We start from the raw sequence: 72,089 nt of genomic DNA, 5'->3' as shown, positions 1-72,089 counted from the left end.
AGAAAGCTGATCTACATTGTGGTTTTCACAGTCTGTGGTTGCCAGGTTTGACTGTAATGAAGCTTGCGGAAAACACTCGTTCAGTGAAAAAACGTTGTCCGAGCCACTTTAGTTTACGAAAAGCAAGGTTTTAATGGGAGCACCGCCTTGGGGGTGGGGTGGGGGGGTGACCTCCACTTTGATTAGAATCATCTTTGGAGTAGGACTTACCCACTTTGGTGATAATGTCGTTCAGCTGCTCCATTGAATCGTTGCCTGAGATAAAGTCATTGCCTGTGGCCATCGCCAGGATGGTAATGCCGATGGCCCACACATCGACGGGTCTGAAAAAAATATGCAAAAAGCCAGTTTGTATTTAGTATGTAAATGCATACGCTATTGTAGACATATAGGGTTCACAAATAGCATTGCTTGGAAGATAGCTGTGCCTTATCAGTTTGAACTATATTCCCATTTAGCATCTACGACTAGATGGAAGGTGACGTTCCCTGATGTTTCCATCACAAAACGACAAAATGCGGTGAATAATCAAATGAATGGCACCAATCAAAGTTCCATGATTTCCCATGACCGAAGTAAAGAAAAATGAATCCGACACCCCGGGTTTTCCCCCGTCGGTGATTGATTTTTCAAAACTCTCCAATGTTCTCCCAAGAAATTCCATTAGCCGTGGGAACCCTGCTCACATTCCCCAGGACTGAGCCCCGAGTTCTGTCTGCGTCTCCACGTCAGGGTAACTCACGTGCCGTAACTTTCGTCGTCGAGCAGTATCTCTGGCGCCACGTACAAGGGCGTCCCGACGTCGCACGACAGTGGCTCCGCTCCACGGAACATCACCGCGAAGCCGAAGTCGCAGAGCTTTACCACTCCGTTCTGTGAGACCAGCATGTTCTCCGTCTTGATGTCTCTGTGGAGGATCTGGCAGGAGAGAACGTCGTATCGGACAAACTTGAAATATTTGACCGATTAAGTATAAAAAGAATTGTTAATGGCAGCCAGTAAAATACCGTGGGTTTGGCATTTCTATCCCAAGACGAAAACTAGACTTGAAGTGATTCATGTAAAATAAGGTCTGTGAAGGTTTTGTGCTGGTCATGTTTGCCAACATAGAATTTAAAGCCCCTCTCCCACTTGCACTGAAAGCCGCAAATCTACTGGCAATGTTCTGTATTGGCGTCATGTGGGAAAAGGAGCCGGTGTCGATGTTCCGTAAAAGTTGTTCCATAAATTTCCCCCACTCTCAAAGTAGTATTACTTCCAGCAAATTGCTGGAATGGCTGTGAATGGATGTATGTGGGAATGGAAGCAGTACCATTTTCGTAAAGAAGGGGTGGAGCCGAATCCAAATAAAGCACTAATAGTGGGATTTTACCAATATTTATTTTGCACAAATATTTTTTAAAAACGATTTGTTTTCGGGAAGAAAACAAAGTCTGGGCCGAACCGTGGAGCTCGGCTGCAAAGATGAGAAATGGAAACACATCCAGTCTCTACGGAGACAGGACTGTTTATTCTTACATTTTATTATTTTTCTTCCTAAAAATGCCACTCAGGCACTAGATGTGTATTTTACAGTTAGGGGTGCTGTACGGCAACGCGGAGCTGGGGAGGGGGGGAGCGGACAGTGAGAGGTAGAACGGGTGGAGAACGTTCATTCCCCGGAATCAGAGAATGTAGGGCAGTTTGAAAATGATCGCACTGATTTTAATAACTTTGGGCTAGGGTTATTGCATCTGGGGACGGGGGCTCTGTCCCTGCTCAGTCAGTGGGAGGGAAGTGTCCACAGGGCGGGGAGACGGGGAGCGAAGCACTGGTCTAAAAAATGATTCTGTTTCCTCGTGTCGCGTGATATTAGACACCTCTTGTGCGAGCATTACGTAACGTATCCCTAACAGTCAACTTAGTGGGAACAGACTCCAGACAAAACATTTCCGCAAAAGGAGGCCAATGTGGAGACTATCTACTGCTGTGCCGGATATTTATTATACAGCAATGTTACGGATTCCGTGTGGGAAAGGGGCTTTAATCAATGAACAAGTTGATACTCACGTTGTTGCTGTGAAGGTAGTGCACCGCTCGGGCGAGCTGGAAGGTGTACCTCCCCACGATGTCGGGTTCCAGAGGGCCAACGATCATCAGGTCATCGACGACACATCTATCGAGGAGCTCAAACACAGAGTACAGGTCCCCGTCCTGCCTGATGACGTCCAGGAGCTTGACCACGTTGTCGTGGTTACACTGCTGCTCGACAGAGTTAGCAGAGACAAGATCAGATCAGATCAGCGGCCCCCGTGTTCACTTAGGACCCTGCTACCGCCGCATGGCCATGAGGATGGACTGGGTTTCGACTTTATTTGTAAGAGAGGAATTATCTTTTTTCCCCCCTTTAAAAGTTTTCTTCATTTCAGCTAAAATGTAGATATTTCTTATTGGTAAAATCAGGACAGTTATGTAGTAATATGTATCTGATAATAGAAAATACCTTTACAAGTGCAATCTCCCCCTTGAGGGTTTCGTCCATCCAATCATCGCTGTCGCCGGCGAAACCGTGTTTTTTGATGGCGACCAAGTCTCCAGTCATGCGGCTCCTGCATTTCATTACAATGCCGAATGTTCCCTCTCCAAGCAATGAAAGCCGTTCATAGTTCTGCATCTTCTCAAAGTCTTCGAGGTCAACATCAAGAGTATTTGGTTCAAAGAAGAGTTGGGTTGAAAATGTTAGGCTATAAACGTGCAATGTTTATAACTATGTATGAATTATTTCAGGCTGGTGGTGCTTAAGGGGAATATTAACAGCAACAGCAACAGCCCCTAACCTCAGAAAAACAGTTCAAAATAAACGTATTAGAGCGCCGGTGTGAAAGGGGTTAAAATAACTCCGGCAAATTAGCCATGATTTATCAGTGGGACTTTGCAAATGTTGTTCAATGCCAGTCAGTCCAATTTCACCATGATGACTGATCTCTCAACACCAGCAGTCTGCTCTGTACTGTTTTTGGCTAAAATGCTGTACATACATACAATGCTGTACACCCTCAGGCTTGTCAGGCCTCCGCTTCCCTGAGCCATCCCTCTTGCATCCTGGAATTTGTTTCAGCTTAATCAGCACAGGCAACAGGCGGCACAGATGTCTCATATGAGATAAGATAAACAGCAAGAGGATAATGCAACACAACAGGATGCAAGCCGGCACAAAAACCCAAGAAGCAGAAGAGGAAGAACATGAACATTCCACTCTATCAAGTCCATTCACCCTTCTCCAAACCATATCCCTGGCATCCTGCCCTTCCCCACCACAGTTATCAATTCCTCACTGTCCTCGGGGTTCTGTCCCGACGGCCCTGAAGACTGCCAGAGTCTGGACTACCAAGTCTCGAGGAAAGGATCCCTGTCCCAGACCTTGCACTCTCTGGTGTCCCTCAGGGCTGCTTCCTGGGGCCTCTGCTGTTCTCCGTGTACACTCATTTCCTTGGCTGCGTGATCTCCTCCCATGGTTTCTCCTCCCACTTGCTATGCAGGTAACACTCCCCTATCTCTCCTTTCTCTCCTCCAAAACATAAATTGATAGGTGCATGTCTTCAAGCCACGGATTCCTGCGCACCGCCACTTTCTCCCGGGAGAAACCTCACACAGACCTCTCCATTACCATTGAGAACACCATTGGATTGCCTTCTCAAGACTGCCAAGAACCTCGGGGTGATTCTGGACAACCCGCTGTCCTGCTCCCCCCGCATCACTGCCACAACCCGCTCCTTGCACGTTTTTCTTCTACAACATCCGCTGCATATTCCCGCTCGTCAGGAGGGAAGCGGCGGGAGTCCTGGTCCTCGTCGTCTCCCACCTAGACTACTGCAACTCTCTTGTGGTCGGACTACATGCCTGTTCTGTCAGATCTGATAGCACATTCAGAACGCGGCAGGCCGTCTAGTTCAAGTCCAGGTTCAAGAGATTATTTGTCACATACATAAACATATGGTCATACATATGTTTAACCAACCAATATTCTCTCACGTCACTTACCTGCCTTTAGTGCCTCGCTATCTCCGCTTGGATCAAATTTAAGATGCTCGTTCTTTCCTACAAGGCCTTAAATGGAACTGCCCTTCCATACCTACGATCACTGGTCAGGCTCCAAGCTGCAGCTTGTTCGCTCCACTCCTCCAGACACTCCTAGCCACCTAGCTCCGCCATCGCTACGTGAATCACTTCCCATCTTTTGTCGCAGAGTGAAGACCCATCTCTTTAAACTACACCTGGACCCTGCTTGCACTGGCCTGTCTAGTAAAAATAAATCAGCTACTTATTCCTATAAAACGTTTAGCTGGCTGTGACTGTGATACACATTTGGTTTACTGTACTTCTAATGTATTGTAATGTAATTGTAATTTGCGTCGTAATGACGTAATGTAACGTTGTCTAACATTCAGCGACCAGATCACCAACGTTTAAAGCCGAACAAGCTTAATTCTACGGCAAACAAGCCGGTGACAAACCCTGTCACATAGCAAATGCAGTTTGCCGCCATCTTTCCTGTGACCTGCAGAGCAAAGCTTTACCTTTACCTTTTATATTTTGTGGTTATGATAAACGTTGACGCGCTGTTGCTTTCCAAGGCTTGTTTAACTCACGGGGATTTTTTTAACAGAATGAGCAAATTTTTCTTCCTGTGGTTTACCAGCGGCTCGCATCCAATTTTATGTGTGTGTGTGTGTGTGTGTGTGTGTGTGTGTGTGTGTGTGTGTGCGTGTGTGTGTGCGTGTGTGTGTGCTCCTACGAATGGGTGGGTTAGTTCTATTTTAATGCTCGGCTTGATGAAGCAACTGAATGTCATATATTTTTACAATACACATTCATCTCCATGGAGAAAACTAGGGAACCCCATTCTTAGAAGTTCAACACACACACCAACACATTTTCGTGTGTGTGTGTGTGTGTGTGTGTGTGTGTGTGTGTGTGTGTGTGTGTGTGTGTGTGTGTGTGTGTGTGTGTGTGTGTGTGTGTGTGTGTGTGTGTGTGTGTGTGTGTGTGTGTGTGTGTGTGTGTGTGACTGATGGAGGCTCCTGCGTCCTCCCTCCTCACTGTGGTCACAGAATGAGTGAATCTGGTCACAGCATGGATTTGTAGTCGCCATGTGCCTATGTCATAAAGAACATTCTGTGCCTATGTCATAAAGAACATTCTTTGCCTATGTCATAAAGAACATTCTGTGCCTATGTCACAAAGCACCATGCTACACGTGCACGCACGCACATATACACACACACACACACACACACAGGCTATAGCTTTTGGGGAACAAAATAGGGCAGTAACGCAAAAATACTATTGGATGCAAGCTGCAATTTAAACAGCAGAATAAAAACAATAATATACAGCCAGCTGTGTATTATTGTAATTTTTTTAATCATTATTATTTTACAGTTTTCAGGCATTTAGCCACATATATAATTTATGATTTTTACGATTTATGATAGGAAGCTTGACCCTCTTGTGTTTTTCATTGGTTTTAATCTGAATTTTTCCTGCATGTGTTGCTTCATCACTATTTTCATTTTAAATACATGGCAGCAAGATGTCGCCTTGCATTCCCTGTATGTGCAGGTGTACCCCGTGGACCTTTAAATTCATATTGGTAGAGAGGAAAAGCATCACTGTTCTCTGTTTTTGATATTGAATACTTTGAATCATTTATTCCTGTCAGCGACAGATGCATTTGTCTGAAATGTTTGTTCAACGTTACTTTCATCTGAACCATAAACAGACGGAGGCAACATCAACACTTACAAAACGTTTACTTACAACATTTTATGAAACGTCCACAAATCATTCAATGTGAACATATACAGATTAAAGTACATTATTTAATCGAGCCATGAATTCATTTGCGTTGATTAAGATCAAATCGAATGTGCGTCGTTGCATGTGGGGTTTTATCAAAAGCGTATCTGCACAAAAGCACAAAAACAAATACAAAAAAAATGTAAAAATAAAAAACAAAGAAGATGACCCCAAAAAAAAAACGGATTTGGGGGGAAAATGTGAAAATGCCGCCCCGCTTGGTGGTCGGCCGAGGAACTGCACCGAGCGCTGCAGTTAACCGCTCGGCCGCCGCTTGGCAGAGAGGGAGCAGGGGGGAAGGAGGACGGACAGAATGGCGGCTGCACAGTGCCGGAGCTCCAAATGCACGGCAGAACGGAAAGGCTTCAGGCGGGAACTTGATTCTTGGCGGCATAAATTGATCCACTGCATCGGTGAGATTCACTCTAGACATCCCGGTTTTAAGGCGCACAAGAGAGAGTCGCGGACTTGTTTAAGAACAATAACAACAAGATAGCTGTCACTAGCTCGGTAGCTAAAGTGAGCTAACTAATGTAGCTAGCTAGCGTTAGCAGCCTGGCACGGCGGGTTGCCAGTTGCAGGCAGCTAAACGGGCTAATACCTGCTAACTGACTGGCTAGCCGGCTGTGCTGGCCCGTTTTCTTTGTCCCCCCCCTCCCCCCCAAGTCACTCGCCGAACCTGGGTTTAATTTGCCCGGCAACACGGCGAAGTAGATAACAACCATGCACATGTGTCTGCTGCTGTTGAATAAAATATTTCTGGTGTACAATGTCTATATGTATCTTTTTAAATTATTAATCACAACATGAGTTATTGTGAACGTTATCTACGGGGAGGGGGTGGGAACGGCAGCGCGGCTGGCGTTGCCAGTTCCAGGTTATCCCCCGGTAACAGCTGCCAGTGGGACTATTTTGCAGTATTGAAACGCCAGTTCCCATATTTGCGTGAGAAAGTTCCGTGTTACACTGTGGTCTGAGACCCAAGTAATGTTGGAATAAACGAAGTGCTGGTTGGTAATTGCGTGAACCTTGTTGCCGGTCGTCCTGATCAGTAGTTGAACAGGGCAGGGAATCCTCTCACCTGTCAGTTGAATGCGATCTACACCCTGATAATCCGCTGTGACAGGGGATCGACCAGCCTTGCTCCCAAAAGCTGCTTGATCCCTTCGACTTCCAGTTCAAGTTCAAATCAATGGCTGACGTTGAGGAACACGAATGTGAAGTTGCACTTTTATGTTCCAACAATGATGGCTCTTCTGCAGGAGGTGGACATGTGTCCTTGACGGCGTTATTCTATGTCGTTATCGTGGCGTAAAATGAACAAAGACAGACGTTTAAATTGTCAAACGCAGTTAAGTGGCAACTCAAGTGTGACGTTGATCGCGCTGGCCCTATTTGTGATGTCACAGGCCAGGCGCCTTTTTTAATTCAACCGACTAAACCCTTTGTAAGGATACAGGCGTTCGAGTGCACCAGCACAGTTGGCAGCGTTCTGGCTTTTTTATTTATTTTTATTTTTTACCTAAAACACTGCGTCTTCGGTCTTTACAGGGTTCGAAAGCATTCTTGAGGGAATCTATGGCCCAATGCTGCTCAGAGACCTCAACATATTTGATGGTGAGTGTGTGTTTTGTTTCTCTTCGTGTTGTTTGTGTATAAATATAATTGCCCTTTCATGCTGACTATATGACATATGATATATTACAACCAGAGACTACTTTTGAACTGCAATTCTCTGACCTGCATGCACCCATCCGTTTACGCCTGTATCATAGACTGTGAACCCGAAGACGTGGATGATTGGTCGGTCGAAGCCAGCTGTTCTCACTGTTCATTCTGCAACCTTCCCCTGGATAAACTCAGTGTAAGAATTTGATTTAATACCGTCAGTTTCTACCAAGTTCAAGCCCTGGAAATCTCCATTGTTTATTTTTTTTTTTGTGTTTTGTTTCCCCGGTATAAACCGTGGGTAAACAACAAGACGAGAGTGAGAGTATGATCATAGCGACTGCCGGAGAAATGACCTCTCTTTCCTTCTCGTACAGGACCATGGCCCTGCAGCCGCCTCCCCCCTCTCCTCCCCCTCAGATTACTCTCCCTGTCAGGCCCTGACCATCTCTGACAGCAGCCAGTCAGCTCACAGGTTCCTCCAGGCTGTGTTCCACAAAAAAGGTAAATTGGGTAGAAACAGTAGAAACGGTCTTTAGGTGTTTCAGCCTCCATTCTCGGTTGCATTTATAACGATCCTGCCCCGGGCCCGTATTTTAGCAGGCGACGGAGAATCATGCTCAAGGTTTAACTAGGAGTAAAAAAAAAAAAAACAACCAAATAAACATGAAAGTTACGAAGCTTCCTACACTTACCTTCAGCGAAGAAGTAGGACTTATATATTGTATAATGTCTTTTTCATGACATGACACAGCAATTTGCATAAATGCATTTTGTTGAAAGAGTGAATCTGCGTGGTGATTTTCGTTTCAGAAACATGTTTCTACAGAAAGTGATGGCGATACTAAATTGCGTAATCACTTCCTGTACAAGGCCCAAAATGGTCCCATATCTATCATTAAGTTGAGCACAAACACGTGTGATTATTAATGTGCTTCGCAGCGAAGCGGGCGAGTGCATTCTGGCGAGCAGAGATGTGTCAGGAACGCTGGAATCAACTTGTTAAGAGATCGCTTGGAGAGAGATGAAATCATTTCCGTGGCTGATGCACGTCTCTGTGCCAAGCAGAAACCATTAAGGCCGAGAATATAAATAATTATAATTAATAATAATAAATATAGCTGCAGGCAGCAATACACGCGGTCCAGGTTAGCCGTGTTAGATACGAATTACAGTCTTCCGTGTTCCAGTAAAACACACCATCACTTCGTATCGACACCAGTTACAAATGTTCGAGTTGACACAGGGCTCGACACTTACTTTTAAAGAACGTTGCCAGGCTGTCAACCAGACATCAGCTTTTGGTTGCCGAAACTGAAAATATGGCTGCCACTTTTTGTGAAATTATTTTTGTGAGTAATTATGATACAATGCAGTTATACTCTTAATAATGAAAATGTGACATAAAAGAATGTTTAAAAGCTTTATTACAGAAACCAAACTAAATTCTTTGTAGTTAGTGTTTTATCTGGTACTTGATAAGAATTTGAATCTTCAGAGGGAAGAACCACAAGTATAGACACAAACAAGAGTCGTGATAGCACCAACTGCTCTGATCACACTTGGCCTGTGTCTCCGTCTCTCTCTTAAACCCACCACACAGACAATTAAGAATCTCAACAGTCCTGTTTGTCCCCTGATTGTTACCAATTACTCATTTGCATCTTTCCATTTAAAAGTAGCTCTCCACCGGATGAGGTCTGAGCCATGCTCATTATTAATGTTGTCAGTCTACAAAGATAAGAACTTGTTATCGTGTTGGACGGCTGTATGTGAAAATATTTGACCAAATTGACTAGAAAAAAGACAAAAACTAGAGACATTTCCTGTATATTTTTATTAGATTAATTAAGATTAAACTGGACAAGCTTTAGCTCGTCTTTGTCGTCACACACACACCACAACACATGCATTACGTTCAGCTACAACCGACGCACGCAGATGGAGGCTGTGAAATGTCGTTTCCGCATTATTCACCATCAAGGCTTGTCCTTCCTCCGGGGGGCAGACCCAGGAGCGTTTTAGTTAGTTTTGTACAGTGGAGGAAATAATTATTTGATCCCTCACTGATTTTGTAAGTTTGCCCACTGACAAAGAAATTAATGGTCTATAATTTTAGTGGTCATTTTTGGTAGGTTTATAATAACAGTGAGAGACAGAATATCAAAAAGAAAATCCAGAATATCAAAAAGAAAATCCAGAAAATCACATATCAAAACACAAAGATTTCTGGCTCCCACAGATTAGTCGTCACGCAAGAAAGTACTCCTAATCACAACTCGTTATCTGTATAAAAGACACCTCTCTCAACTTGTTACCTGTATAAAAGACACCTGTCCACAGAATCAATCAATCAGACTCCAACCTCTCCATCATGGTCAAGACCAAAGAGCTGTCTAAGGACATCAGGGACAAGGTTGTAGACCTGCACAAGGCCGGAATGGGCTACAAGACCATTGGCAAGAAGCTGGGTGAGAAGGAGACAACTGTTGGCGCGACTATTCGGAAATGGAAGAAACACAAAATGACCGTCAATCTCCCTCGGTCTGGGGCTCCACTCAAGATCTCACCTCGTGGGGTATCAATGATCATGAGAAAGGTGAGGGATCAGCCCAGAACTACACAAGGGGAGCTTGTTAATGAGCTCAAGGCAGCTGGGACCACAGTCACCAAAAAAAACATTGGTAACACACTACGCCGTAATGGATTAAAATCCTGAAGCGCCCGTAAGATCCCCCTGCTCAAGAAGGGACATGTACAGGCCCGTCTGAAGTTTTCCAATGAACACCTGAATGATTCAGAGAATGCTTGGGAGAAGGTGATGTGGTCAGCTGAGACCAAAATGAGCTCTTTGGTATCGATGCGACTCGCCGTGTTTGGAGGACGAGGAATTCTGACTGACCCCAAGAACACCATCCCCAGGTGGAAGCATTATGCTTTGGGGGTGTTTCTCTGCTAAGGGGACAGGTCGACTTCACCGCATCAAGCGAAAGATGGATGGGGCCATGTACCGTGAAATCCTGGGTGACAACCTCCTTCTCAGCCAGGACACTAAAAATGGGTGGTGGATGGGTCTTCCAGCATGACAATGACCCAAAACATACAGCCAAGGCAACAAAGGAGTGGCTCAAGAAGAAGCACATTGAGGTCATGGAGTGGCCTGGCCAGTCTCCGGACCTTAATCCTATAGAAAATCTGTGGCGGGAGCTAAAGCTTCGAGTTGCCAAGCGACAGCCTCGATACCTTTAAAGATTTGGAGAGGATCTGCAAAGAGGAGTGGTCCAAAATTCCTCCTGAGATGTGTGCAAACCTGGTAATCAACTACAAGAAACGTCTGACCTCTGTACTTGCCAACAAGGGTTTCTCCACCAAGTATTAAGTCATGTTTTGATAGGGGATGAAATACTTATTTCAGTCAATGAAATGCAAAATAATTCATATCTTTTATTTAATGTGATTTTCTGGGTTTTCTTTTTGATATTCTGTCTCTCACTGTTATAATGAACCTACCAAAAATTACCACTTAAATTATAGACCGTTCATTTCTTTGTGAGTGGGCAAACATACAAAATCAGTGAGGATCAAATAATTATTTCCTCCACTGTAAGTACACTTTATTGTTTCAATTTTTCATTTTGTTTCTTTTTTTTTTTTAGTCTAGTTTTAGTTTTTAGCTCAGGTTAAGTGCAGGAACGCAAACACATGTAATGGGGGGGAAAAGGTCAGAAATATACTTAAGGTGGTAGCCAACGGTTTTCCGCGTTCCCATGAATGCGTCACTTCCGACACGCATTTCAGTTCTCGCATCATCGCTTTGGAGCACTTTCAACCGGAGACTAGAGCCGTGTCCACGTTTTAGTTCTAACGTAATATCAGAGGGAGGCCACTAGTTAGTCGATCGCGGATGGCGTCCTTCTCTCGGACAGATAAACAAAACGTAAACTACCAACGCACATGCAGCGTTCTGGTTCAGACTGTAACAGAAATATTTTAATATCACTAATGCAACAAATTTATTTATGTCAGGTTGCAGGTTTTGCGGTTTGCTGCCCCTATTTTTTATGTTAAGTGGTTGCCAAAGGGGGCAATCAGAGGCCACAAAATGGTTGTCAATCGACTCATTCTGGGGGCAACCGTTACTGCCGAGCCCGGTATCATGGGCTCCTACAGTCGGTACTGTTTTTACGACTAAGGTTGGGTATCTTTTGTGGTTTTTCTGATACCAGTGCTAAATCGATACTTTTAAAAGGGTACAGGTGCCTAAAACGTGCTTGAACCGATACTTAAAATTAAATAAAAGCACAAAACAACGGTCAATGACATTAAAGATGGCAATGACAATGTGACTTGCGAAAAAGTGAAGTGTGCATATAAACTATACAGTTCCTATAGCTTTCTGCTTTTAATAGGTAAACTGCTAACACAGACTCAAAAAATTGAAAAGCCTATGCCCACTGAATTTGTAAATGAAATTCAAATTATTTCGAATATGCATTTTAATAAATTACACATGAATACCCAACCAATAAGACAATATAACTTTAAGAAATTAAAGTTTAATCTCCCCTGCTCCCTTTAAAACATTTTCCACTAAACTCAACAAAACATCTCTTGAAATGAAAAAAAATATCCGGGGGTAAAACGACTTAAACTTTAAACAACGGAAACAAATTAAATCAATATAAATGAAACATGCCGATTTAAAATAACTAATGTCTGTTGTATGTTTGTTAAAAACAATTCCAAGACAGATCCGGTAGTAACGGGGCCTGTCGCTTTGAGACACTGCATTGTGGGTGATGGAGGAGCTCTGTCTGCGCATGGCGGAGAGAAGAGACCTGATGAGAGCCAATACACGTGTTGCGTGTTATTGCTTTGCTCTAAAAGGCTGTCTACTATCTAGGGCTGAACGATAAACGATTGAATTCAAACCGACATAGCAATGTAATAGGGAGCGATCGGTGTCTCCTTCTCGGACGGTACCGGAGATGCGCGCTAGCGATGGTGTAGCCGCGATGCGCGCGCCAGAACAGTGTTTTTAAATTTTATTTTACATCTCCTTCTGGAGCAAAGCCGTGCGTAATGGGGACACTTTCTCCGTCCTCAATCGCAATACTGGTTTAAAACAACGCAATTCGATTATTTTCCCAAATCGCTCAGCCATACTACCCACCCGTAGTCCACATGGTGTCTCTGTGGAAGGAAATCACTCCGTGTGGAAGTTCCCAACAACGCGGTTCCATTCAAATGAATTAAACACTGCATGTCCTTCAGAGACATTACATCAACTTTTGAAATAAAACGGACACGATTCAGACCCGTTGCTCTGGAGCTGCAAGCCAACTCCATGTGTGAGGACACAAACACAGAATGTTTTTGACTGACTTGGGGGTGAGTACGGATTGTAACATCTAAATTTCGCTAGCTTACTGTGCATGGCGCATGTTAATAAAATGATTTATCTTATTCATTGTGTTTCCGTTTTTTGCAGTGTGTTTATCGTGCATGTTCATATCGTCGATGACGATGAAACTGCGATTTCTTGTGCTCCAGAGGGCAAATATTTAAATTGACAGCGCAGGCATTTAAGTGGCACCAAAATGAGGAACAAAGCCTGCGTTGCGGAATGAACCGGTGCCATATTGGCTCCGGGTTCCGGTGCCCAACCCTAGTTACGACTGGCTTGAATGCTGCAAAATAATGAGGGACATGGCACCAGGATAGATGTCAACAGAATGCTTTTATTTACAAAAAATGGCAAAAGAGATCAAATGTGACCCACCGCAGCAAAACCCGCATTGTCGCGCATTTCTAAAATCACCACGAGCCGGCAAATAAGCTGAAAAAAAAACCTTTCTAGAAGGAATATTCGATTTTTCCAGATTCGTGTTCCTTTGAGGGTGGTTTTTTTTTGTTTGTTTTTTATCAACGTATTTTCAGAACCGAGTTTGATCTATAAATAGTAGATAAATGTTCAACCGTGGAGTTAAATTTTCCCATTAGATTACATGGGGAAATGCAGTTGTCTTACAGAGACGCTGAACAATGCCGATCGATCATTTGCTTTAAAGCGACTGCCCAGGTGAAGATCATCCAGAACCAAAATAGAATAGAATGTCTGCGGTACATGCAGTGTTTAATCCGTTTGAATGGAACCACGTTGTTGGGAGCTTCTACGCGGAGTGATTTCTTCCACAGAGACACTGTGAGGCAGCACTCTGTGGACTACAAGTCCTCTGTGGACAAAAGACAGCCACTAGTATAAAGTAATAACATGCAGGTGTTATTGTACTAGTAGTTCCACGTGTCGCCAGGACTCACTGCGTCATTACGTCAGTTGATGCTGCGTTCAATGGAAACTCTACTTAATGCTGATGTAAAGACGAGCGACAGTACAAACTGGTGCTACGTTCCATGGGAACTTTTGTAGTTGGTCGATACGGGACCCTGTGTATTGTTGCCTGCAGCTATATTTCTCATTATTAATAAAGCTGTCTGAACACCACCAACTGGGAACGCTTAACGAGTTAGAACAGCTCTTGACTTCTCCTAAATCCTTGTGGAGATAGTAGTTTCCAGGTTAAGAAAGTTGATAAAATGCTTTTTCTCCTACACCTAAAAGTAGGATCAAAATTTGCATCATGCTGAGAATTTTTTCAACAGTTAGGACCGATTTTCTACTCTTTCTCACGGTATCTGTGAGTAATACCCTTAGTGTAAAGTTAAAAAAAATAAAAAATCAAAGGCCTTTTTTTGTACGAGGAAGTCAAAATTTTAGTTGATTTTTTTTTTAAAGAAAATTGCATACATAAATGTGTTCACACTTAGCAGATTTAGCAAAAACCTGCGTTAAAAATATCTTAAATAGAAGGATACCTGTATATGTCCTGTTTTTTTTTTCAATCCTTAGATCATATTTTATGACAAATGGGTCTTATGATGATAGTATATTTCTGATTTATGTATAAATGCTATTCAAAAGATACATAATGCTATTGTTTTACCTGATAACCCTGCCATAACTTTGCTCCTCAAACTTAAAATATAACTTTTTTTTTTTTCCCCCTTGACAGACGTTTCCCTGAGCTGTGACTCCAACATTCCTCTGGTTGCTCAGGAACTGATGAAGAAGATGATACACAAGTTTGCCATCGAATACGCCTCTAAGAGCCATGACCACTCTCCCACGAATGGTCTCACCACTGGAAACACCTCACCTCTGTCGGACGCAGACGATCTGGACGCCCCTCTGGACGGCCCTCTGGACCTCACTCTCAGCCGCGAGAAGGAAAAAGATGGGGAACCACAACCAGGTAGTGAAATCACTCTTTGTTGGGAATAGTCTCAATGTTTTCACACACACTGGGCAAAGCAAAAATTTAATAAGAAGTGGATTGGTGGAATGGAGGACACACATGCCCATTTCCAGTTTGAAAAGTTAGTTTACTGCCATTTGTTTGCAATGAACAACCAACTTAAGGTTGGTTGAAGTTATCTTTAGAGTGGGTTTGCAAGAATGTCTCTGAGGAATAAGTGATGGCACAGCGCATAATTGGCCTCCAAAGATTATGTAAAAAAAACATGCCAACATGCACGAGAGAAGCTTGATCTTCTCCTGATCAGACCTGAGTATGTAAAGCAGTATAAGAAATCTGTTCGCTTTTGAGGTGAAACAATCAGTTACTTGATGAACAGAAGTTTAATCACATCAAATGTTGATATTCAAATTAACGGCTTTGTGATGTCTTGAAAAACAACTTAAATTTATATTTATTTTGTCTTCTCGACTTGAGATTGTGAAATTAAGATGCATTTTTTAAGTTGATCCAGTGACTTCAAGCCAGTTATTTTCAGTGTACAATTCACCAAAATTTGGCGTTTCTTTGTCCCATATTATAAAATGACAAATTATGTTTTGGACTTCTCGGTAAACACATTGAGCAATTTCACATCACCTTATTTTATTATTATTTTGTGGCCCAAGTTAATCGTAAAGATAAAAAAAAAAGGCTTAGGCTTAGTTATAAAAAAGAATCACCTGTTGCATCCTCATTTGCTTACATCAAATTCTAAAGGTAGAAAACGGTGAAATATCCAGAAACGGATCCTGAGCCTCACACCACTAACAAATTTGTTTCACTGTGATAGACGGTGTACTTGACCTCTCCAAGAGGAACTCTGCCTGCTCAGCAACATCACTGTCGGCCAATCACAAACCCTCAGGGTGAGTTCTGTTTTACTGGTCTTTGTATTGCTCTCTATAAATATCTCTGGTGTTTTGCCCAGAAGGAAAATGCACAGAAAAACATTATCGCTCCCAGTCAAAATCAGGACAGTGGCACAAATGAGAAGGGACAATCCCACATGATTACCCCTGACTTCTGTACTGAAACATCTTAGTTCATAGCTGCAGCTGTGTCATGTCCCCTGTTTGGCTCTTATTTTCTGCTGCATTTTTCTTTTAACGTACGGCATGGCTAACACTAAATGGTTGGTTCTTTGTCCTAATAAATGTAGTGTCCATTATGCTGGTTGGATTCATGTTAATTGATCACTACCTTTGAGTGGCCATGATGTGCTCATTACTCCTTTGTAAGCGGTGTTTTGTTTCAGTCATTAGTGTATCATTCTGAAGTTGGGGCAGGTTTGTGTCAGGCTTGCAAGTCAATGGGGTTGACTCTTTTATCTCTTGTTGAGCGGTAACGTCACAGCAACGACACAGTGAGCTGACCAGCAGCTCAGGATTGTACAATGTGGAGAACACTGGAGTGCTTCACAAATGATTTTACCTCCTTAAAAAATATTTTTTTTTACTAATCCAATTATGTCACGTCTGATTACACAACCCTGAAGCACATAGGACTTTCACAGAAGGATATCCCAAAACCACAGGGGTTGGGTGTGAGTACCAATGTAACCCCAGCCATTCACAGACTGTCCCACCTGGACGTGAAGAGGCTTTGCCACACGCAAAGAATGTGTGTGCATACCAGACACGCAGCAGCCTGCGTGTGAATGAGGGCCCAGAAACTGAGAATAAAAGACATGAAACATAAGAGACGCAGTGATGTTACCAACACAAGGCATAAAGGAGTGGACCCCTCGCTGTGCCCCTCTTGTCTCCCCTATGCCAAAACCAACCCTCTCCCCCTCCATCTCCTCCATCCTGACCCTGCTGTTTGGTCCTCCCATCCTTAGGAGGCAGCGCAGGCAGAGGGAGGAGTACGTTGAGAGAAGCTGGGAGCTGTCTGAGGGTCTGCTGACCACGGCCTTAAAGGATGTACGCTCAGGGAGGCTGCAGGAGCAGCGGGCGGCGCTCCTTTATGGGATACCCCTCCATACCTTGAGATGTGGTCTCCAGGGTTTGTCCGAGGAGAGGCTGGAGCTGCTGCGCCACCTTGAGCCAGGGATTGATGATTTGCGGGAGCAAGTAGCGTACAACTTGATGTCATCAACACTCGGCGGTGAGGCTCGCCTGGTCCTTCAGAAGGTGGCGGCATGGGCGGAGCGGGCGGAAATCGGAGGAGCGACTGAGGAGAATGGAGATATTCGCCTCCCCTCATCTTCCCTGTCTTTCTACCAACAGAGCGGTCTACAAAAGACCCTCTCCCTGTCGTTCCTCCAGCTCAGGGAAGCACTCCAGCCCTTACCAAGCCCCACCCCAAGTCTGGAGTCCTCCACCCCTCTGCGAATCCCTCAGGTCCGCTCTCTTTCTGATACCAGGTCAAACCGCGTCGAGCCCAATGGCATGTCCGAGAACCTGCAACACAACACCTCATCAGCCGAGGGCGCTACCAGTTCTGTCCCATCCACTACTGCTGCTAGACCGTTGTCTCTCTTCAAACTCAGACCTCCTTACCTGCCAGATGCCTGCATGGGTGGCGGCAGCCCCTCGCCTCTCCGCCTGGACCTGCGTAGGTCCTCATTGGATGATTCTGAGGAAGGGATTGACCGTCGTGACAAGGACAAACAACCAAGGAAGAAGCGCGGTCGATACCGCCAATATGACCATGAACTGTTGGAGGAAGCCATCAACATGGTGATGGCGGGCCGCATGAGCGTGTCCAAGGCCCAGGGGGTTTACGGGGTACCCCACAGCACACTAGAGTACAAAGTCAAAGAGCGCTCCGGCACACTCAAAAACCCCCCCAAGAAGAAATCTGCCAACTCTTGTCCATACATCTCCAACACTTCTGGTTCTGGTGCCATTACTGGTTCCTCTATCTCAGGGACTATTGCCTCAGCTGCTGCCGCAAAGAGGTTCTAGACCACAAAACCTCTTTAGAACGTCACAACACTTGAACTCTTCATCTCTTACAGGATTAATGTTTTCTGAAAACACTTGTTTTAACACAGCACTTGCCTTTCATAGAAAAAAGATAACTATTCAGGTCTTTTAACTGTGTTCATTGTAATATGGTGGTCATTCTTCGGCCTGTGTTACTCAGTCGTGGTGATGGGCTCAGTGAGATTTTCACTCTCGCGTGTTATCATTTTTACCTATTCATTTTAATATTTGAAAGTAGTTCAAAATGTTCAGTCCAGTTCTTTCTGGTCAGAATGTTTGCTCAGAGTTACACGTTCTGGCATTGGACTTTTGTTCAACTGGTTCCCTAGAACCATGAGTGAGTCACACAGTTGTGGAATCCTCATTGCTCAGAAAGAAATGAAGAGCGACCATCATATTCTCTGACTGTTAGGTTATTCAGGTTTGATTAAACTCAAAGTTCCTTGTTGTTGGAACGCTGATGATTGTTACTTGCAGTTTTCTGTTTTAACTCTGGGTAGCTCACCCAGGCTAATGAAGTGACCTAGAGCCATTATAATAGATTATAGAGTTTTTGCTATGTTTAAATGTCCTTTGAACGGGGGCGTCTTGATTAATTGCTTTGATGGCTAAACCCCCCCTTTGAAGATTCCTTGGAAGAGATTAGCTTAATAAAGCCATTTTATATCCACATTTTCCCCCTATATTTGTGAAAGCTTGTCTGAACGTTGTCCTGGGTAAAGTTGGAATGCAACTGTAAAGCATGTCTGAAAATGTGCACTGATAAGCTTGGGAATGGTTCGTTGTTGTGTATGTATATTGTTTGTAGAATTATTATTTTTTATCACAGATTGATACGTACTTAATGTGCTACTGTAGCTGTATTACTGTCAACCTCTTACATGACCGCTGCTTAAAACTTAATTCTGTGGAGCCTTTTCTCAGGCACAGGGGAAGGTTGATGCATTACAGATGCTGTTTTTGTTTTACCATTGACATAACTAATGGAGTTCTATGACCACATGCAATGTAAGTAACGAGGGCAGGCTTACTTTTTATGTTTGGATAGGGTTTAACGTTGTTGAATAATCATAAGCTGCTGGAGCCTTTTTTTTGTGGAGTTAGCTGTCTAAAGCTAGCTCATTTTAATGCAAGACTAAGGCTACCTTGTACATTTCGGGTGTGAATTCTGTTTCTTAATTATGGACTCATTCCATTAGCCATGCTACTACCAAAGCAGCAGTTCAGGGGCATCCACACAAAGCTGCTTTAACTTCTCTTGCTGCAGTGTCAGCCTGCCTGTCTTGCTCTAACCTCAATGCCACATATACCTCTAAGCTCATATTTTCGCTTGCCTATATTTAATTCTTTGGTTTCATATCTAGGCCTCCTTGTTGTCTTATATACTTGTATGCTGAGGTATGTTGGGTTTTTTTTTTTTTTTTGGCTCAAGGCACACAAGAACTCTCTCTCAAGGACTAACACCTAAGTGTAAATTCACTATTATCAATGACCATTGTTCTTGGTTAAACTTACTGTATCAAAACTATAGCATCAGCTTGTTTTATTTATTTATTTATTTCAGTAAGCCATCTTCTTAACAGAGTTTCTAAATTGTGGGACTGAAGGGGGTGTAAATGGGTAAATGAACTTTATCCTGCATTTTCAGGAAGATATGCCATGTTCTAGACTTTGTATGTCTGTTATTTACATGTTTTGTAGGTTGTGTATGTGTGTGTTTGTAATTCAAAGGCTAGCAGTTTTTATTTTTAAAGCCCATTATCCAATTTCAACCAATGGCATTTCCACCTAAAACCTTGGCAACTAAACAAAATACTGAATGTCTCTGCTCATAATAGTACACCAGTGCCTGTCTCCAGGGCTACCACGAAGGGCACCACGTAGTCTCTACTCTGGGAATTTGTTGTTATTTATGTCAATAGGCCAGTTCGTAAATGGGCCGAACGACCTTAGAAAATGTGATGAGGTTGTAACTTCACATTTCATTTTATTGCAGTTTATTCTTGTAACACTCCTCAATACCATTACCAGGTTTGTATTTGAATTGGGTGTACTGCTTTTATTGATGGACTGAAGTGCTGACAAATCTATGAAACAAATTAACTTAAATCAGCTATTTATGCATAAATCACATATTGCACTATGATTTATAGAGTTGTTTTTTTTTAATTATTGTGGAAAAAATGTGTTGTAATGTTGCCGCAAACTTATTTATTGATTGTGTTTCAGAACTGTGATTCTACTAGTTTGATTGTTGTAGTTCCTGATTTGTAAACAGGCACTTTGATGCAATGTGAAACATGTATTACTGAAAATTGCATGAAGGCTTTTAAATGTTCGCCTATATAATTTATTCTGTCCTAAGCTTTCCCCCTTATTTAACATTGTGTTTGATCAGTGCTTATGTTCACATAAATTAAAAAAAAAAAAAAAATCTTAACATTTTTATTTGTTTAAATTACATAAATCAATGTCAATGGCTTGAACTATAGAGCTATCATTAAACATCCCTAATGCAGCTATCCCATCTTATATTGAAATTGAAACAAATGACTTTAATTCCAAACTAAAAATGAATACTTTAGGAAATGGATGTTTTTGGGGTCACCAACTTGTTTTTATGCTTGCAGAACTGAGTTAATCACTAGAATTAACATTGTTTGGATTTCATTGATGTTTGTCAGTTGGGATGCTGTTAATTCCCATTGTTTTGAGCGTTGCTACAATCGTTCTCTTCTGCCCTAGCAGAATGTTATCGTTTGCCTTCAGCAACTCATCCAATAAAGCAGTTCTGTAATATTTAGTTGTGATGTCATTGTTTTATAAGTTACTGTTTATCAGTTTCCTGAAATTCTCCTCTAGGTTGCGTTTTTTTCACTGAACAGACAAAAGGTTTATCCCTCAAAAAACATGTTAGATGTACAAGTCTAAAGGGTTGTCTATGGCACGACTTCAACGCAAACTGCAGCTGAGGGGAGCACACACAACATTGTAGTTCTTTATTAGACCTATACATCACTTTTACAGTCGACTTTTTTGCTGCTTGTATTTCTATGCAGTGCTTGCAATGGCTAGCTGCAGGAGGAGACGTAAGCTGAGTTCACATGTTGAAATGTTAATATATTGTGTGCTGAAGCCTTTGGATGAACACATTGTTTTCAGTCAATTTGTGATACTCACGTCCTATATTTCTTCCTAAAAACATCTGCTTTGTCTCTGCAACGGCAGACCAGTAAATGTTGATGAATGTAACAGTTGGTGGAAGTTTCTGCCTGTAGTTGTGGGAGATATTCAATACTGCTGTGCTCTCACCATAAAATGTATTTCCGGTTTGCCGTGTACCACATATCTCCATGTGAAACCAGCATCTACTCTAAACATGGCATGGGAAGCACATATACACAAGATTAACTTGGATAAATCAGAAATGGAAGCCATAGGAGTATCTGGGGCATAATAGTTGTTACTCTTTAGCTTCTTTGTTACTTTTGAAAAGTGATTTTGTCGTGGAAAAATTCTCCTAATCAATCTTTGTATTTTCTGTTTGTAGCTTCCTGTTGCCAACCATTAAAGAAGAAGCAGTTGATCCAGGGAGGCAGCAAGAAAAGTGTGGCCAGGTCAATGGGAAATCGGCATTGGAAGCTGTCCTTAACTCACTCTGCCCAGTACACCGTTCCTTGCTCTGTCAAATCCTAAAGCTGGCACACCGGGAACGATTGTTGTCTTCATCCCATTGTAGACCTATTTGTCCGGCTGACTCTAAGTGCTGCAATCGTTCAGTGACCCCACAGGATAACATAAGCCAGTTTCCATTTTATAACTGTAAAAGCCATAGTAGCAGCCCGCACTTTCCTCTTGCTAACTGTGATAATCAAGATCACAGTAACACCCCATCCCACCAAGCAGACTCCCAGTATAATTGTTGCGGCGATCGTTGTCCTTTAGGTGACTGCAAAAGCAAAGCTTCTGAGGGCTCTGGCTGCTGCTGTGTGCAGAACTGCAGAGTGACAGCCTACCCTGTTTTTTGCCTAAAGAATCTCCACGGCATCTGCCAAAGCCTGGCCGTACATCAGATCAACAACGTGGTCTGTCCATTTTCATCCGCTCCCTCCTTGTCTTCATCTTCCCCAATGTGCTCTGCCTCGTCGATCTGCTACAGCCATCACAGCCGTCCCCACCCATGTCTCTGCTATTCAAACCAAGCCTATTTTGCTCAAATTGGGCACACGGGGGAGAAAGGGGGTGAAAATGGGGATCTGCCTTTTCCTTTCCTGAAGCGAGAGCAGAGCCCCTCGCCTCCCCCTCTGTCCCCCATCCCATCAGCCGTCAGTACTGAAACAGAAGAAAAGCCTCCCTGCCTACTACTCCATACGCAGGAGGATGACCATGATCTGTTTCTCCCACTAATTGGTAAAGATGGTGTCATGCATGTGAAACAACAGGAAGTGGATTTTGATACAACTAGAGGGGTCTACTTCAGCCAAGAGGAGCTGGAAGGTACTCCAGGTGGATGTTGCACAGAAAACAATCCAAGCGGAAGCTTACTCAAGGTCGTTGTTGATCGTTTCACAGAGAAACTAGAGACAATACGACCTCAGGACAAGGACCCTCCACCGAGATCCACAGCTATAGACAGTATTGAAAAGGAAGGGTCTCAGACTTCCGCAACGAATCAGAATACGCAGTTTCATGCTGATGCCCACCTAAGGGAAATAATCACAACTGTGCTTCACACAGGTTGTGACAGCGACTATAACCTTAGTGAGCTGTTTAATCAGCATGACAACAGTGAGGCCAAATCGCCAAATACTCGGGCCCGGCGGCTTCAAGAAGTGCGCGCAGCTATGACGACGTCACTGGATCATCCTTCCAACCGACGACACACTTTACAAATCAAACGAGAGCTTGCCATGCTTGACCCATCATATTGTAGGAAAAGGGTGCCACAAGCAAAGAAGTTACGATTAAAAGATGGCAGTAAATTGACCCCACCTGCATCCAGCTCCTCATCAGACACAACTCCTGTTAAGGAGGAATCTCAGAGTGGAACAAAAATCCAGGAAGAATTGGAAGAATTTAAGAGAAAGGGGGTGTCCAGTATCCACGAGGAGATAATTATGAAGCGCATGATAGATGGAGAGGAGAGTACAACAGAAGTTGAGAGGACTACAGCAAGGGGATGCCGTAAAATCAGTGAGGACCCCAACATGGACAAAGGAGTGGAGGTATTTGAAAGGGCTAGGGAGGAAGTCTGTAATTTGCTCAATGAAGAGGGGGGCAGGGGTAAGGTAAAAGAAGAGATTCAAGCAATAATAGTTACAGAGGAAATTGAGGCAGTTAAAGTGGAAGAGAGAGAAACGAAGATGGCGATTGAGGAGAAAGAGAGAAATGCCCCCAGTACCAGAGAACTTGAGCTGCTGAGTAATTCCTGTGAAATTAATTTGATGGAAAATGGTTTAAGCAACAGTGGTGACCTGGAAAAAGGTGCAGATGGTAACCACAAGGGGTTTAGAGGCAGGACAAAGACAAGTGCATTGTTTCAGTCAAGCAACTCAAGGGAGGCCACAAGATCCAAGAGAAACATAGTACCTCCCCAGCGCTTCTCCTCCTATGTCACGGAGCCTCGGAAGATGTACTTTGTAGCTTGTTTCTCTGAGAGCATCTTCAATCCGAGAACATCAAAGGGCGATCTCTCAAACTCTAGCAGCCTCAATGACTTCTCAAAAAGCCCAGATGTCATGGACACCCAAGTTGAATCTGAAAAAGAGAAATCCTTCTCGAAGGACATTATGGGAGAACACATTCAATCGACACCAAAACATCAGACTGGACCATTGAACACAGAGTCTAAAGATCAAAACAGAGTCTCTCCAATGACCATGACGGCCGTAAAGAAGAGTCCTTCAAAACCTAGTTCAAAAAACAGAACAGATGTGAGGGATAGTGCAGCTAGGCCCTATGGGCGGTTACGATCTTCAGCAAAACTACAGAATTCAGATTTTGCAACAACTTATCACACACCTCCAAACCGATCCAAGTCATGTGCCAGCATCTCTAATATTTCTTCCAATTGTCTTCTGAGCCCTTCTGATTGCTCTTTCCAATACAACAGCCCAATTAAACTCATGTATGTGTCACCCGTTACAGATCAAGAAGGGGTTAAATATAGCCTCAAGTCAGCAACATCTGATTCTAGGGGGCAGGTAGTCGAACAATTTGACCCATATGAAGAGTCTTCGTGGGCAGGAACACCAGAGAAGAACACAAGCCCAGGTAGTGAGTGTGCCACCTCACCAGTGAAATCTGTTTCCTCACCACCCAAGTTCACTATCTCATCTCCCAAATCTACCTCCACGGTACACAAATCTGATTCTTCTCCGCCCAAGTCGGCATCTTCATCGCCCAAAGTAGCTTCTCGGAGATCAAGAGAATCTAGCCCCTCTAAGCGCATAGCTGGGACAGAAAACCAGAGATCACCAGGTGATGTGGTACAGTTTCATGAAACAACACCCACAAAGAGGCGTCCAGGTCGGCCCAAGAAGCTTGGTCCACAGATGGAGAAGAAGATAAAGAGGCCGATTGGCCGACCTCGCAAACAGAAGGTTCCCGATTCAATAAAAGGAGCAAACGCAGAAAAAGTTAAAGCTGTGATAGGAGCAAACCGCGAGAAAGAAAACAAGAACCTCAAAATAACAGTAGTATATGGGCGGTCAAGGAGAAACAAGCGAGTGGTATCTGAAGGTCATGGGCAAACAGAGCTCAATGACACAGCAGAAGCAGCGGATGGCAACATTGATTTAAACTATGTCCTACAGGATACTCAGGAAGCTTCTGATGATGTCAAAGCTACTTTAACAGAACGGTCGGAGGAGTTGAACTTGGTCAGACCTGTGAAAGACAAGGAGTCTACTCCTCACTCCAGCAGCAACATCAAGTGTCAGAAGCTTCAAGGTGCTTTAGCCGTTAGGAAACCAGGAAGGCCTGCAAAGGTTAAGATCTCTGGAATCTCGGTCACAGTAACTACGGTATCCCCGAGGCAGCGCAAGATTCAAATGAACAGGGATGTTAAACAATCTCCAGAGGCCCTCCGAAAAAAGAAAGCACTTCTACCAGAGTTCAAATCTGCCAAAGAGCCCTGGACAATCAATCTTAAAACAAGCAATGAATACAGCAAAATGGAGAGATTGGGAGCAAAAGATGAGCGCAGAGGAAAAGAGCGTCCGCTTGCAGTACGTCACTCAGTGAGGATAAGGAAGCCCTCAATCTATCTGCTGCATTCAGTGGCCACCTCGTCGACAAGGCCCTACAGCCATAGCACAGCTCTGTTGCGTAGTTCCAGGCAGCTTCTGCTGAACAAGGCCATCAACCAAAGGAAACAAGAAAAGGCTCAGGGATATGTGGACGGCACAAAAGATAAAAGACAGCTCCTTGAACAGGAAAAAAAACACATCTGTCAGGATTTGAGCCAGCTGGCCGGGGTGTCCGTGGACTCCATCTTCCCACATAAAGAAACACTGAAGTGGTGGGCAGCGTCAGCAGAGGAAAATCACTTGAACCAGGAGCTTGCGAGGAGAATAAGAGTGATCTCTGACACCTGGGTGTCAAATGTGGTTGATAATCGGGAAGAATCCTCCGTCAAACAAAGAGCAGGCTCGTTTAGCCAGAAGTCAAGACCGTCGTCAGTTGTAAGAGCGCTGTTTGACTGTCCCCCCAACAAACCAAGTTCCTGTAGTATGCAGCAGATCTGCTCCTGGTTTATGCAGACCACAGAGACCCAATCACTGGCCATTGTCAAGAAGACCAGCTCCCGAAATCCTTATGAGCTCATGCATTACCCCCGTTCTGCTAACAAAAGCAGTGTTTGTCCTAGTCCACAGGCAGAGCGACTCCACAAACACATCAAGAAATTTGCCAAAGCTGTGCCAAAGAGTCCCTCCGAGCACCGCCGGGCTCAAGACAGACTGAGCAAGAGGGACAAGGCCGGCCACATCAAGCGGCAACTGTTCCCTAATAAGTTTGCGCCGGGCAGGTTTACTCAAGGAACCCGGTGGTGGAGAGTGTTTAGCAAGTACTCAACCACTCTGCTAAGGGCAAAGGTTAGATTTCTAACCCTGAAAGAAAGGGATAAGTGGCCGAAAAGGCAATGGAAGAATCTGTGGCGATCAAAGCGGTTGTTTGATGCTTGTGGGTTGAACGGCTACGTCGTAGCTGCACCACAACAGAGCGACAACTTGTTATCGAGGTCTTCGCCGGACCAGTCGTCGGACTATTTGGAGAACGATTCGACCGCCGTGTCAGCCGAGCGTTTGGATATGCACAAAGAGGATCGACTAAGTTGTAAAGCTTGGAGTCCGGAGAAACTAAAGGAGTGCCGGGTTTTTCTGAAGAAGATTAACTCTCCAGACAGCGAGTCCACCGCAGAGGAGTGGGACTCCTGTACAGTGACACTGGATGATTGGTCGCCTTCCGCCTACCGCTTTGCCGGGAGGGAGAGAGCGCCGGCGAGGGAGGATAAAGCTGTGAAAACGGAGAGGAAAAAGAAGTCGCGAAAGAGGGACGCCTCCGGGGGGGTGGTGGGCTGTGCGTTGGCATCCCCGCAGGATCAAGACAAAGTGCCACCTCAGAGACACAAACGCAAATTGAAATGTTCTGGGATGGCCTCCTCTGAACCACCAAAACCACCGTCTGTGAAGATGTTAAGACAATCGCGGATGAGGGGCCTGTCGGGACCGAGATGGTCGGACTTCGTTTTTGGTAATTATCTTTGTCCCTATAGTTTCAATAAACTGTTTTCATGGAAGATCCTTGTTTTTTTTTTTTGTTTTGGTTTTTTTTTTTAAACCCACTAACAACTTAACTACTCTTCCACATTCTCCTTTCTGACAGAAAACTAAAGCTAGAAGCCTCTTCCATCCTGGGAGAGAGACTGTGGTTATACTTGGTGCCTTTGGACATGCAGCCGACCACAGGGACTGGCCACCTCACCCCGTCGTCTTACACTCAGCAATTATGTAGCAGTCTAACTTAAAAGCTTGAGGTTGCACTATTTTTAATGATCTCCATTCTCCCCAACTCTTTTGTTTTTATATATATATATATATATATATATATATATATATATATATATATATATATATATATATATAATTATTTTTACGTCTGAGGAGTATGTATCGAATTTGTTGTTGAAATTGTTTTGCGTTTGCCTTTCTCTCGGAGGAGGGTTAGTAGATCAAAATTATCAATTCAAATAGGGGTTCAACGTGACAAGTGAGCCTGGTTTAGAGTGGCTGTTTTAAATGAAGGAAAAAGCATGACTGCATCGCGTCAAAGTAGCCACCCCATCGGTCATGCTTCGTTGCTGGGGGTCTTCTCAGTCTTCTCTAAAAGGAAAACCTTTTCAAGTCATTGACTCTTTTTGGTCACAAACTAACTGTATATGGATGCACAACCGCATCCAAAGGACATTTAAAAAAAAATTAAAAAAAATAATAATAAAAAAAAATGTGATGGCAAAATGCGCTAATGGTCCCACTAAGTGAAGGGCTCACAAAAAGGCACTGTCCTCGAGCACATATTGGCTCTAGCAGATTTTAGTCATACGCAATACTCATCATGAGAATCATAAATGGCTGTTTTTCCCCATATTTATATTTGTCTCAAAAAATGATTCTGTTTCCTCCTTTGTTTATAAAAATAGTTATTTCTTATATACATAGGTTCAACCTGACCTTGATTCCCCCAAGTCAGGGAAAACTTGTCACTGTTGTCGATGTTTGTGTGTGAGCCAAGTCTTGGATGGAGCTACAATAGCCATCAGGCTTAGGACCAAATGTTATTTATTTTAACTGCATTATTCATTCAACTATTTTTAGCCTTTTTAAAGATTTGCGGCCCTCAGCTCCAACCAGCTATTGGCACAGCGAACACCCCACCACCACCACCACACACACTTTGTGAAATGCTGAGGTACGAATCGGTGAAAATGGCGGCGTGCAGTTGTAGAATGTAGCTTGTCATTTTTTTTTTTTTTTTTGTGGGATCTGTCTTGTAAGAAAGATATCTATATATGATTTTCCTTTCACCCAAAGCATTAATTAATGTATAACTTAATACCCTCCCTTTTGCACTATTGCATCTGTTGAGATTATGAATCCTCTTGGTTCCACTAGGTCCCCATGCATCCTCATGTTTTGCACATCCAGAGTCCTATCACCCCTACTGTAAAACTAGTGAATCCTATTCGGTGCAATAAGAATCCAGATGATTTATCAATATATAATTATCCTACCGCTGACAGACGAATGAATGGATGTTATTGAGCTGTGATCACAAGAACTGGTGGCAAACAATGTATCTTCAGGTGCGTTCATATAGCCATGTATCATTGTGATTTCATAGCAACAAGGATGTCATAGCAACAACCCGTATGCCCCACTCACTTCAGTTACCAGAATGCTCCACTTATGAGTAAAATAGCAGGACTTGGTTTTAAAGCTATGTCCAGGCTTCTCCAACCAAGGTGGGGACATGTCGCTGTGATGGTGTTTTATTATTATTTGTTTTTTTTTTTGTGATTTTGTTTGTTTTTATTTTTTTTGTCCAGAAATGCTCCTTTTTCTAAGTGCAGTTAAATAAGCCTACCTCCTCTGGGGCTCAGCTTAGGCCTATCCTCTTCTGCTGATGACCCCTGCAAGGCGGGGGTCAGAGAGCTCATCTGTAAACACTATAAATCATGGGTCACTGTTGTATTCTGCCTTCAATTTAAAGAGGGCTTATAGACGCGAGATGTCTGGATAATTTGCGGTTTCAAACTAGTGTATTTTGGGTGCCTGGCCTACCTTGTGTGTATGTATGTCACTCATCGCCATTTAATCACACAATCGGGCCTTCGGAGTCTTTGACTACGAAGGCTTAACCTTGTGTCAAAGTTCCCTGGTGCTAAACCTCTGTTGTATATTTTCAAATGTTTTTATACCTTCCCTTTTAGACGTAACAAAGCATTGTCTTGTCATTAGTACAATAAAGAACTTTTTTGAAATATTTGTCGGTAGTTTTTTATACAGTTTACCTCCGTAAGACTATGCATCCGATAAAAGCTGTTTTGTTTGAACCAGATTATTTTAGAACAAGCTCTTCACCCTGTAGATTGAACTACTAGATTGTCACCACGTGGTGCTTGGTTTCAGAGCAGTTTGCAAGATCCTGAAGCAAAGGAGGCTGGCGAACCAATAATCAAGGGGTTTCCTTTCTTTGGTGCCAGGTATTGGAGAAGTTGTCACTGGTTTAAATTTTTCAAGTATATGCTTCTCATCTAATTTCAGCAAGTGGGTTAATCCAGACAGTTGCCATTATTTTATTTTTCATTAAAAAGTACCTACATGTCTTTCTTTGCTTATTTGTATTGGGTTTAAACATTTATTTTCAGTGCTTGTAAAGAACATGAGGAATTTATTCTGGCCTTTGACACTAGGTCAAGATTCAAGAGGTTTATTTGTCACATACATATACATACTTTCATACATATATGCAGTGAAATGTAATACGCACCCGGTGATTATATGTCCTAGGAAGATTTTTCTACTAGACCAACTAACTGATTCCTAAAATGTAATACATTAAGTCAGTAATACTTATAGAATAAAATAAAAATATATAGAATAAGATAGAATAGATAAAGGCTTATAGGCTTATGTATATGGGATAAGCTATTTATGTATATACAGATATGTGCATTAAAGTGGCATAAACCCTATCATGAACATGAACTGCATTTCTTTCCCCTTTAACATCTGGAGAAACAACTGGTCTGTTTTTTTGTTTGTTGTCTAACATAAACCTTGAGTTAATTGCCTTGTGCACCAGCTAAATTATGCCACACCTTGCATTTGCAGCTTTGGTCAGGGCTGATCCAGTTTGGCAAAAATATTGTTGAAATTAGATTCAACAAACTGTCATTGCACAGAGTACAAGTACTGAGGCAACGAAATGCATTTCTCTGCATTTCACCCATCCTAGTAACTGACGTATAGTGGTGCCTGAGGGAGTGTCCGGGGAGTCTCTTGCTCAAGGACACATCAGCACGCTACCAGGAGGAGGATCAAACCAGCAATCTTCAGATTACTAGACGATGAGGCAACCAACCAGTGCTAGTGTGAGTACAATGCTTCAAACATCAAACAGGGACAATCCTTTGAGTAGTACATTTATTGGGGTTAAAAGGAAAATATTTATTTAAGACCTGCCAACAGTTTAATACCGTGAATTGCAACTAAAGACAACTTAAACTTAAAAATAGAGACAAAATGTACCTTCTGTACATTCAGTTCATTCTTAGTTTTAAAACATAAATATAATAACTATTAAATGGCTATTGTATGTCATGTGGATGTAACACAGTTTATAGGAATTATAATTATAGAATAAACTGCAGTTAGTAACCTCTCAGCTTAGGAGGTTTTTTTTTTTTAAGGCGGTTCTACGAGGCATTGGCCTCCTGATCCATGAGAGGGTTGAGGTCCATCTTGGTCTTCTCCAGAGCGGCTGTCTTGGCCCTCCTGGAGGGTCGCGCCGCAGGGACGGATTCTGGCACGTTCTCTCCATCGCTGGGTATGGAAGGAGGAGGAGAAGGGGTTCATATCAACCTCCTACCTAAATCCTTTCAAGGGTTTTGAAATATTTGAGGATGTCTTTGTAAAATAAATACATAATGATACCTTGGGATGGTTGATTCAATGTTAAATGTGTGCAAACCTGTTGGCTTCTTACACGTGGGAATGTGAATTCATATCCTCCTTGTGACATGAATCTCCAACCCTAAAGTTTATGCCGATAATAAATTCCCAGAGGGAAGGTACAGGAAACGCTCACCTCTCCTCCGATGACCCCGCCCTCTTGCTGGCCTTCCTGCCCCCTTTGGCAGGGACTCCGTTCCTGGGACCTGTTTGTGCCCAATAAGAAGTGATATCACTCAGAGAGCGGTCGCATCACGTCTCCTCCACCCGTTCAACCCGACAACAGCAGGCGATAGGAACAGAGCATTTTGAACGCGGCGAGTCTCCATTACCTCTTCTGGGCCTCTTCACGGACTTAGCCAGACTTTCTTCGGTTGCCACCTCTGCGAAAAGAGATGGGGGAAACAATTAATTCAGAGCGTGTTCCAGATTCCTGGCTCGACGGACAGTGAATGGGATGTAGGGAAGCATATTTAAATCCAGTTAGCTGCATTCTGGTAATAGGAGATAATCCTGTTACGGAGGGAAGAGCTGTGACACTTTGCATAGAAATGTGGTTCGGCAGAAAGGGGGGGCGGCGCACACTGGAGAGGCCGCGCCGCATGGGTAGCGTAGGCATTACTGGGAGAGGGGCATTTCTCTGGACGCAGACGGTGGTTTTGTGTGCGCTACTGGTTTTTCCTGTACCTCCCGCATCCGTAGTACAGAGTTGGTAGCACACTTACTGAGTAGACTATAACACATCATCAGTTTACCTTCATCGGTGTCTGACACACCTTTGCTGCGATGCCAACGTTTGCAGTGGCTAAATGGCAAGTTACCCTAACTTCTTTCGACAAATAGTCTGTTGCCCCGTTGGTACATTTTCGCTACACTTTCGTTTGCTCTCGAACTAGACAGAGATATGTGTTTGTATTTTGGTTGGTTACTTATCATCACTATTTAAAAAAAAAAAGCTACTGTAACACGTCTCTACAGATGCAGCCGCCTAGAGTTGCCGGCTGGTCTGTGACAGGCTAGTGACAGGTATATTCAGCTTGCAGCCGGCTGGAGGCTGCAAGTCGGCTGGTACTATGTTAATAATAGGTTATTACGCCACTTTAATATATTAATTTATTCAACATAATCTTTTTTCCATATAAAAGATAATATATTTTATGTTTTGTGGTATTGTGAAATCCCCAGTGTGGGTTTATACCGTCTGCATTGATGTCCAGCAGCTGCAGCGCCGTGGCGTTGAGGAGCTCGGCCTGTACTTTAGGGTCCACCAGCCGAGTCATCACCTTCTCCACGGCGCGAAGGCAGATCCGATCCTTCACCACCTGGAGACGCCGGCAGAGCGAGATCAAACCTCTGGGGACGAGCCGAATTACACGCGTGTGGATTCAGCCCGGGGCGACGCCATCAGAGAGTTGCATCAATAACCGCCACGAACGTTGTTCCCTGTAGTAACGACTAGGGGAGGATGTGGAGCGGTGGCCTTGACTACCCTGGGTCGGGACAGTACTTTTGGGAATCACATCAGGCTGGAGTGACTGGTTTGAGAGCAGTCGAACTCCACTCCCGCTGCCACAGATTTCAATGTACGCTGCGTTTTACTTGTGGGTGTGTCATGAGGCTGCTGGACCAATCAGGAACCGGTGCCAAATGATCCCCTGTTCTCTGTGACCACCCCTATTCTCAAATTCTTGCGTCAATTCTGACATCGAGGGCTGTAAATCACAAGCTGCAACACAATACGAAGAGATATGGATAATTCAAATAACTATCTAGTAATTGCCAGTAAGAACAATTTTGTCACAAGGCAACCACAGTATGATATGATAATCATTTTATTACTGACCTCTACCAGACTGAAAAACCTGAAGCAATTTTCTTTTCATGTTTAAAAACTGTGCTTAACTATTTTGTCCCTAGTGTGTGTGTGTGTGTGTGTGTGTGTGTGTGTGTGTGTGTGTGTGTGTGTGTGACCTGTGTGATCTGCTCCAGCAGCGTCAGCAGGTCCTTCCTCGTGGTCTCGTTTGTGCTGAGCTCCAAGTTGCTAAGAGTCTTGGTGTAGAGACGCACCTCGGGGGCTGCGGGGTCCTTCAGGATCTCCCCACACACACGCACCGCCATGTAGTCATGGACACACACCTCCTGGGGAGGCGGCACACAAACACACGCGCTGCGTATTAGTGCGGCATCGTCCGTTCATATTCGAATTTCGGCCGAACCCCGGAGGGAAGAATTCGTTGTAAAAACACCTGAGCAGCCCTTAAGAGATTTACACGATCAATGGTTCTTTATACATAAGCAACAAGATCAAACCGTGACATTCACCGTTAAAGGCTCTGGAATCCTAGTACAGACGACTACCTATTTGTTAACTCATTTCAAAAAGGGGGAAGACCAAACTGTTTGACTACACACGTCTACACAGATAATCAAGATGGCATTGGGGGGGGGGGGGGGGGGGGGGGGGGGCTGACCTCTGTATTTGGTGAAGGTTTGATGAGCGCGCTGGCTCGGGTCAGCTCCACCAGCAGCTCTGCCACGTTGCTAACGTCCACCTCGGCCAGCGGGGACGTGGCCGGCGCATTCATCAGAGTCCTTATGGTGGGCAGGAAGCTCTCCTCCAGGACCTCCTGGTGGGCTCTGGGAGACGCACATGGGAGCGTCAACATCACACGCATGAGAATCCACGGTACAATAATGCCATCAGACGTGGTGTTTTCAGTGTGTCTGAGACCTGCTCTCGCGGGCGTAGAGCTGGAAGAAGACCCCGAGGCAGTGGCGCAGGCGGGTGTCGTCCTCAGTGACAGGATTGTACCACAACATGACCAGACGCGACAGCATTTTGGCACTGGAGATGCGGCCCGTGTACATGAGCCTGGCGAGGCCCTCGGCCGCCTCCGTCCGCAGGTCGGACACCTGCGACACACACACACACACACACACACACACACACACACACACACACACACACACACACACACACACACACACACACACACACACACACACACACACACACACACAGGTTTGATAACATGAAAAAAAATAAAAAAGACGCTTCTCATATGGTCACCTCCACCTCCAAGTTCTGCCTTACCCCAACTGGGGTATAGTTAGTCTAAAGCCATATTAGCGACACCATGACAACCAGTGAGACAGAAAAGGTGACTTAAAGGTTGAGGGGTTTTCTGTCTCTTTCACCAAGTTTAACCAAGTAACACTTGGGTTTTTTGAACATTTGGTGCCAAAATCGGTTACTTGTCAAAGATAAATGGCAGGGATTATGAAATCCATGTATTGCAGCAGAAGGTACTGCAGAAAAATATTACATAGCTCAAAAATACTGAGGTGCCTTAAAAACATAATTTTTTGTAGCATGTATTACATGTATACACCGATCAGCCACAACATTAAAACCACTGACAGATGAAGTGTATAACATTGCATCATCATCATCATCATCTCGTTCCAAACGCACCTGTCAAGGGCTGGGATATATTAGGCCTCCAAGTGAACAGTCAGTTCTTGAAGTTGATGTGTTGGAGGCAGGAAAAATGGTTAAGCGTAAGGATCTGAGCGACTTTCACAAGGGCCAAATTGTGATGGCGAGACGACTGGGTCAGAGCATCTCCAAAACAACAGGTCTTGTGGGGTGTTCCTGGTATGCAGTGGTTAGTACCTACCAAAAGTGGTCCAAGAAAGGACAACCGGTGAACAGGCGACAGGGTCATGGGCGCACAAGGCTCATTGATGCACGTGGGGAGAGAAGGCTAACCCGTCTGGTCCTATCCCAGACGGGTTAGATGTCTAGCCAGAGACCAGTCACAGCGCCCATGTTGACCCCTGTTCACCACCGAAAGCACCTACAATGAGAACGTGAGCATCAGAACTGGACCATGGAGCAATGGAAGAAGGTGGCCTGGTCTGATGAATCACGTTTTCTTCTACATCATGTGGATGGCCGGGGTGAGCGTCCGATTCAATGGAGCATCTGTGGGATGTGCTGGAACAACAAGCCTGATCCATGGGGGCCCCACCTCACAACTTACAGGACTTAAAGGATCTGCTGCTCACGTCTTGGTGCCAGATACCACAGGACACCTTCAGAGGCCTTGTGGAGTCCATGCCTCCAGGGGTCAGAGCTGTTTTGGCGGCACGAGGGGGAGCTACACTATATTAGCGGTGGTTTTAATGTTGTGGCTGAGCAGTGTATAATACATGTAGACAACATGATGTGTTACAATACATCTTGCATCTCTAGCTCTCACTCTCTAGCAGGTTAACGCAAGTCATTTTCAGAACCATCTGCAGAATGAAAGAAATGTGATAAATTGCAACTGCCCTACTAGGTACAAAATTCAGTCTAAGTCTAACACACACACACACACACACACACACACACACACACACACACACACACACACACACACACACACACACACACACACACACACACACACACACACACACACACACACACACACACACACCTCGCTGTCCAGGAACTCGGACAGCATGACGAGGATGCTCTGGGCCGTGTCCCCTGGCCCGTCTCCCTTCTCCTCGGTGGACGGCGCCTCCTCTTCCCGTCTCTCGGGAGAACCGGATGGCGGCGCCGCCTGAGGGACAGATTTGTCGGAGAGCAGCTGGAAGCCGAACAGCAGCAGCAGGTCAATGACGGCCCGCAGAGCACTGATACGAATCTTCACTTCGTCCAACTGGGCGATCTGCAAACATACAGAGAGTAAAATTGGAATCGAATGATAAATACTGCGGGAGATAGGTTATTTTTTTTAAAGTCAAATGAATGTTCACAATCACAATATTATTATTACACATGCAATCATTTGGATGAAGTGACTTCTCTGCACTCCCCATATGGACAGGGTTTTGGATGAGGTTACCTGCAGCAGTAGGACCATGTGCGTCTTGGCCTGCTCTTTGCTGTGCAGCGTGCAGGTTCCCAGACACACCACAGCCATGTTGCGCACGGCAGGGTGGGCGTTGGCAATACTGGGCAGGATCTAGACCGTGTGGATGTCGATTTCCCCACACATGGCAAACAAAATGATGGGTTACATAAAAGTTAAATATACATAGACAGCATATGGAACATTCCTTCCTTTCGATAGGGCTAGATTTAAAGTGGTAATCCATAACATTGTCCATGTTAGTTGGATTATACTACAAGACCAAAATTATCTTCTTTTCTTGAAAGTTTGCGTCGGTGGGGATGTTTTTATTCTTTATAATATTATATTACATGATTTAGCAGACGCCTTTGTCTATATCACAGTATATCACAGTCACAGCTAAACATTCCCTTGAAATACAGTAAGTAGCACTAGTCGAGTTAGAGTTGTTGTTTTTTTAAATCTGAGAATACTGTTATTTTTTGTGAATGTTGACTCATAGATAGTTTACCGATCACAACTAGGTACACTGGTTTAGCAAATTCACTATGGCTGTTTTTTACTTCTTGCGAGTGCCTGATTTGTGCATTCTTGCTGAAAAAGGCAGCAGACCCCGCCATCAACCATGGGAACAGCATATAGAGGGGCAAATGCATTGAATGGCCAATTCAAGTATCAAATGACATTCTCAAGAACAAAAGAATCTCAAAATTATACCTAAATAATCTTACAGACTACCACTTCAATATTATAAAGTATTAAATTATGAACAGCAAGTGTTTTGAATTTCACACATAGTTGCACGCTGCATTGTACCAGTCCATTCCTGGACGGTAACTTGATGTTTCACCGTCGCTTCAATCAAAACAGGAAGTCAGGGGAGAGAGCGAGAGGGTTTGACGTGATTGATTTACCAGTGAGGACATGATGGCACTCATGGTGGGACTGATGCGAGTCTGGATGTTCATCTGCTTTAGCAACGCTGCGCACATCGTCAGACACCTCAGGAGAGTTTCTGGGTCATTCTATGAGGCAGAAAACAAGAAGACGCACACGCAACAATTACTTCCCTGGAGTGTTTCATAATTGAAGCTGAGGGAGAATCACCAGTGTGGGGGGGGGGGGGGGGCTTGGCTACAGCCAAGCAGTGTACCTTCTCCATGCGGACATCCTTCTCACTCGGCGGGCAGCTGCTACTCGCTGCAAAGTCTTGGATGATCTGGGTCTGTTCGTTTTCCAGCGCGGTGATGGAGTCCTTAAGAACCGCCGCTCGGCCAAAGTCCTGTGCAGAGATGCAGTCCTCCAGCGCTTGTTTGGCCTCCAAGATACGCACTTTCATCTCCGCCAGCTGAAAAAAAAGAGGATAATTGGAGAATGGAACATAATACGAGTGTTGGTATCTATATAACTACACTATAAAAAGGGAGAGGGTATTGGTTTCAATACACATTTGTTTCCAGGAAGAAGTGAAGTGAAACTGCAGTTTAGTAGATAAAAAAAGATAATGTTGGTGGTTAATGAAGAAGGGCACATAAAAAAAGACTACAGTTTTAATTTATCTATTTAACACTTTGGTTTTCCCTAATATGATAGTGTAGTATGGGACTTCTGCTGTGAAAACTAAAAGTCATCGTTTTTAGGCTCAATTACCCATCTGCAGTCTAAAATCTGCTGCGGGTTACTACGGGAGAGAAGAAGGAAGGCGTGGGATGATTTAAATGAGGCGGTTAGCTCTGGCGCATCCCCGGTGCTCACCTTGACCTGCTGCCGGCATTTTTCGCTCTCGTCCACAGGCTGGATGGCCTCCATGATGGGCTCCCGCACATCCGAGATGATTTCCGCCACCTGCAAATACAAAACAGAACCAAAGGAAACCACCATCACTACACTTGTTTCACAGATGCCTCTACCTGCAAATTCCCCGATGCCACGGCTTAAGTAAATCTGAACTTGAATAGGTAGGTGAATAGGCCAGTTTGAATAGAGGTTTGTCTGTAGATTAAATATGAATCAGGTAAATAACTACAGACAATTTGATAGTTCAAGACATAAGCCACACAATTATTTTTCCACAGTCTAAAATCGGTGCCTTCAGGTGGAATCACCGGAATGGTGAAAATTGTTGCATCATAATTGGACGCGTAACCATTGGGCATTATATCAAACATTATTTTAGATGAGCCGTTCCCTGGCGTGCTTGTCCCCACTCACAGTCTGTATGCGTCTGTTGTCGTCGGGTATGAGGCCAAGGAGCTTCTCGGTGAGCAGCGACACCAGGGAGGGAAGCGTCTGAAGTTGCGCCAGCATCTCCTGCAGCACGGCCAGAATGCGCTTCCTTTAAAGTAGAAATGACATCCGTAGTGAAATTCAGTCGACTAGGTGAGCCAATATTCTAGCTTAATGGGTTCTCATCAAAAAGGTGAATCATCATTACACCAATCAGTGTTGGTACTTTAACTATACTGACCACCTGTCCTAAACCATCAGCCCTAAATTTCAATAAATCCTTCCCGCTATTGCAATAAACATCAGTCCAGGCAGAATTCGAGACCCAACAGTGTCCACAACCCTCTCCACAACTCTATCTACACTCTGACACCATTTCCTCGACCAACACAAAGCAAATTTAATCTCCTCTGGATTTTAAGTATCGCCGTGGGATGGGCCTCATGCTATAAAGTATTAGGAGCCCATAAGCTAAACTAGACCATGCTCATGTTTTATTAAATGAAACCCCCCTCGACGTTCTTATCGTGAAATAAATCTGGCTCAAGTCTCAGGTACCACAGGCAGATCCTTTCAGATGTTATTAGATAAGTAAAAAGAGGGAGGCAGTGGTGCAATTTAAGCAAATAACTGTTTTGACTGTACAAACAACCAAGTGTTCTGTTTCTGAGACCGTTTAATTGTTCCTTCAGCATCCGTGTGCCAAAAATAATAAATACAATTTGTACAATATGACCATGTGTTGATATGACCGAATGGATAACTGGATTTCTTTTTAGGATATGCAGATGTTTTTATTGAGCGAAATGAGCGTTCGATTTTGAAGTTCGAAATCACAAGCAGGTTCATGACTCTCCCTGTATTTTTGTGGGTGATAATGTCCGACATGGTCTCCATATCAGGACGGTCAAGATCCGCCGGTAAACAAATGCAGTGTGTGCTGAGGGGTGCCGGCCCCTCCGTGGAATCGACTCCGGCTCCCCTCAACAGATACTGCATCCGCCCAATGCACCAGCCCACAAGCGGATTTCGACCACAAGCGGATCTTGACCACTACAATATGGGTATGAGCCAATGATGTTTTAGAACATGTAGAAGACAAGACAAAGGCAGTAATTTGCCTTGTACTACCAGTGTTACCCTCTGGCAAACATAGCATCCACTTTTCTGAGCTTATTTTGGTGAGTAACTTAAAAGTAGTGTAACATGGAACTTATTGTTTATTATTGTAAAGTCTAGATTTGATGAAGCTCTTAACAGTTTAGCGTGTTGTTTAAATACTCTCATATTTTTGTTATTATTTATAATTGTTATTTTTCAAATAAAATGTACTTATTACAAAGTATTTTTCTTTCCAAATCGAGGCTCGATAGTCTGACTTTTTTAAATCACTTTTCAAAACCCATTTTTATAGATCTGCTTTTATGTGACGTCGCCCCCTTTATTTATATATTTAATTTTTTACAAACTTATTTTTCTTTTTATTTCTCATTATCATATTGTATCTATTTATTTATTTTTTGTCTCTTTATCCGATTTTACAATTCAATTAATAAATTAAACTCTTGTTTATTAATGTTCCTTTGTCTTTTAAAATCATAATCTGAACGCTCTGCTTTTATTTCATCTGTCAAAGCACTTTGTAAACTGTGTTTTTAAAGGTGTTATATAAATAAAGCTATTATTATTATTATTAGTATTATTATTATTATTATTATTATAACAAATTTATAGCAGTCAGTGCTGAGAAAACAAACCAAAAAAACCAACAAACAAACAAAAAAAAACATGTTAAAATCAAATCGTGGATTTGGGGAATCGTCACACCCATAGTAATGATATTGAAAATGTTTCCGTGCATTCTTCCTCTAGTTGTTGCTTTGCCCATCTTACCTGCCACCTTCCTCGTTGGTGTCCAGGCAGCCAATGAGATGGATGAGCTGCTGTGAGATGAACTCCTGAGTCATGACCAGCTCCAGCGTGCTGAAGTCAGCTCTCTGCTCCTCAGCGAGCAGCGGCACCGCCTTCAGATACCTGACGCACAACAATCACAAAACCAGGTGAATGCTGCTCTTCCAGCCGCCCCCGTGGGAAACATTCAGCATGTCACGGTACAGGTACACACATAATGCAGAGTGCTTTCAAGTAAACTCAGTGCTGCAACTTACACCTACAACACAGCAACATTGGCACTGGTATCACACAGAACTCGCATTTTTCAGACACATAACATTACACATCATTTGCTATCCAACTTCCAACTAGTCAACTTCATACAATAACCTAGCAGCATCTACTTTATTAGATTGATGGTTTTCACTAGTTTCTACTTGTATATTTCGAACATTCTAAACCCAACTAAGGGACTTTCCGTTCCGCCTTGGATCAGGACATGGATTTTCGTAATGGAGAGAGATCACTGGTCCACTGTGCGTTCTGTTCCCCGGGTCACAGAACAAAAAACAAAAAAAAAAAAACTAAAAACAATGAGAGTTTATTTTAGAGTTATTTATTTTGAGGAGCACGGCACCCAGATGGTAGTTGAGGTAAATAAAAACCCTGGTCACTATTTTAGGAAATACGGGTACTGTCAATTGATTTCACTTTTTATTTTATTGTTTTCATCTTTATTTAAAGCAAAGCCACTCCCACCTCCTCTCACTGTTGAGTTTGTACTTCTTTCAACGCCGAGTTCTTATTGAGTATTCTGCTGACTGTGTTCTGGGACGTGTTCTCCGGTGGTTCTAACATCTTTTGTTCTTGCATCTTTTTAAGTGTACCTCCTGCTTCAGGGGCTTGTGCAGAGAACACTGCAAGAACCCAGATCATTGTGTCAATTTGTTCTTATCTTGTTCTGATGACGTCTGTTTGGTAATAAAACGTATACAGGTACTCCTCACTTAACGACCGAGTTCCGTTCCTACCACATCGTTAAGCAAATTGGTCGATAAGTAAGGACCCGTGTTATTTCACAGTTAAGGGGGCGTGGCCATTGCGAACACTAGTGTAGTGAATACTGACAGACTGCAGGAACGAGAGTGAGACTGAGAACGGTGATGAGATGAGATGTATACAGTGTATATATAGTGTATAAAGTGTATAAATATATATATATAGTGTATATAGTGTGCATATATAGTGTATAAAGGGTGATGCGCACTGAGACGCCACGCACGAAGCGCGCACACCGCAGTATTGTACACAGCGTACAATACAAACTGGTCATAAGTACAAACGTTTGTTAAACAGGTAGGCCGTTAAGTGAGGAGTACCTGTACTTCTTTTTAAGTGTACCTCTACCTTAAGATTAAAGTGAGCCAAGTAAGTTCTGTTGGCCCTGGTCCGTTATCTTGCAAAGGAAAGACATAGTGTCTGATACCAGAAACACTATTAGTAGTAAGGGCAGAACAGCACCCTGCTGTTTTATGTCTCACCCGCAGAGGTAGCTGGCGTAGGTGGCAGCGTCCGGCAGGACGCTCTCCAGCATCTCCTCACCCTCGTCCCCCTTGGCCCTGATGAACTCACACAGAGCCCTCCAGTACAGCACGCTCTCACAGCTCAGAGACTGCTCTGGGATCAGCTTCCTAATGAGCATAACAACAATTTGAAAGGGTTTCATTTCATGAAACATTTCGAAAGCTGGTCACGGACAGACAGGCTCGGACACACACACACACACACGGACACACACACACACACACAACCTGGAGTCAAGTTCTATTTTGTTCTGGAGCAGCTCTTCGCTTGGTGTGTTGCTGAAGATGGCCACGAGTGTGTCCAAGGCGGTTTGGGCGCAGTTCTCCACGTCGAGCCGGTGGAGGAGCTCCACAACACCGCCTTCCAACCGCTTCAGCCAGGAAGGCAGGAGGCGACACTGAACGATCTCCCTGACGGCTTCTACAACAGATGCACACACAGACACACTACAATCAGACGCCTCCCTCTGGTGCAGGATTTGCTTTTTGTTAACTTTGAAGATCTTGAAAATCACGATATTCCAAATAAATGACATGTATGTCACTCCTGAAGTACCTGAAGAGTCATGCAGGCCCTGTTGCAGTAGACTGACCCTCTGTGCAATGCTCAGAGCTTTGATATGTACTTTTTCTGACAGTACCTGAAACAAGAAACCAAACAAAATTCCAAAACGAGTGAATGAATATCAGCAATAGCGTTTCAATCCTTGAAACGTGAATAGCATGTGGGTGTGAGCGACGTGATACCTGGTATGCCAGTTTGCGGACGGCCTCTTTGACGTCCCGGGTGCGTTTGAGCACCTTGGGGAGAGTGCGGGGGGACATGGCAATGCAAGACAGAACGGCTCGCCTCACCTCCACATTGGAGTCATTTTCCAAGATCAACATGTAGGCTGTGAGGGGCGGTGAAAGGAGAGAGTGAAAAAGATAATAAACCGTATGGCCCAGATTAAAAACCAAAACTGCAGAACGACAGAACTATAACCCCTTGCGTGCCAAAGATGTACAGCAGACACAAAAAAAATATTCAGTTGTTCTTTACCTGGTAATTAATTTCAGCATTATAATATATTAGGGGAGTTATAGGACAACTAAAACCTTGACTATTAATGTTATATGGAAATGTTGTATCCAGAATAAGATAATGTGGAATGAATGAAATAATATATGAACAAATAAAACTGTATTTCTCTCCACCAAAACACTACCATTGATGGTGGGACAGTCAGGCTCATTGGGCTGCTGCAGTCGAGCCATGGCCAGGGCGGCCTGGATCCTGACGTTAGGGAATTTATCCGTGACACGGACCAGCATGGTCTGGTGGATGCGGTCGAACAGGTCGTCGTCAATTTGGGCGTTCTCTGCCATGCTGCCCAGCAGCTTGTTGATCAGCTGGCACACGCGGAAACGCACTGTGTGGCTATTGGCTTTGTGGGACTGGAACGAAAGAGAAAGGAAGAGGGATGAAGGGCAGGACAAAGGGATGTCAGAGGGTAGAATAGAAAAGATGGAGAGTTGAGGAGATGGGTGATAAGACAGATAATGAAAGAGTAAAAAAGAATTTCAAAAACCTTCATTCATCTTTATCCTGCACACAAACAAATAGTAGCTTTGGTATGTGTGTGTGTGTGTGTGTGTGTACCTCCAACAAGAAGTTAAAGGTGAAACTTAAAAAGGGATGATCGTCCTCCTCATCGTCTTCCTCTTCCACCTCCTCCCCTTCTTCGCCATTTTTGGGCAAAGACTGAAAGCTTGTCGCAAACTTTGTGGCAAACTCGATGACGTTCTCCACGGCCGGCTCCCGCTTGTACACAATCATGGCGTACTTTAGATAGTGGATGAATTCCTCATGAAACAAGGTCTTGTCCTCCAGCTGGAGACAATAGTGTGATTGAAGTGAGGGCTTTGATTAGTAACACAACTTTGGGAATCACAAACATGCCAATAACCAGAATACATAATTCTGCACTTACTAGGAAGCGCAATGAGAAAATGCCACCAGCACCAGTGAAAGCTGTGAGGATTTAAAACTGAAGCTAAGCTTAAAGGCAGGGGTGTCAAACCCATTTTTGGCCACGGGCGAGATTGGCTGCCACTTCATGCAGGCCGGATTACCTTTCCTTAACCCATGATTGCAGATCTGTGTGTATTTTGGGTTAATACAAATTTGAATCAATCGTACAACCTCTGCCATAACTACAAAGAACAAGATTGACTTGACATCAACTACTGTTTTTTACATCGTAATTTTTTACATTCAACCCCCCCCACCACCAAAAAAATATTAATCATCCAGCGGGCCCCATCTCTGACACACCTGCTCTTAATGTTCTCTCTCTCAAATGTTATACTTCTCATGATTCCCCTTTATACAACACACACACACACACACACACACACACACGTATGTGTATATACATATAAAGAACTACTGTACCGTATAAAAATACTAATAATAGGTGACAGGTGCCATGTTATTCACTTCACCTGTCAGTGATTCTAATGTTGTGGCTGATCGGTGTAAATATAAAACATTAAATTATAACGATATTTTTATAGATATTCTTTCAATTCAGTTAAAAAAAAACGGTTAGTTTTAATGAAAAATATACGAAAATACAACAAAAACAATAGTACAATTTCCTAAATCATAAAACCTGTTTCCTCCGGTCTCCTCCGTCTCGTACCTTGTTGTAGCGGCTCTTCAGACTAGCCACCAGCTTAGATCTGTTGTTGTGGCCCTTCTGGGCGAGCTGGAACGCCTCCTTTATTTCCATTTCCCGGTCCGCTGTCATCCTCTCTTCGTCGGGAAAGAGAACGCACAGAAAGGGGAGTTAACGTCCGTATTTCCACGGCTCGCACCGAAGCGTCGGAACGTGTGGGAGCGTAGGCGTTCCGGTCAGCGCAAGGCCACAACCGCACTGAGCTCCAGCTCCCGGTGGGTGGAGAGCGGCAAAGCGAAGTGAAACCCCGCGGAGGCGCAGACTACGGAAACCACTCTTATTTTATGGTTTACCGGTGATTTCGTGGTTTACTGGTAATGTCATTGTTTACGAGCAAGGTAATTGGGTACGTATACAGGCACTCGCGATTAGTTTTATCCGGAACGTACCTTCCCAGCAAGGCGTCCCTCTCCCGGAAGACAACGGCCCCGCTTTTCAAGCTTTCCGCCCGTTTTTAAACTCGGGCCGCGGCTCTCGCGAGAACCGACGCGCGGCGCCGTTCGTGCGGGGTGACGTCACCACCCGCGCCCGCCGTCTGTTCCCTTGCGCGGGTTCGGCGATTCGCTCCGGATTCGGTCGTTGACGAGTCACTCGTCGGGGAAGGAAAGATCCGCTCGGTCTGCCGACTCCCCGTCCGGTCGTTTGAGTGGGTTGATGTCGTGAATCACGGGCGAGCGGGGGGAGGACCTCGGGTGAACGGTGAGCGACAGGGGCGCGACGGCCCGTCGGCTCCAAGTTGTGAGCGGAGTTCGCACGACGATCATTCAATTCAGTCCAAATTATTAATCTAGACTGAAGAACAAGCTAATAGTAATAATTCATATTTATAAATTATACCCCAAATACCCATAATAATAATTTATCCTGTGCATAGTATCACATTTTGTATATTTGTTATGTGTATATATTTTTATATCTGACTATTATCTGTTTTGTGTTTTCGTTTAATTTTACATTTTTACTTCACTTTTTTTATTCTATTCTATTATTTATTCTTTTTCTTCTCCACCCTTTCGGACTGTTGAGCTGTTTCTTCTTGATGCAAATGCTAGATTCAAGAGGTTTATTTGTCACATACATATACATACTCCCATACATGTATGCAGTCAAATGTGCAGTGGCACGCAAATGGTCCGTGTTGTAGCACCAAACCTCACAAGAGCAAACTCTGAGTAGTCTATGTAAATGTACCTGGCGAAATAAAACTGATTATTATCTTGTTCTGATAACTGCAAACTGTGGATCCCAGGACATGCACTCACAAATATTTACTTTGGCAGAGAAATGGAAAGTGTGAATCGCAAAAAAAAAATGTTTTACTCCTGTTAAATGATTTACTTCGGTGGAATTCTTGCAAATTGTAAATCCGTCGCATTCAATGTGAATGTGACCAAATACCATTGCCTTTTTTTTTTTTGTTGGTTTTGTTTTGTTTTGAACATTCATTTAGTCCTCAGTAATTACTTTCAGTTGGAGTTGAAGATTCGCTCACTGCCGGAGTGACTCCTGACTACCGAGTCGTTTCAAGGATTCCGTTCGCTACGAGCGAATCGTCCGCGAGTCTCCCATCACCGGAAACGCGAGCAGAGCTTCTCCCACGGTGCGATCCGTCAGATCGTCACTCAGTTGAATATCTAAAATGTTCACCTCGTCTTGTGACGTGATTGTGCAAGCAGTGACGTGCTACCACTATTGTACGTTTAGTTCGCAGGAGAACCGTGTTGCAGCTCTCGTTTACTATGCGGTGTCAGCCTTTCCAGCGCTTGTGTTTCTACGTGCATGCCGTGACTGTTGTGCCGTCCTGCAAGGCCGCGTCTGCCGCCCCCCCCCGGCAGCTTCCCCGGCAGCCGCGGCGGGGTCACGGCAGCCAGCTCACCCGTGGGAAGGGCACGCACAAGCTGCAGAACACTACAGGCGGAGATGACTCTGAATGCATTTTAGGTTAGCACATAGCACAGCACAGCGCGGCTTTAAAATAAATCACAGGGTAGAGTTTGATTGCTGGGAGTCTGCGCTATAGGATAAACTATAATTTAGTTGTTTAAAAGTTGGGGTGTGTGTGTGTGTGTGTGTGTGTGTGTGTGTGTAAAACACTGATACAGAAATCCCAACTCACTGACTGCTGCATGGATTACAGAACATGATTCATAATTAGGGCAACCCAAATGCAGCAGTTATCTTTAGAACATTACTTCTCAACCTGTTTTTCGGGTTGAGAAAAAGTTGGGGTTTTTTTTCTGGGACCCTAATCTAAAAAGATTGTTTTATTGTTGGATATGATTCCGTCCCAACTTCCACCCCTGTCTCTAATACAGCTACGGAGATAACTGTGAAACTATGCCCAATGCAGTTATTATTGTACATTCTCTAATGGTGGTGATGCCTTGTAAATTAAATAACTGTGACTGACGGGATTTTAACTATTAATCATTTTGCTGGGGACCCTGTAGAACCTCTCGTAGGAACCTTCTTTCTCATGTGTTTTATGCATATAATATTGATAATCTTGTCAGTATTAGACTAGATATTATATGGTTATGTATGTATGTATTATGTATAGGGTTATCCCATCTATTATAAAGAAATATATGGGATAAACAGTGTGTGTGTGTGTGTGTGTGTGTGTGTGTGTGTATCTATATATATATATATAATTATTATTAAAATATATATATTTTTTTACACCTATGTTAAATAGTATGTGCAATGTTAAGTAGGGTGCAATGCACAGTGTGGCTGCACTGGTGCATGACTTGGTCAAGCCAACACTGTGAACATAGACACCCACCCCGGAATCCAGATGCAGGATGCAGATCGTGATAATATGATGACAACGTGATAATAACAATATTATCATATCGTTTATCTCCTTTTTATTTTTGACTGACGCGGTTAAATCACATCAGACCCTTCTCCACTCCCCCACACCGGCGATGGCGATACGGCCATTGATACAGCAGCACCGGTAGGGGCGGGGCAGCACTGCAGCAGTGCGCTGGAGCCGTCTCCCGTACGGTGCCGTTGTACATGCGCGGCTGCACGCCCTCTTCGCCTCTGGTCGCGAGACAGGTGGTCGGAACGCGCGCCTCCTTAGAATAAGGGCAATTTTTTTTGGGGTTTTCAGATTTTTTAATCGGTTAACGCGAAAGGAAGGGTCGGCGCGAACGCGAGCGCGTCCCCGATGGAATTCCAGCCCGTGACCTCCGCGATCACTGGGCGGACAGCGGCGGATGGGGAGGGGGGGAGCGGCGAACGGAGCGCACGAGGAGAGCCCCGCCGGTTTACTACCGAATGCTCCCACCCAACCGCTCGCGCTGCTGCCCACGGGTGGCGGGGTCCGTCGCCGTCCGTAGAGGAATGAGACGCACGAGTGAAAGTTGAAAAGGGGTGCCGGGAGGGGGGACGTCGTGGAGATATATCGGCTTATATATTTTTATTTATTTTTTTGGGGGGCGGGGGGGGGGCGGTGATTATTCCAGCGTGGGAAGTTCCCTCTGGGGGAGTGTGATATGGCTTCGGGCCCCCAGCAGCTCCCTCCGGGGCCGGCCCCCGCCGTGAACGGGGCTGCGGCAGAGTTCCCCAACATGGAGCAGGAGCTGTACGACTCCCAGATGCACGGGAAGATGTGCAAGAAGATCGCGCAGCTCACCAAGGTAAGACAGGTTGCGTTCAGCCTGCACTGGTGGTCCCCAGAGAACCGCCCCCCCCCCCCCCCCTCCGTATCATCTGCCGGCGACCGGTTCAATTTGCTCTATTTTAAATGAAATAACGGCGACGTTTAATGATTGATCGTTTTTAGGGACACCCAGCTGGAGTCTCTCCGGACCCCGCGTTGAGAACCAGCGCTTTAGGACATTCTATCTCTGGGACCTCAATCTCAGAAGGTTTTGTGTGTGTGTGTGTGTGTGACATATATTGTTCAGTCCAAGCCCCCGTACCTGTCTGTATTAGTTAGGGGATAACGGCGCAACTACGATCAACGTCATTATTTTGCTTTCTCGAGCGGTGCCAACGTCTTGTTAATGCAGTGATTGTGACGTGTGGCTGCTATTCATCGTTTTGCTGGGGACCCCCCTGGAACCTCTGGAAGGACCCCTGGGGTTCCCCGAGAACCGCCTAGTCCCTACTAGGTCATGTGTTTTTGGTCAGACATTGCCATCATTTGGATTTTGAAATTGATCAACAATAAAGACGAGAGCATTATATGGCAAAGAATGACCAAACCACCGATATACAATCAGATATAATCGTGGTCCACAAACCTGCATTCCCACCTCTACTATTTTTTCATTATTACAACTTGCGCTCCCCTCCATCTTTTCGTGACTGGCTCTGCATCCGGAGATTGTCAGTCACTGGCAGCAGTTTCAACGGCTTTTGGAAGCTATTTATCACTATATATCCAAATTCCCTCTGAAATGCGGCTTAACAGTCTTTAGGAGCAGATACGTCCGAGGAGGTAGGAGCCAGATCTATGCAAATGCAGTCAAAATATGCAGGTGGATTACAGAATTATTTTCATCCAGCTCCATGCAGATCCTGCTCTTACTAAGGCTTACAGAGGCAGGGCATGACCCGTAGGTTGTCAGGGTACACCGATGGCTGATGACCGCGCAGTTGTCACCTCCGTGTCCTGTGTTTTGCATGTGTGTGTGCTTTGACAAACAGTCATACACACCCCGCAGATCTACCGTACGCCCCCTCTATATGGAGAGCAACAGGGTCTGTTTGTTTGTCCCCCCCCCCTGTGCACGCACACACACACACACACATGCACACAGGGATACACACACAGATAAATAAAGATGACATATGAGGGGTCAGCACTTCTACGCTTGTTACAGATGACATAAAATGTGCCAGCCCAGCCTTTCCACAGCGCGCTCCTCTTCTCTTACCTTCCCTCCCTCCAAATATGTCTCATTTAAAAAGCCTGGAGACATTTTTTCCCACCTAATGATACTTCCATGACCAAACCATGTGCGACTCCAGCCCCCGGGCGGCTTTTGATGGCAGAAAATATCTCTTGACACCCCGAACCCCCCTGAAATGCTAAGTCTAATCACACCAGATCCTCACTGTGAGCTTTGTCTTTACGAAACATGCATGGGGCACTCGTATAAATTTTTTTTCTGAGGGTGTGTGTGAAGCGGGACAGAGATGTGGAGGTGAGAGGAGAGGAAATGGGTCAGCAACGGTAACCTTATATGCTTCATAGCCCCCCTACTTCTTCTGCGAGAACACACACACACACATGCACACACAACCCCACACACAGTCAAACCCATTATCTACACCCACACTTGACTTGGAAGACCCCCCCAACCCCACACTCCTTACGCCACCCCGTCAGTAAAAGGTGGAGGGGTTGCATAGGCACTTCTAAAGATAAACCAGTGTGTGCGTGTGTGTGTGCGTGTGTGTAGAATGGCAGAACAGAACAAGGGGAAGCGAGGCAGCTCTGGACATGGCGGGCCAGCTGTTCCAAATGTTCTCATGCATCCGTGTGCAGTGTACTAGCTGCTCAGTCTGCTGTGACGGATCCAGTACAGCATATAAGAAAAGAGAGAGTCTCTGCGTACGCTCGGACACACATCCGATTCTGATTGACAGGTCTAAGTCTGTGCTCATGTGATTTCCTGCACTTCACTGTGACAATGGCCCCTCCTCTTTAATCCAGCACTTTTGTTTCTGTGGTTGAGCGTATGAAGTGTGTGTGGGTGTGTGTGTGTGTGTGTGTGTGTCAGCAGGGGGTGGTGTGAAAAGTGAGTGTATGCCCGCCCGCTTCTCTGCCGTAACAATCTGGATGTTCCTCTACGTACACCTCGATGCCATCGCAGCCTTAGCCGATTCTTTACACCCAAGGAAGCATATTCATTTCACGCTTTGCTGACTATGAAGTTTCACGCCGTTAGGCCCGGCCGCTGGCCTCTGAGAATACATGAATAACAATAATGGCTGACAGGATCGATACGGGGTCCAGAGGTAGGATTCACAGTGGCAGAGAGTGGCAGAGAGTTCTGACCAGGCTGCCATGCCAGGAGGCTACTTCCCTGAGAATTCTGAGTGTAAAGACCATGCTCCAAACCTGATGCAAGCCCTTTGAAGGCTGTTTTGTTTCTGTGGGTTTTTTTTACCCTCAGGCTTAAATGAAATAATATAGATTGTTATATGGATTGTAATATAGATTGCATCTTGTTAAATAACAAGAAGAAGAGGTGGATTTGCGGACACAAATTAGGCCTAATCTTAGACTAAATCACACCTTTAATCTGGACTAAATGGTCTTTCTCAGTCATGGTTTAAAATAGTCTCAGACTGCACTAGTCTTTGTTTAAGAAAAAATCAGATTTCCAGAAGGAAGATTAGAGTTAATCTAGTTCTAAGTGAAGGCTTAAATTAAAGCTGGCCGGAGGCAGGTTTATCTCTCGATTAATGGATGCGGGCCTCCAGGTCGACCTTGACAATATAGAAAATGGATGATCTGGACTAAGACCAGACAGAAGGAGCCGACTAGTCCTTCATTATCATATTCTAGGACTTCCTAGTCTAGATCGGATTCTTCTTAAGTTAAAGGGGACCTATTATGCTCCTTTTTACACAAGTTAATATAGGTCTCTGAGGTCCCCAAAACATATTTTTCAATTGTTTTGCTCTAAATACGAATCAGATTATGCATTCGAGCCATTGTAATAGGCCTCTAAACCTGGCCTGTTCCAAAACGTGCCTTTTTTTTAGTGTGTGTTGCTTTAATTGTGAATGAGCAGTCAGCACCTAGTTCTGAGCGAATTGGGTTTTAGCTTTAAATGTCGGACCAAAATAAATCAAAAAATTAAAGAGAATTAACAAAATAAATAAATACATCTACAATAAAACAAACTATTTTTTTGTTGGTTTTGTTTGGAGAAACCCACAGTGGATCGGATGGACCAGATGACCATATAAATAAATCCGTGATGAGATGACGTCAGCTGGTGCAGAGAGTAGAAAAAACCTTTGGAAGCAGAGCAGTCGAAAGCATGAGGGTTTTGTTAACAGCGATTACTTTGTCATTAGTTTACCTCATTATTTGACACTTTGGACACATCTGACATCTGACATTGTAACATTATATATATCACAGAAAATAAGGAAGGTCCCCCTTAAGCAGCGTGTCAGAAAGGAACATTTTGAATTCTGGATTCATTTAAGTAGGATTAGCTTAGTCCTGATTTGTATTAAACCCCATCTGCGTAACCTCCCCAAAGTGATTTATCCATTAATCTGCGTAGCTGTAGAGTGAACAAGCAGGTGTTATGCCTCGACTAGAAGACATCTGATAGCTGAAGTGACACACGACTCCCTGCTCAAATAGTTTCACTCTCACAGCAGTGGTTTTTCCTCGTCGTTCAAAATGACGAGAAAGGATTCGGTATTCCGTCTATGAGTTTGAGTCATGAGTCACAGTTCATGAGCCAAAGTTCGTCTGCCGTGCTGCCATTGGACGCTTGGTTGACATGCAAAAGCTTGAGTGGCAGGACAGAAGTGACGCCGTGGTCAGTATGTGGGTGGATGCCATTCATCCTCATCCCTACCAGGAACTGGGCTAAGTGAAAACATTGTACACACACACGCACGTACACACACACACACACGCACGCACGCACGCACGCACGCACGCACTCGCGCACGCACGCACGCACACACAGGGGAATGTCCGGCAGTGCTGTGCCAGCTGTGTGCTGCAGACAGAGAGGCGTCTGGGTAAATATGAGCCCATGTGTCCCCTTGCATGCATGTGCACACACACACACACACACACACACACACACACACACACACACACACACACACACACACACACACACACACACACACACACACACACACACACAATACTGACACACGCTCACATGGGCACACACTTTGGTAGGATATAAGTGAGCCGTCAGGGTCAGTAACAGAAGATGATGATACTGTAGACATGGCATGGATGTGGACGTGAATAGTGGGAAGAATGGGCCATATTTCACATGGCGGCCACATAGTTGACTTGGTACAGAGAGAGAGACCTTGACTCCAGAGAATTATTCCAGAATGTTTGAAGAGACCTCGTCAACCACAAAGGTCAAAGGATATGGACCATGACCAGAATTTGGGTCTACATTTCTATATAATATATATATTATTATTTTACTTTTTTGAGGGAAGGATTTTCGTTTTGCACGTATTTCAGACCTTTTAGAGGTTTTAGACTAAGTTTTTATTCAGTGGATATTGTCTGTGTGGCAGCTGATGGGCCAGCGGAGAGCGGACGGGCTGCTGCACTGTGCAGACCACACGCCACCGATAACGGTGCGACGAATGACTGGTGCAGACGACCCAGGGGCGCATATCGCCATCTTTGAGGTAGTGCTGGGCGATAAAACGATAACGTTAATCATCTCGATACTTCTTTCCTCAATGTTGAGATAAAGCAGGCCTTTATCTAGTCTAAGTCTTTTCAGATTTGTTAATGTATTAAACATCAGATAGGTGGCAACAAAAAGCCAATCAATTTAGATGATCTAAAGCTGACCTTTCTCCTCTAGCCAATTAAGTTTGTCGATTTAGAAAGAAGCCAGTGGCTGTACATTGGTTGCCTGAGCTCAAAAGAAAGGTGTTGCAGGCAGAGATCAAGGCCATGTCAGACATGGGAGTGATTGAAGAGTCCAGCAGTGACTGGTGTAGCCCCCTTGTGCTCGTATCGAAGCCTGATGGGTCTATCCGGTTTTGTGTGGACTATTGCAGGGTGAATGACGTGTCAACGTTTGATGCCTATCTGATGCCCCAGGTCGACAAACTCCTGGATCGGCTTGGCACGGCACTGGATTTGACCAAGTGCTGCTGGCACATTCCCTTGTCCAGTCTAAGGAAAAAAAAAAAGGCCTCCTCCCATCTGTATGGTTTGTACCAGTTTCTAACACTTCCGTTTGAGTTGTTTTGGACCCCAGCCACTTTCCAGCGAATCATGGACCGGGTGCTGCGCCCGCATGCGGCATTTGCTGCTGTGTACCTAGATGATGTTATCATCCGCAGTCATATCTGGGATCAGTGGCAGGTGGGGGTTTTCCTGGAGTATTTGAGGCAGCCCGCCTGACAGCCAACCCAAGGTGCGTATGAATATGGATGGAGGGAGGTACGGTATCTGGGGTACCACTTGGGCAGTGGCCAGGTGCGTCCTCAGATAGACAAGGCAGCGGCAATTGTGGCCTGCCCAAGACAAAAGTAAACAGGTGAGGAGATTTTTAGGGATGGCAGGCTATTACAGGAGCTTTATTTCGACATTTTCAGCACATACCGGTTCCCTAACAGACTTTACCCTGCCCGGCGGGGGCCACCCATCAGCCTAAGTCGGGCGGTGGGGGTAAGTGGCAGTGGGGAGTGGTTGCACTGGCTACCAGGTCTTTAGAAGCTGCTGTGGTTTCACCTCTTCCCCTCTCTCTCCTGACAGCGAGGCTGGGTACCATTCCATAGAGTGGTGACGTAGCAGCAAGTGCCCACATATGAGTGTGAATTTTGCATTGCGCAGTTACGTTTGTGGTACAATAAACGTCCAGCAAAGACTGTTTTTCTGTTCCACCTGCCTCCTGGTCCATCCCTTACCCAACAAACGACAAGAGACTTGTTACAGCCTGCAATGGTGTTTTTCTTTTGTGTTGTTGCTGTGGTTTATACGGAAGAGGTTACTGTCACAATAATAATAGGGAGCTTTGTACAATATCAATATACTCTATGTAGATTGCAATATCTGGTCATATATTTAAAATCCTAAGTTAAAAAAACAAAACAACAGGAGTTCAGCATATATTTCTATAGTTGAAAAACACCCTTTTGCCACCTAGTAACCAATATCTGAAAGCAGTATCGGTACCGATCCAACCCTAGACTAGTGTACGCTAAGTGTTGGCATGCTATGGGGAAATCTGATGTTTTTTATTTTCACAAGATATTCATGCCAGAGTCTGCTCCACTGCACCCGAAGCTTTTACAGTGTTTAGCACTTCACTTCAAGTCATGACTGACTTCAAACATTAGATGAACATCAAAGACAACAGATATAATCCTTTCCTCCTTATTCAAATACAATTGCCTGCATGATTAGTAGTATTGAATACGAGTCGTAAGTCCTTTTGGAATCATATTGCAAAAAGAAAATGTGGTGTTTTCAAATAAAGCGCACTGTTGTATAAGCAGTGAGCGAGTATTTATGTAACAGGCGATGAGCTGCACTTTCCAAACTGAAAAAGTGTTATCTAAGGCAAAAGAGTCAGACACTTGGTCAGCCACAGGGCCAGAGAGCTAATTTCGGATCTGATTAGGTCCAAGTGTTGTGCAATAACACCGTGCAGTGTTTCGACTTGTTCAACGTGCAAAGTGCCGTTACACGGTGCTAAATGTGTAAATTTGTCATCTTAATTGCACCCTTCCCTTTCACCCTCACTTGCCGCCTCTCAGGTGATCTACTCTCTGAACACCAAGAATGAGGAGCAGGAGGCCGCCCTGCAGGCCTCAACCTATGCCCATCAGGAAGAGCTGCACCGCATCGTCATGGAAACCTGCCACGAAGGGGACGGCTCGGTGCTCCGGACACAACTCCTGAAGCTTCAGGAGTCTCTGGACGAGCAGGAAAGAGTCGGAGCCCAGGTGAGGGGAAGCGGGATTTGTAAAAGTGTGTGTTCAGGGCTATGTGGGACTGTTAGACGTTATTGACTCACATGCTCTAACGCCCTACAGATGCAGGTGGACTTTGAGTGTTTCCGGGTTCAGACGGAGGAGAGGGAGCGCGAGGCCGAAGCGGACATAAGGAAGGGCTTTGAGGAGAGGCTCCAAGCCACTGAGGAGGAGCTCCGGGAGGCCAGGGACCAGCTCGGCTCCGCCCGGGACGAGGGCCTGCAACTGGGGCAGGAGCTAGAGAAAGCCGGGGAGCGGGTCCGGGAGCTGGAGGCCCAGTGCGACCTGCTGCGAAGAGCCGCCGAGGAGGAGAGGAAGAGGGAAGATGAGGAGAGAAGGAAAGGAGACGAGGAGAGAAGCAGAGGAGACGAGGAGAGAAGGACGGGAGAGCAGGAGGACTTGGAAAGACTGAAAGCCCTTGTGGAGGAGGTCAAGACGCTGAAGGAGGAAAGGGAGTGGACGGAGGAGGAGAGAAGGAAAGCAGTGAGGGAGGAGAGGGAGGAGTGGGAGAGGAGGACAAATGCCCTGAACAACGAGCGGGAGGAGATGAGGAAGAGGATGGAGGTGGAGCAGAGGGAGGAGCGGCGGAGGTGGGAAGAGAGGGAGGAGGAGGAGAAGAAGGGGCTGCACAGCGCTCTAAGGGAGCGGGTGAAGAGGGCGGAGGCCGAGGTGGAGGGTCACCTGGAGAGGCTGGACGAGAACAAGAGGAAAAGTATGAAGCTGCAGGAGAGGATCCAGGTATACATACACACACACACACACACACACACACCACACACACACACACACACACACATATATATATGAACACACATTCTTGTACTGGTATCAAAGTCAGTCGAGTCAATACACCTGTTAATGTCTCTGGTGCACTTCTAAACCAAATACATTTTCATTTAAGAGACTGGTCCACACAAGTATGGTGAAACATACACACACACACACACAATCTTGTACTGGTATCAAATCGGAGACGAGTCCTCACAAGTATATTAAAACACACATACACACACACACACACACACACACACACACACATGCACACACACACACACACACACACACACACACACACACACACATGCACACACACAAACAGAAACAAAACAGCCTTCAAAGGGCTTGCATCAGGTTTGGAGCATGGTCTTTACACTCAGAATTCTCAGGGAAGTAGCCTCCTGGCATGGCAGCCTGGTCAGAACTCTCTGCCACTCTCTGCCACTGTGAATCCTACCTCTGGACCCCGTATCGATCCTGTCAGCCATTATTGTTATTCATGTATTCTCAGAGGCCAGCGGCCGGGCCTAACGGCGTGAAACTTCATAGTCAGCAAAGCGTGAAATGAATATGCTTCCTTGGGTGTAAAGAAGTGGCTAAGGCTGCGATGGCATCGAGGTGTACGTAGAGGAACATCCAGATTGTTACGGCAGAGAAGCCGGCGGGGCACGCACTCACTTTTTACACCAACCCCCTGCTGACACACACACACACACACACACACACACACACACACACACACACACACACACACACACACACACACACACACACACACACACACACACACACACACACACACGTTTATTAGTTCTTAACAATGCTCTGTACTCAGCATCAGGAGGTGAAAGGAAAATGAAATGTCCGACCCTTCCCTCTCTGATGTATCCAGCTAATGGTGGCCATGATGGGATGAGAGAGAGAGAGAGAGAGAGAGAGAGAGAGAGAGGATGAGAGACTGTGTTTAAGTACAGTGCGTGTGTGCAGGCAGATTGATGGCAAAAAAAAGATACAGTGGATGTTGCTTGTCGAACCACAAGCACAGTCTGCACTGGCTGAGTGCTATTCGCTCTGCCAACACTCTGCTAATGAGCAGTTGAAGCAGGATATATTCCCCACACCGCCCAACACATGAGCATTAGGAAGCTCTGTGAAGACTGGCACGGAGCTGACACACACACACACACACACACACACACACACACACACACACACACACACACACACACACACACACACACAGAATAAACCCTGGAAGCAGACCATTAAAAAATGAGCTCAGACAGCTTCGTATTTACTCAGCTCCATGTTTCTCCACTTCCCTTATTTTGTTTGATGCTCTGTTTGTCTGTCTTTCTTTCTTTCTTTCTTTCTTTGTATTTATTTTTCTCCAAATTGGTCAAGTTCCTCTGCATCAGTTGTCATTTTGGATGTTATAAAACCCTAAAGCTCCTGCATACTTAATGTGAGATCTAAATTGGCCGACTCGCAGAGCCAACATGGCAGCTCGGCGCCCTAAAAACGGGCGGTGAATAGCCTTCGATCACTGTATCAGGGGATGGCTCTCTGTCAGAACTATTCAAAATTGTGGCACATCGTGCCAAATGCACTATCGGCTATGGTGGGTCAACAACCTCACGTCGTGTTTATTACGTACTTCCGCTTTCAAACTCATCTGCTCCTCCTCCTGCTCCGTACACCAGCAGTGGCAGTCGTTCCTTTTCCAACCCAATACTCACCTGCTGCACTGACCTGTCCTATGTGAACCCAACTCAGGGGCGAATTCGTCAAAGGATTGTGCGGCTTTTTGCGGCCTGCTTTTTGCGAGGGTCTAATTCACAAACACCGGTACTAATAGCCACACGCGGTGAGAGCGACGTTTAGACAAAAAATAAAGGCAGCGGTGCCGATCTGCTCCCTGCACGATCAGAGCAGAGACCTCTCACCTTAAACATTGGGATTCGAAAATAATGGAAATGGTTCCGACCAACATGGTCTTGATTGCGTCTGATCACAAAATCCTCAGAGACCGGAGAGACCCCAGTGGGAGACCCCATTGGGGGTCTCCCCGTGCATCTGACCGCAAAATCCCGTTACGTGCATTGTCCGGGGGGCTGCTTGACAACTGCCCTTATTTACTCTGCCACATGGATAATTGCGATCAGACGTCGCAAAACAAGGGCAGATTGCACTCAGCAGCAAAACCTTATGGGCGTGTTTGCGCTGGCATATCATTCGCGCAATATCTTTTGTGAATCGCACGCTGAGGCGGCGCAGATAGCGGGCGCAAATTGATGCGCAATTCATGGTGCTTCTCGCTTCTTCAGTGTATAACACTTGCCTTCGTGGTTGGAGGCGTACGAGAAAATCCTTGCGCCGACCAGAAAAAAAGAAATGGTTCCAGTTCACCTGTTGTCTGACCCAAAGCAAACTGTTGCAATAACGGTCCACAGCCTCTCTGTCTACCTCTACCCTGTACCAAGTGCATAGTACTTAGCTGCAACACTTCAATAAATAAGACACACGATCTGTCCAAAAATAAGCAAAAAAATGTGTAAGAATTAGACTTAAAAAGGTCTTAGAAAGTATTTTAGGTATTTCAACTTCAAGAGTGTTCGTTTTGCACGGTCCATTACGCACGGTGGTTCTTTTGCTCTGTGCAATAGGAACGGCGTAAAATGAAATAGGCAAAAAAAAAAAATGTCTGGAAAAATAAGATAGAACCAAAATAAAAAAACAGCGTTTGTTTTTTTTATATTTACACATACAGCTGTAGCGGATGCACCGGCGGTAGTTACGCCACATGTTTATTTATTTATTTTTAATTATGTTGACAGGTCATCCAAAGGACAGAGTTATTGCAAGCAGTTCTTGATGATTTATAGAGTGGCATTGCAGGTTGAGAATTTGAACTCCACTTGCAGATGATCTCTGACTCAGATGCGCACACACACACACACACACACACACACACACACACACACACACACACACACATACCGTACACACACACCCTGTGTTGAACACCAAGCCTGCTGACAGCACATCTTAAAAAAAAAACAACAAAAGAAAACGTTTCCCTCGTAACGCCTCTCTGCTCCGGCTCTTCCCTCCAGGATCTGGAGGAGGAGGTGGAGCTGGGTCGGCGGCGCGTCTCCGAGGCTGAAGGTGGCGCCAAGCGGGCGGAGGAGGAGCTGGCGGTGGCCAAGGAGCGGCTGCTGCTGCAGGAGGACGAGCTGCAGAGCCGAGCAGGTCGACATCCCTCTCTCCCGTCTACCGCCTGTCTGCTACTGTTCGGTTCAGCAGCAGAGAAGTGAAGAGGCTGAAACCGCATCTGTTCTACGTCAGCTTGATAGGGCTCGCTCCTCTCGGCTTATTACGTTAAATGAGGATGTGGAAAAGACGGAATGTGCTCCTAGTTCGTCCGTGATTTACCCGGCATTTGCTTTAAAGTGTGTACCAATCAGCTTCAACCACTTTGTTCACGCTGTCTGTTCCCGTGTGTGTGTGTGTGTGTGTGTGTGTGTCCTCCAGAGGAGCTGCTAAGCCGCGGTGGCTGCGAGGTGTGTGTGTGCGCGGAGGTGGAGGAGCTGCGGAGCCAGGTGAGCCGCCTGCAGAGCAAGAACAGGGAGCTGGAGCTTCAGAGCAGCGGGAGGAACAGTGACCACGCCCGGCAGATACGACAGGTGACTAGGGCTGGCCACATTGGACAAAAATCATGTTTGAATATTCCTCCTGAAAAACACACATAAGTTAGAAAATATTTGAACATCCATTACAGTTTTAAAATGTGTGTGCGTGTGTGTGTGTGTGTGTGTGTGTGTTCAGTTCCGCTGTCGAACAGCTCCGATCGGAGGAATCTTTTCTCCAAACAAAGCAAATAAATACAGCGTACTCTTATTCTGAATATATTTAATTTACTCCGTTTCTGCTGCTTCGCTGCATCGCGGATCGCTTCTGAAATAATTCACTCCCGTGTTCTCACAGGCTGGTGGAAAATGCAACCACGGCCCGGTGGTTGGACACTCCAACTCTGTCGTGTACCTCGTCTCAAGCTGGCGGATGAAATCTTTGAATCCAGACCCCTGCGGGATGTTAATCGGCCGCACATCCTTGTAGATCCTTGTGGGCAAATTTATTTGTAATCGCCTTGCTTTGGCTGCGGTGTTGACGGAAATCCAGCAACATCACTGGGTACTCCACAGGTTGTGGGTAGGGGGGGCAGTAATACATTTCTGCTGAAACGCTGCATTTTTTTTTTTCAAATGATAATTTCCAGATTCGAACGTCATTTTCTTTTTACAATTTCGAATAGCATTCGAATATCGAACCATCGTTTGACAGCGCTACAGCTAACACAAAAACACACACACAGATAAACACCCTTGCTCACACACTCGGAGAGACACATGCGCAGTGTTCTTACCAGGTCCTTGAAGTACTTGAATTTCGTCCTCAGAATTTAAGTTCTGGAATACCTTGAAAGGTCTCTTTTGTGCTGAAGCGCTTGAAAAGTCCTTAAAAAAAACCACAATCGTTGAATACCTGTTATATTCCCCCTGGTTTTGTTATTCAAATTGTAAAGTAATAAAACCATTATATATATATATATATATATATTCTGATATAAATAACAGACAATGAGACTAAGATTATATTATATTATAATTATTTATTATTATTATTATTACTGCATATATATATATATATATATATATATTTGTTTGTTTTGTACGAAGTCCTTGAAAATTAAAAATAGTGCTTAATAAAGTGCTTGTAAGTCCTTGAATTTCATTTTGTAATGCCAGAATACTGAATATATGCACACAGGTGCAGATACATACACACACATGCACTGGAATGAGTCACACATATGCACATACATTAAAGTATATTCAATATTACAATTTGCACGCTTTACCTCATTCCATATGCTGTTTGCCTGCTACACACATTGTAAATACTATTATTACTACTACTATTATAGAGGCTACTTAGTGTATTTATTTTCTTAAATTTTGCATTACTTTGTGTTCTGATTGTTCTGTAAGAAATTGAGAGTCACTGAGAACCGGAGTCAAATTCCTTGTTTGTGCATTCTGCGCATACTTGGCCAAGAAAGCCTGATTATGAACTTTTCCAGTTTTGTAACTGGTCAGTTACAAAAACAATTTTTTTTTTCGAAATTCTTATTGAAACTGTTGTAAAATGTAAAAGAACTACATGTATGGTGTTCCTGTGTGTGTGTGTGTGTGTGTGTGTGCGTGTGTGTGTGCACGTAGCACGCCGAGGCGCTGTCCAGCTTGCGTTCGGAGATGGTGCGGGCACAGGCCGAGGAGCTGCGACGGGTGCAAAATAACGGCGACGACGAGCGCGAGCGCCTGCAAAAGGAGCTGGAGAGGGAGCGACAGAACCTGCAGAGGGAGAGGGAGCAGGAGAAGGAGCAGTTGGAGAGGGAGAGGACCCGGGCGCGGAAGGCGAAGGAGGAGGAGCGGGAGGCGCTCCGCAAGGAGGCCGAGGAGGCGGAGGAGGCCAAGGAGCGCGTGCGCAGGGAGCGGGAGGACGAGGCGGAGCGGCTGCGGATGGAGACGGAGGTGGAGAGGGTGCGCGTGCGCTCGCAGCTGGACGGCAACCGGGAGCAGCTGGAGGCGGAGAAAGCCCGGCTGCAGCACACGCTGGAGGAGGAGAAGAGGAGGCTGGCAGAGAAGGCGGAGGACGACAGGAAGCGGCTGAAGGAGCAGGTGCGGCGGGCGATCGAGGAGGTGATGAGGAGGCACGCGGCCGAGCTGCAGAGCGTCCAGGAGGCGCTGAGCTCCGAGAAGAAGACCAACCAGGAGGTCAGTGCTCCTTGAAGCCCCCACACAGAATGGCTCTAGCAAAAGTGAAAGTACCACGTTGGCATTTCTTCTTAAGCAGCAGTTGGCAACCTGGCATTAAGTTAATGTATATTAAGTTCTTGCTCTTAAATATACTTTAAGTATTAAAAGTATTAAGTATTCCTGATGCAACAGAATCTATAATAGGTCATAACGTGCTACTGTACCTGTTTCCTGCAGATGATTCTCATCCAGATCCTGAATACCATTTACCAAAATATGGTATAGGTGGTGTTGTGCCTTATCATTTACATATACTGTATATCACCCTAAATCATGAGATATTTGCTTTTAAATGTAATGTAGTGAAAGTCAAAAGTCTCCTAAACTACTTTAGTAAGAAGATACTTGAACAAAGCCGGGGGTTTATAAGAAAATTTGTATCTGTACAGGAGGCAGACCAAAAATAAAAATGTGTCCGTTCTGACAGCTCATCGTTCATGACCTCATCGAAGCAAACCCGCGGGAACGTGCTCTTCAAGATTTAGGTCGATAAGAGTTTTCCTGTGAATGCGTGGTTTCCAGGTGTGTGTTCGTCTGGAGGAGCAGAGGAGGAACGCCGAGGAGATCCGCAGGGATCTGGAGCGAGAACAGGAGGAGATCAGGACAAAGCTGCAGGACGCCACCAACGAGGTGAGGGATGGGGGGGTCAAAGGTCAATCCCCGGCCGTGTTGATGCGAACCTTGATTAAAATTGACTAAGTTGCTGATCGGAGCGACACTTTCAGATCGGCAGGCTGGAGACGGTGGTCCAGCAGCAGGAGAGCACCAAGACAGCGGCCCAGGAAGCCCCGCACGCCTCCGGGCCCCAGTTCTCCCGTCTGGAGGACGAGCTGAAGAAGGTGCAGAGCCGCCTGGCTCGGGCGCAGGGCGACGGGGAGAAGCAGCGGGAGCGGCAGCAGAGGGAGATGGCGTCGCTGAGGGCCGACAGACACCGCCTGGAGGAGAAGGTTCTGGAGCAGAGCCGCCTGAACGCCGAGCGGAGCCTGCTGGAGCAGAGCCAGCGCAAGACCGAGGACAGGATCAGGTACGTGGACCTCGGTCGTTTTTTTCACCTTGGGGGGATATCGATGCATCGCGCGTCCTGCTCTCGGGCGAAGGTTTGCGTCAGATCCATTCTGCCTCCGTAGACTAAACAGCTCCTATCAAATCACATGGTAAAAAAATAAATGAAAAATACTAGAAAATGTCAGCTGCATTCCTGGGGGAGGAGTCCCAGACCCCCAGAGCAGCAGAGACTCAGTGTCACATAGTCTGTAAATGTGAAGCTACTCCTTAATTCCCTTCATCTTTTTCCCCAGGTTCTCACCTAAGAATAAAAAATCTTTAATGTCAAGATAGATAGATGGAATAAAAATAAACAGACATTTAAATAAATGTAGGCAATACATGGTGAATCTTAAAAGATGAACTTTAAAAATATATATATAAAAATAACATAATATACTGTAGAACTAGATAACATGATGGGATGTTGTGATGACTGTCTGCAGGGTGGAGTGTGAGGAGCGCCTGCGCTCAGAGTTCAGGATAGAGCTGAACGCCGCCGCCGCCGAAAGTGAGCAACGATGGCAGAGCCGCGAGGAGGAGCTGCAGACCCAACTCGCCGAGCTGCAGGGAAAAGTAGTGGACCTGCAGACCCAGGTGAGCCTCCAGCTGACGGGACGGACGGTGTACGGTATATACAAAGCAGATGCGCGTAGCTTTTGGGATTTGGCACCACCACTGGCCCCGTCTCATCCGCACCGTCGGGGAGGTGGAGCGGCTGCGTTTTGTGTGAGCGTTATTATATTTTGACCGGCGAGTTTATGATTTATTGTTTTATGTTTTTAATAAATTCTTCCAGGCAAAAAAAACGGTAATTTCTGGAGCCTAAAGCGGCACTACGAAGAAAAGCAACGTGGTGTTCAGGAAACACTTTTCCCGAACACCAAAGTTACATAGTGCAAGAACAGGCGTATGGATAAAGGGGTGCCATTCTCCATATCACAAGTCAATGTACCATCAAAATGCTTTTGAAGCTGTTATTGTAAGATAAAAAAGTGTTGCGTAAAAAAATATTTGAAGCCACAATGTTGCATCGTTCCATCTCGGCAGGTGGAGAAAAAGAGAGCGGGCCTCGGCGAGGATTGCCATGGCAACCCGGAGATTGACAGGCTGAGGAAGGAGGTCCAGGAGACCATGGATATTAACAAGAAACTGAGGGAACAGCTGCAGGTACACGCAACGAACCCTAATGGACACACACACACACACACACACACACACACACACACACACACACACACACACACACATGCAGGCTTTATGCATATGCACACTCAAACTATGTGCGCTGTTTGAAAGGTGATGAATAATTTAGAAGCTTTGACTCATGTGTAGGGAGTAGTGTGGAGATGATGCATAAAGCGCACGTGCGTGTTTACACAAACGCGTTCGACTTGACCACAGAACACAGTGTGCGTTGGCGTGCCGTAAATTGTGACCAAAACAAAACAAAAAAAAAGACAACATGTTTGCATGGCCTGAAGCAGCCTGTGTTTGTGTGGTGGAGGAGCCCCAAACCCAGTCTCTGGCAGAGGAGAGACACAACCACGCCATGGCTCTGCAGGCGCTGGAGAGGAAGGCCAAGGAGGATCTGCTGTCTGAGAGGAGCCGGCTGCAGACGCTACACCATCTGCAGCTTGGTAACACACACACACACACACACACACACACGCTGAATATTCTCACCATATAGGCACCAGAAAATCCCCCCACAACACGCACACACACAATCTCACACACACACATACACACACACACACACACACACACACTGTACTTCCAGATTAAACAGAGATATACAAATGAAGGCAATCTCATTTAAATCTTTCTTAATGACAAGGTTCTTGCCAGATCCTTGAGGTGCTTGAGGGCTTAAATTTCGTCCTCAGAAATTTAAGCGCTGGATATTCCCAGCATGGTTGGAAATAGAAACATATAATAGTAGATGACAATGAGATTAATAATAGATATATAGATATAATAGATATACTAGTATAAATAATAAATCACATTGAAAATGTACGATATTTGTTTGTCCTTGAAAATGAAAATTTGTGCTTAAAGTGCTTTGAGTCCTTGAATTTCATTTTGTAATGCCAGAAAGAACCCTGCAGACACAAACACGGAACACACACACACACACACATGGGTGCACATACACACACATATATTTACATACAGTCACATTTATGATATTTGAACATCTTTGAACATAAGAAAATAGAGCTTGAAAGTCCTTGAATTTTATTTTGCAATGCCAGAATGAACCCTGTAATAAAACATAGGTACATACAGTACACATGCACACACAATTCATACCCATTCAGATTACAAATGCTATAGTGAAGTTGCTATTGCCATGGATACACTTCACCATGGCAACAGTGGAAGGGAACGTGTACCAATGGGCAACATTGTTTTTTTTTTTTCTTTCTATTTCCACCATATCGCTTTCTAAGAGCCTGTGCACGTGTGTCGCTTCCTGCAAATGCTTATGCTTATGCGTTTTTGTTTTTGGTTTCTGTGCACGATTTCCACCAACAGATAAGCAGCGTGCGGAGTTGAACCAGCAGCACACCGAGTGGAGCCGGCAGATGACCCAGAGACACATGCAGCAAATCGAAGACCTCCAAGCCGAGCTGCACACACACACACAGATGATGGCTTTGCAGCAGGTCTCACACACACACATACACACACACACACGCACGCACGCATGCACGCACGCACACACACACACAAACGCACCTCTCCCCCGTCCACACGACAACTTATGAGCGTCTGTACACACACACAATTCACAGCCTTGGTATTTGAAAGCCTGAAGCCAGATCCTCTGCAAATAGAAAATACATTATGAACCTGGGATTAATTCAAATATCTAGATTCTTGTTTTTTTCACTCTGTCACATGACCAGGGTGCATGTTTTGGAGGGTTGTGTGGGATGTACTGCCCACACAGGGCAGTTCCTAAACTAAGCTGCAGTAAAAAACACACCCATCAGAAAATGTTTTTAGATCATGTGTTTAAAGAATGTTCTGCTTCCAGTCTGGTTCTATACTCATCATTGTGTGTATGTGTGTGTGTGTGTGTGTGTGTGTGTGTGTGTGTGTGTGTGTGTGTGTGTGTGTGCATGTTTGCGTGCGTGTGTGCACGTTTGTGTGCGTGTGTGTGTGTGTGTGTGTGTGTGTGTGTGCGCGTCTGGGCGTGCGTGGGGGTGTGTGTGTGTGTGTGTCTGTGTGCAGGACCTGAAGCAGCAGAACCAGTGGCAGGTGTTTGAGCGGCAGCTGGACGAAAGTCGCTGCACGGTGCTGGAGCTGCAGAGGGAGAACGCCACTCTCAGGGAGCAGCTGAAGGAAAGGTGGGAGAGAGGGGGAGGAAAGGAGACGACGAGGTTAGGGTGAAAGGAAACAGACGGGAGATTTAAGTTGTGGTTATGTTTTTGGGGAAATGCTTTTATCATCCATATCTGGCCATCCAAAACTGGTCACCTGACCTGTCCTGAGCCCAGCGCTGCAACGAGCGCTAACATAACATAAAAACATCAAGATCCAGGTGACATTTGTATCAGCACTGAAAAAATGATTATTTTGATATAATTTCTGAGCCGTAGGTTGCCAGATCTTGGGCATAAAATTGGATGGATGGGTGGATGGATGGATTCAACAGCTTACAACAAAAAATAAGAATAAGAATAAGGCAAGAATTATAATAAAGCAATGGAATAAAAAATAAAAGAATAAAATGGCAATCCATGGAAAAATTTGGTTCACGCTTAACTGCACGCAATATGAGAATATATAGGAAGCCTAATGATAAACAACATATAACCCCCAAAAAATAACAGAAAAAAATCGATAAAAAGAATCAATTAGAAAATACAATTGGGAACTTCGCTGCTGTTTGACCTTAACAAAGCGGGTCAACCATCGCCTTGTTTAAAGAGGATTAATGACAGCAACAGTAGCTCTTATCTCGTGCATCTCTACTCCAGCTGAGAAATGAATCAAGTTAGAATTGCCCATGAACCTCCGCACCCTTCTCAAGGATGCTCATACTCCATACCCACAGTGAATGAATTTTACGACAAATTCAATTCAATTCAATTCAATACAACTCTTTTAATCCACAAAGGCAATTTGATTTTGGCCATAAGTAAAAACAGATAGGAAACAGACACATGCACAGACATACAATTACAAGCATAAGAGCAGTTTTGGGACAGACTATGTTGGACTGATAATGCAGTTGCATTTAAAATAATAATAATAATAAAATAAAGATAAAACTAAAAAATAAGGAACCGTCCACATGGCCGATAGGTATTTAAGTATTCCACGTGCCGAGCTCCATATAGAGCACAGAATTCGACCTGAAGATGATCCTGTGTAGTGAGGAAGTGAAGAGGAAGAGGATTGTTTCACTTGTTTTGAACAGAGTGGAAAAAGAAGATAGATAGATAATACACAATTAACCTGAAAATGTAATAAAAACATTTGTCAACGTACTCTAAACCAAAAAAAGGTGTAAAGAAATGGCAATATACTACAAACTTAAACATTTATGATAAATTCAAATAAAACACTAAGAATAAAAAAAATATGGCTGCAGGCAGCAATACACAGGGTCCAGTTTAGTCAGCCCTGCGGGCTGGACCTGTAATAATCCTAAAATAAATAAACAACACAAAATAAGACAATATGGAAAGATAGATCATTTGCAATTAACCTAAAAATATTTAAAGAAAATCCTAAAATGAACAATTAACAAAAGGAGCATCAATACAATAAACAATAAATTAACTAAAAGTTATGTTATAGACTATGCCTTAACGACACTCCCCCTCCGCAGGCTGATCCTGGAAAACCCCGAGCAGGAGAAGGAGGAGAAGGAGAAGGAGGACGCTGAGGCGCTGAAGAAAAGCGACGCCCAGTTGGAGGAGGAGGCGCAGCGGCTGAAGGAGGAGGTGGAGAAGCTGAGGGTGGAGATGGAGAAGCTGGAGGAGTCCCAGAAACACTGGGAGGAGCGACGGGAGGAGGAGACGAAAGAGGAGGAGGAGGAGCGCCGGAAAGAGCGCGAGGAGGAGCGGCGGAAGGAGGAGGTGGAGGAGATGAGGAGGGAGCACCGCAAGGAGCTGCAGAGCCTGGCCACCGAGTACAGCAGTGCCCAGATGCACCTGCAGGCTCGCATCGCCGCCCTGGAGACAGAGTGCGACCACACGCATGCATACACACACACACACACACACACACACACACACACACACACACACACACACACACACACACAGCTAGGTGAAAGGAACTCTGGGAAGATTCAGTTGGAATCAGTCTTGGTGGATAAGAAACAAATGTCGGATATTGGGCGGAAGGCATGACATTTTGTTCGAAAAATAACGACAATGTTTTGTTTATCTAAATGTCTGGAGAAAAAGTCGAAAAACCGAGAAAAGACGTCGTCGCCATCAGTTATAATAATCCCTAATTCAAATGCTCAGCACACTTTGTCTTTCCCTTCTTCCTTGCTGGTTTCTCCCTTGTTCCCTTGGTGTGGTACAGTCGTGTGGCGCTAATCCGATGCTCCTGGTGCTGAAAGAAGCAGGAATGCAATTATCCCCTGTCCCACGCTACCCTCAGTGGTCAGCCTGTCACACTTCCCCATTTTACTGTGTCCTTTACTTGAAATGAGTGTGAGCTCATTGGACCCTGGTTGGAATGTACCACTAATTAGTATGTCTGTGTGCGTGTGTGCGTGTGTGCGTGTGCGCGCGCGTGTGTGTGTGTGTGTGTGTTCTAGGCTGCGTGAGCGGGAGGAGCGGTGCAGGAAGAGAGAGCCTCGGTTCGATGAGCTCCATCTGTGTCGACTTCAGGAAAGACTCACGGAGAGGGACGAGCTCATCAAACGATTGGTGGTGGGTGTGGACACACACACACACACACACACACACACACACACACACACACACACACACACAATACCAGTATCAAAGGCATGTCTGAGTAAATACACCCGGTAAGTGATGTTTCTGGTGCAATTCTAAACCAAGAAATAGTCAATTCGGAGACTGGTCCTCACAAGTATAGGAAAACACACACACGCACGCACGCACGCACGCACGCACGCACACTCACATGCACACACACGTGCGCACACACACACACACACACACACACACACACACACACACACACACACACACACATACACATATACATACACACACAGGAGAGTGGTCCTCGTACTTATAGGAAAACACACACGCACGCGCATACGCATACACACACAAACCCTAATACTATACCGACCTGTTTGTACCATCAATAAACATCATTAATTTCAGAAGTGCAAGGGTTAAAACCATTGCTCTCTCCGTTCCTGGAAACACTCCACGAAAACACCAATAATTCCGTATGAATAATTCAGCGCTCGGTGTAATGGCAGCTAAAATGGAGGACAACAGAATCAGCACAGTAAGCCCTTCGTAGCCTTTAATGTTGGCGTAGCAACGCAGCAGCGAAGACGTGCAAAAGTGCCGCTCCTCCTCAAATGCCTCCTGCCCCCCCCCCCCCCCCGCGCAGGACGAGAGGCATCAGCTGCAGCTCCACCCTCCAGCCACCGGGGACAGCAGCACCCTCAGACTCCGCGACAACAGCAACAAACCCCACCCCGGCAGCCTCACACCAACCATGAGGGTGAGTGGGAGGCGTCTTGTGGTTTGAGAGAGCGTGTGACGATTGGGATGAGGTTTTCCCCGACTCCCGCAGCGGCTCGCCGGGCACCGGGCGGATTGCCAGGGCGGCAGAATCACATGCGGTGAAGCATTTGGAAAAAATGTGGATTCATTACGTCACAATTGCGAATCACGCTGTATAGGCTGCGTTGAAAAAAATAAAATAATTCTCCGACACGATTAGATTGTTTCAGTTCCTGAATGGATTTAAAAGCAGATACTTTTAGTATGGAAGCTTCCATTGAAATGAACCAGCTGTCTGAAATGAATTGAAACAGTTAATTTCTGTATTATTCTGTAATTCACACTGCAAAGTTGGCAGCAATTCTCATCATGTTTAAAATGTCTATACATCGATATAGAATCGTATCATGAGCCGTCTCGTCAATTTTGGATATTATGGACATCGAATCGAATCTTGACCCTTTTGTATTAGAATCGAGTCGTGAAATTCTGCTCAGTAGCCAATGTCGGTTCTAAAGACGCATCAAAATTCAATGGACTTTGGAAGGTGGATGGAGAAACTCCTCCCATCGCTCTTCACCGGCGTAGTAACCATTCAGGCGGAGAAATCCCGAAATGAGATTGAGTCACATCACGGCCGAGTCAGATCCTGATACCGTACAAACACCAGAGTGGACAGTGTCCGATATGGAAGGCGGCTGCTTGAGTTGGAGGTGTGACTCCCGCTGTCGTGTCGTCCACAGAGGAAGCGTCCAGAGGAGGAGCCCCCGCCCCGGCTCACCAGCATCCCCGGCGGCGGCGCCTGCGACCGGGGCCTCTTCCTGCCGCACTCCTCCTCCTCCTCCTCCTGCTCCTCGCCGTCCCTCCAGCAGCGCTCCTCCTCCACCCTGCCCCACCCCTCCGGCTCCCACCCCCACCCGCCTGCGCCGCACTACTCCACCTCCTCGCTGCCGCACAAGCACTCCTCCCTCTCCCTCAGCCGCCACTCCTCCCCCTCCCCCCCGCAGTCGACCCGGTCCCGCCACTCCTGCGCCGCCCCGACGCCGGCGCCCACCGCCCCCCTCCCCGTCTGCCCCTCGCCGCAGGCGGGCATCCGCTACGTCAGCCCGTCCTCCCGGGAGCTACGCCCCCACCTGCAGGCCCAGCCAGTCAGGTAAATAGGTTATTGTTATTATACAATTATTAAGTAAAAACTGTGTAATAACCCTTTCATACAACCCAAAATACCTAACCCAACAGTACACGTTCTGAACACACTTGGTGTTGGGAAGGACTTTCTCATATCGAATTTCATTGTAGTGCAGGTAATGAGGAAAATTACATTTTAAGAAGAGACGACAAAGTGACAGTTATGGATTTTTATGGTTTATGGTGATGTTATTGAGGTATGGCAAGCCATTTGGGTCCCGTAAAAGTTGTGTTGAGTGCTAGTGCAATGACCAATGTTCAACACTAGAGACAATCAATTCATCCAAACATAGAATCCGAATAGACATTACATGTAATGTACATAGGAACTCATGAGGATAGATCAAGATCCAAACAAATTGTAGTAACAGTTGTTTAAATTGAAAGAAAAAATAAGTAAAAAATAAAAAAAAGATTTTTATACACACATCCTTTAATGCAGTTTCTCGATGTAGGTCCTTGAAGAGGTTCCAGGGGGTCCCATGCAAATTTTTTTTATCATTAAAGGAATGTGATTATATGTATCTAAAAGGCCGATTCAGATTGGGGTCCAGGGGACAAAATCTTAGCAAATGGGCCCTGTGACCCTATTGTGTATGAAGTTGAGGGTCCATGGTGTGATAATGGTTGAAGGTCACTGCTCGAATGTCAAATTCCAACAGCCTGATTGTTCCTTGTGTTTGACAGGGGTCCTTACCTGGAGCACAGAGCCACTGGGACAGAAGGGCTGAAGCAGGAGTGGTTCACCAAATACTTCTCCTTCTGAAGAACCCCCCCCCCCCTACACACACACACACACTTACAAGGACATTGCCCCCTATCCAGGTCATTGCTTCTTCTTCACACCAGGGCTATATATCATCGACGATAGAATATGGGGTTTTGCCGGTTTTGCGACCGACTCCGGTTTTCCCCAACTCAAACATGTGCACGTTGAAGAGGTTCGGCTGCAACAGATGGCAAGAGGCAAACTTCTATAATCAGTACTTGAGCGTGAGCTACAAAACCAGAATGTCGCCTGGTGTAAGCAGAACACATGGCTGTATTTTCAGTTCCATCGAGTTGTTGATTGGTAAGCCACTTTGGAGGGACAAACAAAAAAGAAAATGAAGATTTTTAATATTTTGTTAATTTAGGTTAAAAATGTCAAACCCAAACTAAATGACATCCTATTTCCAAAGTTGTCAGAACATTATTGCCACCGTTTTAGGTATGCAGATACTAAAAACACTGTAAAATGAAGGTGCGCTGCATTTAGTTTTGATCCACTAGCCCAAATCACGGCCTGCCCAGGAGCAGGAGCGGTGTTCTACGTTAACGTCACCACGTCAAAACAGTGGCGTCCAGATTGAAAGTCAAACCCTTAATCACCTGGTAGACGCATTCTTCCACTTTGGATTCCAAGATGTTACGAAGAAAACATACAAACAAGCACAAGAAACATGGACAGTCTCATCACCAGCAAGGCCATCTTCTCAGACATTGCCTCAAAGCTCAACCAAAAAGTGCTTCTCAAACACATGCCTGACCTCTTCTGAAAACACCCCCCACCCCGGGATCTTGTTTGGGAATGCCTTCTCGCCAAAAGCAGTCTTCCTTTGTATGAACAATGACGGATCCTAACGCAAAACCAACAGTATCGCATCGAGACGGCAGTCATGTATGGAGGCAGTTCAACACACACACACACACACACACACACACACACACACACACACACACACACACACACACACACACACACACACACACACACACACACACACACACACACACACACACGTCTCAATGCTAAATTGTAAAGTAATAATCTTATCTTAAGGAAAAAATTGAATAAAATATTTTGTTTTTATAAGTCTTGTGTACTTTTGTGTGTTGATATGAAAAGGAACCAGCCTAGTCGTGATTTGCCAGTTTATTTCCAGCGCTACTGGAACAGGGGGCAGCTCTG

The 72,089-nt window shown here is 45.0% G+C and overlaps 4 protein-coding genes across 4 annotated transcripts in view; 2 read left to right on the top strand and 2 right to left on the bottom strand.

Annotated features, from left to right (window-relative positions):
- The window catches only part of LOC307229493 (cyclin-dependent kinase-like 3), a gene marked incomplete at both ends in the record, with an annotated part of 3,414 nt that extends 833 nt beyond the window's left edge, over window positions 1-2,581 (bottom strand). Inside the window, 4 exons of the mRNA XM_079999491.1 lie at window positions 211-323; window positions 743-918; window positions 2,050-2,241; window positions 2,483-2,581. Of these exons, the coding sequence (XP_079855617.1) occupies window positions 211-323; window positions 743-918; window positions 2,050-2,241; window positions 2,483-2,581 (580 nt within the window). The remainder of the gene's footprint in view (window positions 1-210; window positions 324-742; window positions 919-2,049; window positions 2,242-2,482) is intronic.
- A 3,570-nt stretch (window positions 2,582-6,151) lies between these two features.
- On the top strand, window positions 6,152-17,773 carry lcorl (ligand dependent nuclear receptor corepressor-like; the record flags this gene model as incomplete). The annotated part of the gene is made up of 7 exons (XM_079999490.1): window positions 6,152-6,251; window positions 7,390-7,455; window positions 7,614-7,702; window positions 7,884-8,010; window positions 14,580-14,819; window positions 15,655-15,730; window positions 16,705-17,773. 7 exons carry the CDS (start codon window positions 6,152-6,154, stop codon window positions 17,771-17,773), a joined length of 1,767 nt encoding a protein of 588 aa, XP_079855616.1.
- Window positions 17,774-29,997: 12,224 nt separating this feature from the next.
- ncapg (non-SMC condensin I complex, subunit G) lies at window positions 29,998-44,271 on the bottom strand. Its single transcript, XM_079998663.1, has 22 exons — window positions 44,253-44,271; window positions 43,828-43,940; window positions 42,783-43,013; window positions 42,349-42,577; window positions 41,888-42,033; window positions 41,697-41,781; window positions 41,369-41,561; window positions 41,099-41,248; window positions 39,558-39,698; window positions 37,650-37,773; window positions 37,194-37,283; window positions 36,592-36,786; window positions 36,353-36,463; window positions 35,430-35,549; window positions 35,016-35,252; window positions 33,260-33,441; window positions 33,000-33,165; window positions 32,500-32,667; window positions 31,727-31,850; window positions 30,861-30,911; window positions 30,665-30,734; window positions 29,998-30,399 (listed from the first exon to the last, which is right to left on the bottom strand). The coding sequence occupies exons 2-22, from the start codon at window positions 43,933-43,935 to the stop codon at window positions 30,273-30,275; spliced, it is 3,048 nt and encodes a 1,015-aa protein (XP_079854789.1). The 5' UTR covers window positions 43,936-43,940; window positions 44,253-44,271; the 3' UTR covers window positions 29,998-30,272.
- A 3,203-nt stretch (window positions 44,272-47,474) lies between these two features.
- fam184b (family with sequence similarity 184 member B) lies at window positions 47,475-70,904 on the top strand (the record flags this gene model as incomplete). Its single annotated transcript, XM_079999123.1, has 18 exons — window positions 47,475-47,516; window positions 54,340-54,555; window positions 54,625-55,293; window positions 58,449-58,584; window positions 58,867-59,018; window positions 60,615-61,169; window positions 61,734-61,841; window positions 61,937-62,235; window positions 62,702-62,852; window positions 63,306-63,425; window positions 63,763-63,895; window positions 64,800-64,930; window positions 65,502-65,617; window positions 67,108-67,464; window positions 68,053-68,167; window positions 68,835-68,948; window positions 69,694-70,103; window positions 70,826-70,904. 18 exons carry the CDS (start codon window positions 47,475-47,477, stop codon window positions 70,902-70,904), a joined length of 3,903 nt encoding a protein of 1,300 aa, XP_079855249.1.
- Window positions 70,905-72,089: the final 1,185 nt, after the last annotated feature.

This window comes from Zeus faber (assembly GCF_960531495.2).
Source record: "Zeus faber genome assembly, chromosome: 4".
NCBI classification, from domain to species: domain Eukaryota; kingdom Metazoa; phylum Chordata; class Actinopteri; order Zeiformes; family Zeidae; genus Zeus; species Zeus faber.
The sequence above is the reverse complement of the archived record's forward strand: the minus strand, read 5'-3'. Positions and strand labels throughout refer to the sequence as shown.

Bases quoted from the DNA above. Each gene is read 5' to 3' on its own strand.
- ncapg (XM_079998663.1), bottom strand. From the start codon at position 43,935: ATGACAGCGGACCGGGAAATGGAAATAAAGGAGGCGTTCCAGCTCGCC. The intron at 33,166-33,259 runs GTCTCAGACACA...TGCGTCTCCCAG, and splicing joins CTCTACGCCCGCGAGAGCAG to AGCCCACCAGGAGGTCCTGG. The intron at 30,735-30,860 runs GTAATGGAGACT...GGGCACAAACAG, and splicing joins CGTGAAGAGGCCCAGAAGAG to GTCCCAGGAACGGAGTCCCT.